At 49.4% G+C, this 61,505-nt stretch overlaps 4 protein-coding genes and 1 pseudogene across 6 annotated transcripts; 2 read left to right on the forward strand and 3 right to left on the reverse strand.

The window, feature by feature from the left end:
• The first annotated feature begins 9,188 nt into the window (after nt 1-9,188).
• EID2 (EP300 interacting inhibitor of differentiation 2) lies at nt 9,189-10,817 on the forward strand. Its single transcript, XM_010380896.1, has one exon. It carries the CDS (start codon nt 9,436-9,438, stop codon nt 10,144-10,146), a length of 711 nt encoding a protein of 236 aa, XP_010379198.1. The 5' UTR covers nt 9,189-9,435; the 3' UTR covers nt 10,147-10,817.
• Nucleotides 10,818-14,312: 3,495 nt separating this feature from the next.
• Nucleotides 14,313-22,257, reverse strand: LOC104676189 (annotated as a pseudogene).
• A 4-nt stretch (nt 22,258-22,261) lies between these two features.
• EID2B (EP300 interacting inhibitor of differentiation 2B) lies at nt 22,262-23,588 on the forward strand. Its single transcript, XM_010380898.2, has one exon. It carries the CDS (start codon nt 22,321-22,323, stop codon nt 22,804-22,806), a length of 486 nt encoding a protein of 161 aa, XP_010379200.1. The 5' UTR covers nt 22,262-22,320; the 3' UTR covers nt 22,807-23,588.
• Nucleotides 23,589-36,476: 12,888 nt separating this feature from the next.
• On the reverse strand, nt 36,477-41,543 carry SELENOV (selenoprotein V). Of its 2 annotated transcripts, none has more exons than XM_030913496.1 (5): nt 40,644-41,543; nt 38,111-38,135; nt 37,950-38,003; nt 37,573-37,672; nt 36,477-36,592 (listed from the first exon to the last, which is right to left on the reverse strand). In XM_030913496.1, the coding sequence occupies exons 1-4, from the start codon at nt 41,456-41,458 to the stop codon at nt 37,595-37,597; spliced, it is 972 nt and encodes a 323-aa protein (XP_030769356.1). In that variant the 5' UTR covers nt 41,459-41,543; the 3' UTR covers nt 36,477-36,592; nt 37,573-37,594. The 2 variants fall into 2 exon arrangements, with proteins under 2 accessions (XP_030769356.1, XP_010379201.2); XM_010380899.2 differs by lacking the exon at nt 36,477-36,592 and adding an exon at nt 37,766-37,840 and having other exon boundaries at nt 37,595-37,672.
• A 7,860-nt stretch (nt 41,544-49,403) lies between these two features.
• On the reverse strand, nt 49,404-59,182 carry DLL3 (delta like canonical Notch ligand 3). Of its 2 annotated transcripts, XM_010380901.2 has the most exons (9): nt 59,073-59,182; nt 58,644-58,925; nt 57,421-57,478; nt 54,816-55,058; nt 53,583-53,800; nt 52,421-52,643; nt 50,253-50,832; nt 49,959-50,043; nt 49,404-49,621 (listed from the first exon to the last, which is right to left on the reverse strand). In XM_010380901.2, exons 1-9 carry the CDS (start codon nt 59,139-59,141, stop codon nt 49,616-49,618), a joined length of 1,764 nt encoding a protein of 587 aa, XP_010379203.1. In that variant the 5' UTR covers nt 59,142-59,182; the 3' UTR covers nt 49,404-49,615. The 2 variants fall into 2 exon arrangements, with proteins under 2 accessions (XP_010379203.1, XP_010379202.1); XM_010380900.2 differs by having other exon boundaries at nt 49,404-50,043.
• Between the last annotated feature and the right edge of the window lie 2,323 nt (nt 59,183-61,505).

Below are 61,505 nucleotides of genomic sequence, written 5' to 3' on the forward strand. Positions count from 1 at the left end.
GATGGTTACTGTGTGATTTTTAGTATTTTGCTGTCACAAAGGGTGCTGTATTAAGCTTTTTAATCAACCCTTTTGTAATTATCAACCTACCAATACTTATCTTGCAGGATACTTACAAAGACATAAAATAACTGGTTGAAAATTGTGTGAAAATATCTGGTTAAAATTTCATAAATCAATACCTTTAAGATGACTTTCTTCATAGCTACAGCAATGCAGATTATCTTCAAACTTTCTCACCTTCTCTAATGGGTAGGCCAAAAGATGAACATTTTATTCAGCTCTAAGTGAGGCATCTTTTCACATGCCTACTATAGGCTGCTAAAATGATATACTATGTTTTGCAACATCTGCCCTGTTCTACCTCTCTAAGAACACTTGGTTTCATTCTCGGTCACCTCCAGCCCAGATCTGGGCTACTCCAAAGAGAAACTGGGCCATCAGCAGTGAATGGGAGTCATATAGTTGGTGGAACGTAAGAGTATGCATTCAATAAACATTGTCAAGCACTAACCTCGTGGCAGGCCCTGTGCAAGATGCAGGAATTCAAGGCCATGAGACACAGTCCCTGGCCATGGGGATCTTCCAGACTAGAGGAAAGATCCAGCAAACAGGGACCATGTGACCTAGAGGGGTAGAGCCTCACTGGAAGAATGAGAGGAAACACTGAAAATACAGTGAGCAGCTGTCTCAGACAGCCACAAAGTGTAGTCTGTAAACAGAAGTGTGTCTGCTGGGTTTTGATGCATGATTAGGAGTTTTCTAGGTGGATGTTGTAGGTACTAGGGCAGAGTGGAAAGGAGGCTGAAAGCTTGTTTGGTGAAATACTGTCTTTCTGATGCATTTTTCCTCTTGCAGGTAATGGTAAGTGGCCAACACTGCTACAGCTTTGCCCGTAGACTCCTGCCAGGGTCTGTGAAGATGGTGCAAGTGTGGAGAGGGGTCTCCCTGATTTCAATGTGTGTCTGAGATTGAGGTACTGACCATACTCCCCACTGTCGAGGAATCTCTCTTTCTACGTGACCATGCGGTTCCCAGAGCCTGCTAACAGCATGATCCCTCCTCACTCCTTCCCCTACACGTGCTCATTAAAACTTCACCAAACTTCACAGCATTTTGGTTTTTGCTTGAAGGGGAAAAAGCAGAAGTGGTCATCACCAAGAGGGCCTGAGGGGTTTCATGGGAGGCATCAAGAAATCAAAGAGGATAAACCTTCCTGTGGCGCAAGGAGTGAGTGACAAGGTCCCTGGAATGTCTGAGACGCCATTAGGAGTAAGGTCCATCTGTAGCATGTAGTTATGTCAGAGACTCTGACCCAAAGTCCTTACCCAGTCTCAGATGATTGACAGCACTGAAAGGTTAGGTAGTTGTTAACAGCCACACAGGTGGAACTGGAGGCTTTGGGAGAAACCTTTTAATTTGGGGAAATTTAGATGAAATTTCCTAATTCCTTCAGTTTTAAGAATGTTGTGTGTCAACACTTGCCTGGCTTTATGTGGGATACCCAGAAGGAATTGAAGGAAAAATAAGACAAAGTTAGCATCAGAGGTTTTCAATCCAAGTAATCATTAGAGAACCACAGAAATTCAACAATTGCCCTCAAAGAATTCCTTTTTTTTTTTTCCTTGTTTCAAAATAATTGCAATCTGAGCAACTTAGCAAGACCCTGTCTCTACAAAAAGTAGAACTTTTTTGTGGGCTTGGTGGCACCTACTTGTAGTTCCAGCTTCTCAGGAGGCTGAGCCCAGGGATTTGAAGTGGCAGTGATAATATTGTCCTTGATGTCCAAGACCCCTAAACCCGTTTTTTCTCTGTGGTGCTGTCCATAGTGTTGAGTATTGGTGCATCTGGGCCTCTATTTGTAAGAGAGGGACCAACAGGACAGAATAATAAAGGTTTGTTTTGTTTTTGATGAATTGGAGCTCAAAATCTCTATGATGGATGAAGCACAGACTTTGGATTTTCAGACTGAAGTTTATGAAATGTTTTATCTTTTTCTAGCATGAGTTCTTATGCAACAGAGTTTAAGTTTGGAGAAAAACTGAATTTTCATTAATAGTTGTATGTAGGTCACTCAATAAGTGTGAAAATGTTTTCCTTATATTTATTCTGAGCAACAAACTGCTATTAACATTGCTCCTTATTTTACAAAACTACGGTGGTAGTAAGTAAGCTGCTCTGACAGGGTCCCAAAAGAACATTCATAAGGGCCGGGCGCGGTGGCTCACACCTGTAATCTCAACACTTTGGGAGGCCAGAGGCGGGTGTATCACCTGAGGTCAGGAGTTCGAGACCAGCCTGACCAACATGGTGAAACCCGGCCTCTATTAAAAATACAAAAATTAGGCCAGGAGCGGTGGCTCAAGCCTGTAATTCCAGCACTTTGGGAGGCCGAGGTGGGCGGATCACGAGGTCAGGAGATAGAGACCATCCTGGCTAACAGGATGAAACCCCGTCTCTACTAAAAATACAAAAAATTAGCCGGGCGTGGTGGCGAGCGCCTGTAATCCCAGCCACTGGGAGGCTGAGGCAGGAGAATGGCATGAACCCAGGAGGCGGAGCTTGCAGTGAGCCCAGATCGCACCACTGCACTACTGCCTGGGCAACAGGGCGAGACTCCGTCTCAAAAAAAAAAAAAAAAAATACAAAAATTAGCTGGCATGGGGGCACACGCCTGTAATCCCAGCTACTCGGGAGGCTGAGCCAGGAGAATTGTTTGAACCTGGGAGGAGGAGGTTGCAGTGAGCCAAGATCGCGACATTGCACTCCATTGTGGGTGACAGAGCAAGACTCCATCTCAAAAAAAAAAAAAGAACACTCATAAGAGACAAATGAGGCCGGGCGGTGGCTCAAGCCTGTAATCCCAGCACTTTGGGAGGCCGAGACGGGCGGATCACGAGGTCAGGAGATCGAGACCATCCTGGCTAACATGGTGAAACCTCGTCTCTACTAAAAAATACAAAAAACTAGCCGGGCGCGTTGGCGGGCGCCTGTAGTCCCAGCTACTCGGGAGGCTGAGGCAGGAGAATGGCGTGAACCCGGGAGGCGGAGCTTGCAGTGAGCTGAGATCCGGCCACTGCACTCCAGCCTGGGTGACAGAGCGAGACTCCGTCTCAAAAAAAAAAAAAAAAAAAAAAAAAAAAGAGACAAATGGTGCGTGACAACTTTGATAGACAACTTCGATAGAATTTTTCACATTAACAGTCTCAGAAGGCCGGGCCTGGTGGCTCATGCCTGTAATCCCAACACTTTGGGAGACCAAGGCAGGCGGATTGCTTGAGCCCAGGAGTTCAAGACCAGCCTGGACAACATGGCAAAACCTTGTCTCTACAAAAATTACAAAAATTAGCCGGGCATGGTGGCACGCATTTGTAATCCTAGCTATTCTGGAGGCTGAGGCAGGGGGATAGCTTGAGCCCGGGAGGCGAAGGTTGCCACCATGAGCCAAGATCGCGCCACCGCGCTTCAGCCTGGGCAACAGAGCCATACCTATTTTCAAAAGAAAAAAAAAAAACGATCTCAGAAGAGATCAGCAAATCTGGGTAAACCTTTAGAACTTGTTTGACTTGGCTGCCCTCTAGTGGGCAGAAGCCTGAACGGAGGGTAAGGAGAGGAAAAGGTGGGCTCCTCTTTCCCCAGTGTTTCTGGCTGGAGTGTAGATTCTGCACAACCATTTCCAGGATGCTCTGAGTCCTGGCCTCTATTTTTTTTTTTTTTTTTTTTTAGGTGGAGTCTCACTCTGCCGCCTGGGCTGCAGTGCAGTGGCGCGATCTCGGTTCACTGCAACCTCCGCCTCCCGGGTTCAAATGATTCTCCTGCCTCAGGATTCTGAGCAGCTGAGATTAGAGGCACACACCACCACGCCCGGCTAATTTTCTTTTGTATTTTTAGTAGAGATGGGGTTTCACCACGTTGGCCAGGCTGGTCTCGAACTCCTGAGTTCAAGTGATCTGCCTCAGCCTCCCAAAGTGCTGGGATTACAGGCGTGAGCCACTGCACCTGGCTGAGTCCGGGCCTCTATTTTAGAGGTTTATGTGCAAATGTTTATTTCTGGGATCTGTTTGCAGCAGGGACTTAGGGTAAAGGATAGTTTAATCATAAAGAAACAATCAGACAATCCCAGAAGTATGGGATGTTATACAAAACAACTGGCCTGGGCTATTCAAAAACTCAGTGTCAAGATAGCCACAAAAAAAGGGGAAGAGGCTGAGCACAGTGGCTCACGCTTGTAATACTAGCACCTTGAGAGGCCAAAGCAGGCAGATTGCAGATGGAGAAAGGATCGCTTAAGGCCAAGAGTTCAAGAACAGCCTGGGAAATATATCAAGACTCTATTTCTACCAAAAAATAATAATAATAATAATTAGCCAGGCATGGGGGCACCCACTTGTAGTCCCAGCTACTTGGTAGGCTCAAGTGGGAGGATCGCTTAAGCCCAGGAGATCAAGGCTGCAGTGAGCCATGATCGTGTCTTTGCACTCCAGACCAGGAGACAGCAAGACATCATCTCAAAAACAAAACCAAAGAAAAAAAACGCAAGATGGGGATTGGTTAGATCAGATCTCCTACACTGTCATAATTTTCTCACTGTTATCATTTGTGCAAAGGTAGTTTCAAACCTAACCATAAAAATGAACCAGTTTTTGCCAGGCGTGTGACACACACCTGTAATCCCAGCACATCCAGCCTGTATGACAGAGCTAGACTCTGTCTCAAAATATATGTATCAATTGGGTTCAAATTCTCTCTCTCTCTCTCTCTCTCTCACACACACACACACACACACACACCTCTGCTGTAAAGATTTTAAGCAATATGGAGCCCCTGATCCCAGCTGCCTTAATGATTTAGTTTGCAACATGGTTGCAGTCATCCTCAAGTCATCCTGAAATACTGGGGTGAATTACAAAGATGCTGCAGCCACGACAGACACAGTCTTGGGAGCAACAGAAAACCTGGACTACTTCTCACATTTTTGTTTGTATCCCCTCACATTATCACCAAGTTTTTCTGCCTTCCTCTGTTTGTAGTTTCTTATTTTAGTTCACTTCATTTTCCTGGAACCATTTTTATATCACTTCTGTCTAATAAATCATCATTTTACTTAGAGCCATTTCTATTCTTGGAAAATCAGAGGGCCTTTCAGCTTCTGCTGTAAGGTGATTCTTAGTCTGGAGAACAAGATTATATCTGCTTCTGTAGGATTACAGCAAATTACTATGATTTCCACTTCTTCCTGTGATAATATATGTTATTACCTAAGTCTGCAACTTCTTTTGTTAAATATTTGTGACTCTCCAGGCAGCCTGCAGGTGAGGACAATAGATGTGTCTCCAGCCTAGCCTGGGGGCTGCCTTAAAGGAGCCGCACACTTAGTGATTGCAGAGATGCTAGTGGGAAGCAGCAAGTAGTCTAGCTGTTGCGTTTTATTAATTTGGTGTTTGGACCAGGAAAATGAAAATGCATTTTTTTTTTTTTTTTTGAAACGGAGTCTCGCTCTGTCTCCCGGGCTGGAGTGCAGTGGCCGGATCTCAGCTCACTGCAAGCTCCGCCTCCTGGGTTTACGCCATTCTCCTGCCTCAGCCTCCCGAGTAGCTGGGACTACAGGCTGCCGCCACCTCGCCCGGCTAGTTTTTTGTATTTTTAGTAGAGACGGGGTATCACCGTGTTAGCCAGGATGGTCTCGATCTCCTGACCTCGTGATCCGCCTGTCTCGGCCTCCCAAAGTGCTGGGATTACAGGCTTGAGCCACCGCGCCCGGCCTAAAATGCAGTCTTGTGTTCTGTGGATGAGAACTTACTGCCTCAGAATAGCTACTTCTGATAGAGCAGCGAACGACAAGTCACTTAAGTCATTTGTTGATGGTCATGAATCATGGCATCATGACAGGGACCACCACCAGCAAAATCAAAGCAAATTATTTTGTTTGTTCACATTAATCAGAACAAAGAGAAAGTCATTGGAGAGCCAGTATATAAAATGCATATTTCAATATTATGAGACCCATAAAAGAATGCTAATAAGCCGGGCACGGTGGTTCATGCCTGTAATCTCAGCACTCTGGGAGGCCAAAGGCAGGCGGATCACAAGGTCAGGAGTTCAAGACCAGCCTGAACAACGTAATAAAACCCTGTCTCTACTAAAAATACAAAAATTAGCTGGACCTGGTGGCGCACGCCTGTAATCCCAGCTACTCAGGAGGCTGAGGGAGGAGAATCACTGGAACCCGGGTGGCAGAGGTTGCAGTGAGCCGAGATCACGCCACTACACTTCAGCTTGGGCAACAGAGTGAGACTTATTCAAAAAACAAAACAAGGCCGGGCGCGGTGGCTCAAGCCTGTAATCCCAGCACTTTGGGAGGCCGAGACGGGCGGATCACGAGGTCAGGAGATCGAGACCATCCTGGCTAACACGGTGAAACCCCGTCTCTACTAAAAAATACAAAAAAAAACTAGCCGGGCGAGGTGGCGGGCGCCTGTAGTCCCAGCTACTCGGGAGGCTGAGGCAGGAGAATGGCGTAAACCCGGGAGGCGGAGCTTGCAGTGAGCTGAGATCCGGCCACTGCACTCCAGCCCCGGCGACAGAGCAAGACTCCGTCTCAAAAAAAAAAAAAAAAAAAAAAAAAAAAAAAAAAACAAAAAACAAAAAACAAAACAAAACAAAAGAATGATAATGAATATAGTAACTATCAAGAAAATAAAATATTCAAAAACCATAATGAAAATGTAGGCTGCAGGCCCAGCACAGTGGCTCATGACTATAATCCCAGCACTTTGGGAGGCTGAGGTGGGTGGGTCATTTGAGCCCAGGAGTTTGAGACCAGCCTGGGCAACATAAGGAGACCCTGTCTCTACAAAAAAATTAAAAATTAGCAGGGTGTGGTGGTGCACACCTGTAGTCCCAGGTACTCAGGAGGCTGAAGTGGGAGGATCACTTGAACTCAGAAGGTTGAGGCTGCAGTGAGCTGTGATTGTGCCACTGCACTCCAGTCTGGGTAACAGAATGAGATGAAAGAAAGAGAGAAAGAGCGAGAGAGAGAAGGAAAGAAGGAGAGAGAAAGAGAAAATGTGAATGGGTGAATCTCATAAAAATAATGTTATAGGCTCGGCGCGGTGGCTCAAGCCTGTAATCCCAGCACTTTGGGAGGCCGAGACGGGCGGATCACGAGGTCAGGAGATCGAGACCATCCTGGCTAACACGGTGAAACCCCGTCTCTACTAAAAAATACAAAAAACTAGCCGGGCGAGGTGGCGGGCGCCTGTAGTCCCAGCTACTCGGGAGGCTGAGGCAGGAGACTGGTGTAAACCCAGGAGGCGGAGCTTGCAGTGAGCTGAGATCCGGCCACTGCACTCCAGTCCGGGCGACAGAGCGAGACTCTGCCTCAAAAAAAAAAAATAAATAATAATAATAATAATAATAATAATAATGTTATGTGCAAAAAACCAGATACAAGAGTATATGTGAGAAAACATTTTAAATGGTTCATTTTTGAGGCATGATAAATCTAAGTACTGGCAGCTAGCCTGCAAATGTAACAAATTGCAGGGCTCATGCACCTAGAAGGTCACAATAAGGGAATAGAATGTAGAGGCGGGGTCAGTCCATAAGAGGGAAGAGAGTGGCCGGCGCCGCGGTGGCTCAAGCCTGTAATCCCAGCACTTTGGGAGGCCGAGGCAGGTGGATCATGAAGTCAAGAGATTGAGACCATCCTGGCCAACATGGTGAAACCTTGTCTCTACTAAAAATACAAAAATTAGCTGAGCTTGGTGGCCCACGCCTGTAGTCACAGCTACTAGGGAGACTGAGGCAGGAGAATCCCTCGAACCCAGGAGGCAAAAGTTGCAGTGAGCCGAGATCACGCCACTGCACTCCAGCCTGGCTATAGAGCGAGACTCCATCTTAAAAAAAAAAAAAAAAAAAAAAGGAAGGAATTTTTATTATTGGGAAATCGAAACTTAAACGTGTAAGGGGATGGGGTATAACCTTATAAAGGGGATAATGAAACCTAGGTGAAGTCCGGGAAGATTGTAACCCCATAGTACTTGACCAATTAGGAACCGGGGGAGGGACTTGCATACTAGGAGATAAATTACCTGTTGTGACTGCTCTGGGTGGGCCTGCCTACCAAACAGCTGATCTTGCAAGATCTTTATTAAAAGTCTCACTTCCACTGTTCTTCGTGCCTCTAAATCCATTCTTCGGGTTTGGACAGGTGAGTGTGTTTCTCACACACATAAAATTTATGATACAGGCCGGGCGCGGTGGCTCACTCGTGTAATCCCAGCACTTTGGGAGGCCGAGACGGGTGGATCACGAGGTCAGGAGATCGAGACCATCCTGGCTAACACGGTGAAACCCCGTCTCTACTAAAAAATACAAAAAAAAAAACTAGCTGGGCGAGGTGGCGGGCGCCTGTAGTCCCAGCTACTTGGGAGGCTGAGGCAGGAGAATGGCGTAAACCCGGGAGGCGGAGCTTGCAGTGAGCTGAGATCTGGCCACTGCACTCCAGCCTAGGCGACAGAGCGAGACTCCGTCTCAAAAAAAAAAAAAAAAAAAAAAAAAAAAAAAAAATTCATGATACAGACCAAACTAAACTACAGCATTAAGAATGCACCCTTAGGTGGTAAAATGAAAAGAAAAACAAGAAAGTTTTTACCGTAAGTATCAGGGTAGTAGTTACTTCTGGGTAGAAAGAAAAGGATAGTGATAAGAAGAAGAGGAAGGGTTCTGGGATACTGGAAATATTCCATTTCTTGGCCTGTATGGTAGTTAAATGGATGTTCACTTTGTGATAAATCATTCAACTGTATATTTATGTTTTGTTTACTTTTCTGCATGTTATATTGCACAAATAAGATTTGAAAAACAAATGTCCAAAGTAGTTAATGCAATGTTAAAGATAACAAGAAAAGACTATAATTATAAAGCTTTAGTAGCTTTATAATCGATCCGTATGGGTGAAGATAGGCAAAGGAATGAATGAAAAAAAAATTAAAAATCCAGAAAAGACCATGAATCTAAAATATCTTGATATATAATAGAGGTGGCATATAATCTACTGGAGAACAAAGAGAAACACCCTAGGACAGAACCTTGAGAACGCCTATAAGAAGCGATCTTGTAAGCATTTCTCATAAACATCAAACTGGTTGAAATGGCCAATATGGCCCCGCCCTTCGTCGTTGGGTTGTTTCAGATGCGTTGGCGCTTCCCGGCCTCGAGGGGGCATCTGCAGAACGGCGGGCGCCGGGAAAGTACGCATGCGCACTGCTCCCAAGGTTTGCGGTAGAATCTACGCTCTCGCGCCGGGTTACGCACACAGCATTTATAGCGCGCACAGCGCTCACGCACGCGCACTGGGGCGTCCACCGGGCATCGCGCTGTCCCGTTATTCCAATTTCTTTGGGAGCAGCCGAGTTGACCCCACGGTCTAAGATGTCCAAGCTGCCCGCAGACAGCAGTGTCCCGCAGACAGGCGCGGCGAATGGTGACAGAGACGTCCCGCAGGCGGAGGTAGGCCGCGGGAGGCGGGAGCCGGCCCCGGCACAGCCTGAGGAGGCCGGGGAAGGCGCGATGGCGGCGGCCAGGGGAGGCCCGATGCCGGCGGCCAGGGAAGGTCGGATGGCGGCAGCCAGGGGAGCCCCGGCGGTGGCAGCCAGGGGAGCCCCGGTGGCAGCAGCGGCGGTGGCCAGGGCAGCCGCGGCGGGCAGGGAAAGCCCGGCGGCGGCGGCGGCCAGGGAAGCCCGGATGGCGGAAGTCGCCCGCTTGCTGGGGGAGCCAGTGGACGAAGAGGGTCCCGAGGGCAGGCCCAGGTCCAGGCACGGGAACGGAGGCCTGGCTGCGTTGCCCTATCTCCGTCTCCGCCACCCACTTAGCGTTTTAGGAATCAATTACCAGCAGTTTCTCCGCCACTATCTGGAAAATTACCCGATTGCTCCCGGCAGAATACAAGAGCTTGAAGAACGCCGCAGGCGATTCGTGGAAGCCTGCAGAGCAAGGGAAGCAGCGTTTGATGCCGAATATCAGCGAAATCCTCACAGGGTGGACCTCGATATTTTAACCTTTACGATAGCTCTGACTGCATCTGAAGTTATCAACCCTCTGATAGAAGAACTTGGTTGTGATAAGTTTATCAATAGAGAATAGCTATGTGGTGACACTACTTCAAGAGAACTTCTGCATTCCAGTTATACCAATCCTGCAACTTGATTTTCAGAAGTCAAGAGTATATCGCGATAAAACAGTGCACAGGTGGAGGGGAAAAAGGGGGGGAGGGGGAAGCTTATCTTGAAAAAGCATCACAGAAGAAGTAGAAAAAAATGTCCAAAGCATTATAACTGTAACATTCTTTGAGTTTGTGATTGATCTACATTTTTTCCCCCTGCATTATGGAAAATGTCTCTCAACATTGCTTTATTACAAAGTAAAGGATGGTTTTATAAAATTGAGACTTGATGAAAAATCACCAATACTAGAGCCCATGAGGATGAAAGAAATTATCAGATAGTGCTGAACAGAATAAGACGTTAACGCTGAGTTATTGGGACTAGAAGGCTATGAAAAGAACTTGAAATTGTCGGAATATGTGCTCTCTTCATGTAATATTCAATAGAAGTTTCTAGTTTAAGATTGATTTTGTGTTTTCTTAGACATTTCAAGTGACAAGCAAAGTAAATGTACATATTATGTGATAAATCATGTTTTCAAGAACAACAAATTTCTGGACTTTTTTCTTTCAATTTTTAATCTTTAAAGTTTTTTGGTATTAAAAAAATCATTCACAAGCCAAAAAATGTATAAAATATACAGTGAAAAGCCTTCCATTCTTGTTTTCCTCCATCCAGTACCAACCATGACCTCTAATAGCCACAGTTTCCCTTCTGCCCTTCTAGTTTCCTTACGTGTACACAGGCATATATAAATCTGGGTTTACTTGTTTTATTTATTCACAGAAGTCAGCATATTATACTTACTGGTTTATACATTGATCTCTCATTAAGAACATATGTTGACCCTTCCAAACCACTGTATTTCCTCATTATTTTTTAAAGTGGCATTTTATTCCATTCTGAGGTTATGTTGAAATTTACTTAACCAGGAATATATTGACGAACACTTAGGTTGTTGCCCATCTATTTCTTTGGGCAGAATAAAAAATTGCTAGAGTAGTTCATCTTGTATATCATGTGACATGTGCACAAATATAGTATTGCTTCAATTCAAAATTCACTTCATATTTGAACATCTCTGAAATGTGGGTGCATCTTACATTTGATGCTGTAATAGATCGTTTTTTCCTTAGGTTTTCATGAAACTAATTTTTTTTTTTTTTTTTTTTTTTTTGAGATGGAGTCTTGCTCTGTCGCCAGGCTGTAGTGCAGTGGTGCGATCTCGGCTCACTGCAACCTCTGCTTCCCAGGTTCAAGTGATTCTCCTGCCTCAGCCTCCCAAGTAGCTGGGACTACAGGTGGCCACCACCACACCCAGCCAATTTTTGTATTTTTAGTAGAGACGGGCTTCCACCATGTTGGCCAGGATGGTCTTGATCTCTTGACCTCGTGATCCACCACCCGCCTCAGCCTCCCAAAGTGCAGGGATTCCAGGTGTGAGCCACCGCGCCCAACCCTAATGATGTGTCTTATAATCAATAGCTACCTAGATTCCTTTTTACATGTAATATCTGTAGGCTGATTCCCCAGAAATGAGAATTCTGGGCCAAAGGTACTCCTTTGAGATTTTATGGATATTGCTATACAACATTCTATATGTGTCCTGCTTTGCACTCCCACCAGCAGTTAATGATCATGGATGTTATAGCCTAGCCAACACACTAAACCATCAATACCTGGCTTTTGCAAAACTGATAGTTGAAAAACTGGTATATCAGTTTTAATTTGCTTTTATTATGAGCAAACTTAAATACCTTTTTTTTTTTTTTGATATGGGAGTTTCGCTCTTGTTGTCCAGGCTGGAGTGCAATGGTGTGATCTCGGCTCACTGCAACCTCCATCTCCCAGGCTCAAGGGATTCTCCTGCCTCAGCCTCCCAAGAACTGGAATTACAAGCATGCACCAACATGCCTGGCTAATTTTTGTAGTTTTAGTAGAGATGGGGTTTTACCATGCTGGCCGGGCTGGTTTTGAACTCCTGACCTGAGGTGATCCACCCACCTCGGCCTGCCAAAGTGCTGGGATTATAGGGGTGAGCCACCACACCCAGCCAGTTAATTTTAAAAGTCATATAAATTCCCTTTTCCATAAACTCTCTGCTCATAGTCTTTTTTTTTTTTTTTTTTTTTGAGGCAAAGCCTCGCTCTCTCGCCCAGGCTGGAGTGCAGTGGTACCACCTCGGCTCACTGCAACTTCTGCCTCCCAGGTTCAAGCGATTCTTGTGCCTTGGCTTCCCAAATAGCTGGGATTACAGGCACATGCCACCTCACCTGGCTCATTTTGTATTTTTAGTGGAGACGGGGTTTCACCATGTTGACCAGGATGGTCTCCAACTCCTGACCTCAGATGATCCTCCCTCCTCGGCCTCCCAAAGTTCTGGGATTATAGGTGTGAGCCACTGCGCCTTGTTCATATTCTTTATCCACTCCCCTCCCAGGTAATTTTGTACTTTCTTCGTTGAATCCAGTAACTATTTATGATACTCATGTTAGTGATATGAGGTATGATAATAGCTTGGGATATGAGTTACTAATATCTTTTCACAGTTTGAACATTAGGTTTTGGCTTTTTGGAAAGCCTTTGGCCATGGTAATTTTTGTTGCCTATTTTCCTTTAAATTTGCAGGAGGCAGGAGGCCGGGCACAGTGGCTCACACCGCTAATCCCAGCACTTTGGGAGGCTGAGGCAGGCAGACCACTTGAGCTTAGGAGTTCAAGACCAGCCTGGGCAACATAGTGAAACCCTGTCTCTATGAAAAATATGAAAAATTAGCCTGGCGTAGTGGCACACGCCTCTAATCCCATCTACTCTGGGGGCTGAGGTGGAAGTATCACTTGAGCCCAGCAGGCTCCAACATGGGTGACAAAGTGAGATCCTGTCTCAAAAATAAATAAATAAATAAACCTGCAGTATTTTGAATCCTAAGGTACTCTTGGGTGTGTGTGGGCGGGGGGGGGGGGGGTTCATTGTTCATATTTGAATCTTTGAATCATTTGAAATTTATTCTCAGGTACAATATAAGGATCAATTTTTTTTCAATATATTTTCCATTTTTACTGTGCATACACATACATACAAAGTATTTTTAAAATGAGCTCTACAATATGTGGTTTTATCACTTGGTTTACAACTAAATACATTGTGAACATTTTCTCTTCTACAACAGTTAAAATAATTATATAGCTTGGAGGAAACATAATTTATTAAGCAATCTTGTTGGGGACATTGAGGTAAAATTTTTTTTCTAAAAAGACTTCATTCTTTTTACAATGCCTTTGAGAAAAAAAAGGGGAGTCCTTGTCTTATGTATCTTTCTATAGATGATGGAAACTTGTCCTTCCATTTAGTCTTTTAACTTGCTTCTCTACACCCACCTAATCACCAATCAAATAACCTATTTTATGTTTTCCAACCTCTCTCTCCCATTTGCTTCCTCTTTCTTACCCAGTCTCCCTGCACACATGCAGACGGATTTCCATTCCTTCAGCTGAGATTGTGCCACTGCACTCCAGCCTGGGTGACAGAGCAGACTCCATCTCAAAAAAAGAAACAAAAAGAAACACTGGACTTGGGCACAATGGAGATATGGCTGACTTTTGTTGTTGTTGTTGTTGTTGTCATTATTGTTGAGACGGAGTTTCACTCCTGTTTCCCAGGCTGCAGTGCAGCGGCGCGATCTCAGCTCACCGCAACCGCTGCCTCCCGGGTTCAAGCGATTCTCCTGCCTCAGCCTCCCGAGTAGCTGGGATTACAGGCATGCGCCACCACACCTGGCTAATTTTGTATTTTTAGTAGAGACGGGTTCTCCATGTTGGTCAGGCTGGTCTCGAACTCGCGACCTCAGGTGATCCACCCGCCTTGGCCTCCCAAAGTGCTGGGATTACAGGCATGAGCCACCACACCCGGCCATATGGCTGACTTTCTTTTGAAAAAAGTAGTTTTTTGGGAGAGGGCAGGGCAAAGAGGTAAGAAGTAGTTGGTACTATAAGGAAATGTTAGAGACCATTTTGGAAATGTATTCATTATTTTAAGGCACCTAACAAATGATCATCCTTCAGTTAGGACATTGTAGCAGCAGCTTTTACTGGTCATGAAATTTGCATGATATCTAAAATTGTATTTCTGGAAATAGGTCAATGTCGATTAATAGTAACTTTGTATAGAAAGGCAGATGCCAGCAAGCATTAAAGTGGTACATGCAGAAGGTGGTAGTTCTGGAGTCCTGGAAGCCATGAGATGCTCATCCATCATGAGGCCACCACAGCCAGGTAAAATGCCTGAGGAAAGCAGCAGAGCTGGTCCTGCCAACATTTACACAGGGAACGCTTCTTGGGCAGCCAGATATCGTGGAGCACAGACCCACAGTTCTCTTTGCACACATCATGCTCACAGTTCCGTCCATAGAAGGACGGGGGGCAGGCACAAAAGGACCCCAGCATGCAGGTTCCCCTATTCAGGCAGCAGGTTCTGCTTAGCTCCTTACTGTCCCATATCCCCATGGGCGGCACACGCTGGGAAGACCAAGGCCGAATCGCAGGCTCCTCCTGGGGCCAAATGCTGTCATTTCTGAAGGCCAGGATGGACGTGCAAGTTCCTGATGGCCCAACCTGGCAATTAATGCCAGTTCAAAGGCTACAAAATGCCCATGATCCAAATCACACTGGAAGAGAAGCAAGCCATCTTCCTGCAGTCCACAGCTCTGTCATTGTACCCTTGAACATCCAGGCAGGACAGAAGATGGGAGACAGCAGCAAGGATCCAATTTTTTTTTAGATGACTTCCTGGTTGCCCTAATAACAGTTACTGAGTAGTCCACCTTTTCCCCTCTGATTGTTTTTTGTTTTTTTTTCAGATGTAATCTTGCTCTGTCAACCAGGCTGGAGTACAGTGGCAGGATCTCAGCTCACTGCAGCCTCCACCTCCTGGGTTCAAGTGATTCTCCTACCTCAGCCTCCCGAGTTGCTGGGATTACTGGCACACACCACCACACCCAGCTAATTTTTTGTATTTTTAGTAGAGAGGGTTTCACTATGTTGGCCAGGTTGGTCTCAAACTCCTGACCTCAGGCGATCCACCTGCCTCAGCCTCCCAAAGTGCTGGGCACCATGCCCAGCCCCACTAATTGTTTTAAGATGCCTTTTCGTACAAAAACTGTGTTTTAGATTTTCTAACTAGTTCTAAATCTGGTAATGCTAAAGCCTTTTATTACACTTCTTTTTCAGAGTGCTTCTGGGTGTTTTATTCATTATGTAACTACATCAACCTCAAAGTCAGCTCACCTCATTTCTTTTCTTTTTTTTTTTTTTTGAGACAGAGTCTTGCTCTGTCACCAGGCTGGAGTGCAGTGGTGTGATCTCGGCTCACTGCAACCTCCACCTCCCAGGTATCAAGTGATTCTCCTGCCTTGGCCTTCCAAGTAGTAGGGACTATAGGCGTGCACCACCATGCCCAGGTAATTTTTGTATTTTTAGTAGAAATGGGGTTTTGCCATGTTGGCTAGGCTGGTTTCAAACTCCTGACCTCAACTGATCTGCCACCCTTGGCTTCCCAAATTGCTGGGATTACAGGTGTGAGCCACCACACCCAGCCATTCTACATCCTTACAAGTGGTGACATCTTACAGAGGTTAAACATCCAAAGTTTTGGGATTTGTGAGGGGCAGCACATAAGAATCTAGAGTTCTTGGACCAACGCACATCCTTAGAATAGCTAAATACGCCGGGCGCGGTGGCTCAAGCCTGTAATCCCAGCACTTTGGGAGGCCGAGACAGGCGGATCATGAGGTCAGGAGATCGAGACCATCCTGGCTAACACGGTGAAACCCCGTCTCCACTAAAAAAATACAAAAAACCTAGCCGGGCAAGGTGGCGGGCGCCTGTAGTCCCAGCTACTCGGGAGGCTGAGGCAGGAGAATGGCGTAAACCCAGGAGGCGGAGCTTGCAGTGAGCTGAGATCCGGCCACTGCACCCCAGCCTGGGTGACAGAGCGAGACTCCGTCTCAAAAAAAAAAAGAATAGCTAAATACACATTCCAACTGAATTTGAATTAAATATACATTGAAACTTAATTGTTTCTTTATGCAAACCTAAACATATGACCTCATATCTGAGATCCAGACTCAACTGCTTCTGGAGAAATGGCCACCTGCAGATGCTGAATGTGGGAAGACCTTCCAATAAATGGGCATTGGACACCAGCTCTGAAGTGAATACAACTAGGATGGTGGGTAAGGTTCTGTTTTCTTCAGGGATTGGACAGAACACACAAAAAAGGAAAGAAGGAGGTGGTTCTCTGTCAGCTAACTACAATGACTAGATACTCCTACCTCCTCCTGTCACCAAGATCTACCCATACATATTGTTTTCTGCAAGGAAAGCAAAAAAATACCTCCATTTCTCATGCAATGGATGGGTCACTGGTTTGCTCCAAAAGGAGCAAACACCAGATGAAAATCATTGATCCTCAAAGTAAAAATAGCCTTTGTGCCATAATAAGAAAGATACAGTGTTTGGTCTTTCTCTCTGGTTCCTGGCACAGAACTCCTAAAACCCTTAGAATCAACTGAGTGATAGTGTGTTAGGAGCATCTTTTGCTCTAATGAGGTGACGCTTGGTGGCCCTTAGATAGCTTCACAGTGGAGGCTAGTCACTAGAAAGACCAAGGCTTCACTGGAAGCTTGGAACTCTCAGCCCCATCCCCAACCTCCTGGTAAGGGGAGAGGAGCGAGGGGCTAGAGATTGAGTCAATTACCATTGGTAAGTGATTTATCAATGATGCCTATGTAAGTAAACCTCCATAAAGTCCCTAAAGAGCAGGATTTTGAGAGTTTCCAGATTGAACACATCAAGGTGCTAGGAGAACCCTACCAAGAGAGGGCATGGAAGCTCTACGTGCCCCCCACACCCACCCTTTACCCTGTACATCTCTTCTACGTGGCTCTGAGTTGTATCCTTTATCATAAACTAGTACTGGCTGGGTGCAGTGGCTCACACCTGTAATCCCAGCAGTTTGGGAGGCCAAGAAGGGTGGATCACTTGAGGACAGGAGTTCAAGACCAGCCTAGCCAGCATAGCAAAACCCCATCTCTACTAAAAAATACACAAATTAGCCTGGCATGGTGGAAAACAGCTGTAATCCCAGCTACTCAGGTGACTGAGGCACAAGAATCACTTGAACGCAGGAGGTGGAGGTTGCATTGAGCCAAGATGGAACCACTGCACTCAAGCCTGGGTGGCCAGAGTGAGACTCTGTCTCGAAATAAATAAGCTGTACTAGTAAATACAGCACTTTGCTAAGTTGTGTGAGTTCTAGCAAATTATCAAACCTGAGGTGCGGGGTCATGGGAACTCCTGAATTTGTACTTGGCTGGGTAGAAGTGTGGGTAGCCTACATAACTCCATTTGTGACTGGCATCTGAAGTGGGCATAGTCTTATGGGACCTGTGGGGTCTGCACTAACTGCAGATAGTTGGTATCAGAATGGAACTGTGGGACACTCAGTTTGTTTTGGAGAATCGTTATGGAAAATCCCACACATATTTGGTGTCAGAAGTGTTGTCAGGAGAAAATCTCTCTCAGCCTTCAAATAAAGAATGCTATCTCTTTAAAATTTTTTTTTTGCTTGTTTGGTTGTTTGTTTGTTTGTTTGTTTGAGACAGTATGTCACCTCTGTCACCCAGGCTGGAATGCAGTGGTATAATCATGGCTCACTGCAGCCTCAACCTCCCAGGCTCAGGTGATTCTCCCACCTCAGCCTCCTGAGTAGCAGGGACTACAGGCACCTACAACCATGCCTGGCTAATTTTTGTATTTTTTGTAGAGATGGGTTTTCACCATGTCGCCCAGGCTGATCTTGAACTCTTGGCCTCAAGCAATCCACCCGTCTCAGCTTCCCAAAGTGCTAGGATTACAGACCGAGCCACCACGCCTGGCTTAAAATGGTAAATTTTTATAATTCCCTGCCCTGTGGAACTCAGGTTCCATTCAAATAGAGGAAATAGGCATAATAAATTATTTTGTATTATAAATATAGAATATATTTTATATGACATTGTATATAATACATGTTATTTATGTCATATATTATTACAAGTTATATGTATTCCAGGCAAACTAAACAGTCACTGTTTAAGGCAGGAGTTTTCTGAGGTATTTGAGAAGTAGTGAGGAAGTCACCTTGGCTTGGAGCAGAGCAAGCAAGGGGAAAGGAATGGGGATGAAGTCAGAGAAGTAGCAAGTTGGCCTGAGCTGGTATTGGAATGGTGCCTTATGGACTATTGTTGGGATTTTGGCTTTTATTCTGAGGGAAATGAAGTTATTCTGAAGGAGGTTTTGAGTCGAAGAGTGAGCTGTCTGACTTGCATTTTAAAATAATCATTGTGGGCTGGGTGCAGTGATTCACGCCTGTAATCCCAGCACTTTGAGAGGCTGAGGTGGGTGGATTACTTGAGGTCAGGAGTTCGAGACCAGCCTGGTCAACATGGCGAAATGCCGTCTCTACTAAAAGTACAAAAATTAGCCAGCATGGTGGCGGGCGCCTGTAATCCCAGCTACTCAGGAGGCTGAGGCAGGAGAATCACTTGAACCCGGGAGGCAGAGGTTGCAGTGAGCCGAGATCACACCACTGCACTCCAGCCTGGGCAATAGAGCGAGACTCCATCTCAGAAAAATAATAATAACCATTCTGGATATTTTATTAAAAATAGATTGTAGGGGGCAAAGTAGAAGCAGAGAGACCAGTAGGAGGCTATTGTAATAATCTGGGGAAGAGATGGTGGTGGTTCAGCAGGATGGGTGCAGAGGAAGTGTAAAGAGTGAACAACAGATTCCCATTATGTTGCGAAAGCTGACCCAACAAAATTTGCTGACAGATTGAACGTCGTATTTGAGAATGTTGCCAGGCGTGGTGGCTCACGCTTGTAATCCTAGCACTTTGGGAGGCCAAGGCAGGTGGATCATGAGGTCAGGAATTCGAGACCAGCCTGGCCAACACGGTGAAACCCCATCTCTACTAAAGATACAAAAAATTAGCCGGGCGTGGTGGTGTGTGCCTGTAGTCCAAGCCACTTGGGAGGCTGAGGCAGGGGAATCACTTGAACCCAGGAGGCAGAGGTTGCAGTGAGCTGAGATGGTGCCATTGCACTCCAGCCTGGGTGACAGGGTGAGACTCTGCACATGCACCAAAAAAAAAAAAAAAAGAGAGACAGAACAAATGACTCCAAGAGTTTTTCATTTGGAACAACTAGAAGGATTGAGTTGCCTTCAGTTGAGATGGAAAGGCTGTGGTTGGAATTTATTTGGGACTAATTATCAAAAATTGTGTTTTGGCGGCCAGGTGTGGTGGCTCACGCCTGTAATCCTAGCACTTTATTTTGGTTTTTGGTTTTTGGTTTTGTTTTGCTTTGTTTTGAGATGGAGTTTTGCTTTGTCGCCAGGCTGGACTGCAGTGGCACGATCTCAGCTCACTGCAAGCTCCGCCTCCTGGGTTCAAGCGATTTTTGTGCCTCAGCCTCCCAAGTAGCTGGAACTACAGGCGTGCACCACCACACCCAGCTAATTGTGTATTTTAGTAGAGATGGGGTTTCATCATGTTGGCCAGGATGGTCTCAATCTCCTGACCTCGTGATCCACCCTCCTCTGCCTCCCAAAGTGCTGAGATCACAGGCATGACCACCGCGCCCGGCCTCCAGCACTTTGGGAGGCTGAGGCAGGGCAGATCACTTGAGGCCAGGAGTTTTGAGACCAGCCTGGCCAACATGGCGAAATCCTGTCTCTACTAAAAATACAAAAATTAGCTGGGCGTGGTGGTGGGCACCTGTAATCCCAGCTACTCAGGAGGCTGAGGCAGGAGAATCGCTTGAGCCCAGGAAGTGTAAGCTGCAGTGACCTGGGAGGTGGAGGCTGCAGTGAGACCAGATCGTGCCACTGCACTCCAACCTGGGTGACATAGTGAGATTCTGTCTCAAAAAAAATAAAAATAAAAATAAAATAAGGTAGTTGGAGAATCAGCATTAAAACTTAGTTTAAGAATTTTTACTTGATTTTTCTGTTTTTCCAGAGAGTTTCTCTGGCCTCTTTTCTTTGACTTGCAGGTAATGAGCAGTGTATTATTATAACCATTCAAATTGGAAGCTATGCTGAATTCTGGAGACTTTACGGCTAGCTCATAATTACAAATTCCCTCCAGTGATCAAGCTATCTGCCTAATTTAAAGATACCTTCCAAAGAAGTCCTTTCTTTTTTTTTGAGACGGAGTCTCGCTCTGTCACCCAGGCTGGGGTGCAGTGGCCGGATCTCAGCTCACTGCAAGCTCCGCCTCCCGGGTTTACGCCATTCTCCTGCCTCAGCCTCCCGAGTAGCTGAGACTACAGGCGCCCGCCACCTCGCCCGGCTAGTTTTTTGTATTTTTTAGTAGAGACGGGGTTTCACCGTGTTAGCCAGGATGGTCTCGATCTCCTGACCTCGTGATCCGCCCGTCTCGGCCTCCCAAAGTGCTGGGATTACAGGCTTGAGCCACCGCGCCCAGCCAAGAAGTCCTTTCTTTTGTCTTCTGTGGAATATCACAAATGTGCCTTTTGAAGCATATATGTCACATGTAGGAGAACTCACTCCATCTCTCCAAGAGAACTGTAGAAACAAACCAAGGTACGCATAAGTCAGAATGATTTCCAACCCAGTCAGCTCCCAGACATGACCTGTGATAGGTCAGAATTTTTAGATGGATCCTCCTGAAGTTCAGTTGCCAGCAACTCTCATATTTGGATTCCAGTTAAATTCAAAGAATTTTTTTTCGAGTCAGGGTCTCACTCTGTCACACCGGGCTGGAGTGCAGTGATGCAATCATAGCTCACTGCACAGTCGACCTCCCAAGCTCAAGTCATCTTCCCACCTCAGCCTCCTAAATAGCTGTGACTACAGGTGCACATGCCACCATGCCTGCCTAATATTTTTTTGTAGGGACAGGGGTCTCACTATGTTGCCCAGGCTGGTCTCAAACTCATGGGCTCAAGCGATCCTCCCACCTTTGCCTCACAACGTGCTGGGATTACAGGCATGAGCCACTACACCCAGCCATAGCTGACTGACTTTAAATGGAACACAGACTTTCACATTTTGGGTTATCATCAGGATCAGAGCTAGCCACACAGAAAGACTAACGATATCATTAGAGAGTTGGGACTTGGAGCCATGTGATATCAGGTAGGAGGCTGGAGACTGACTTCAACAAAATGGGCAATGGTTTAATCAAGCATGCCTATGTAGTAAAACCCCAATAAAAATTCTCGATACCAAAGCCTGGGTAAGAGTCCTATGTTAGCACTGCCCCCGCACTTATTGCCACACATGGACGACAAAGGGTAACACATCCCTAGGAACACAGGAACCTCACATTTGGAACCCTCCCCATCCCAGACTGTACCTTATACATCTCTTCTAATCTGTGTCCTTTGCCTGTAATACACATGACTAAGTATAACATTTTAGTGAGCTCTGGGAATTATCAAGCCTAAAGGTGGTTTTGGGAAACCCCCAAACTTGCAGCGTCAAAATATTACTTACAGGCCAGGCTGCGTGGCTTAGGCCTGTAATCCCAGCACTTTGGGAGGCCAAGGCAGGATGATCACTTGAGACCAGAAGTTCGAGACCAGCCTGGGCAACACAGTGAGATCCAATTTCTACAAAAAAATAAAAAATTAGCTGGGTGTGGTGGTGCACACCTGTAGTCCCAGCTACTCCAGAGGCTGAGGCAGGAGGATGGCTTGAAGCTGGGAGGTCAAAGCAGCAATAACCGAGAGCGCATCACTGCACTCCAGCCTAGGTGACAGGGCGAGACCCAGTCTGGAAAAAAAAAAAATAAAGACAGGAGCTGGAAAATGACCTTATAAGGAACTTTACATTAATATTGAAGTGGTTGTAATTTAAAATACCGCACAGTCCGCAGGTCTTCAGGCGCTCAGAGGACTAGAGGCGGCTACAGACGTAATGGCTACTCAGGACCGCTAGGGAACGCTCGAGGAGTGTGCACCGTGCTTACGCATGCGCACACTATCTCACGCGCAGCGATTACGCGCACACCGAGACTTGCGCATGCGCACATCCTTCATACAGCAGCGCAGTACCGTTATTTCCGTCTCCGTAGAAACGCTCGGACTATGGCGGAGTCGACTGGACTGTTGGAGATGTCTGAGCTCCCCAGAGACAGCAGTGTCCCACAGGTGGGCACAGGGAGTGGCGTCAGCGACGTACTGCAGGGAGCAGTCGGCGGCGGAGTTCGGGTGCAGGAGTCCCGGGAAGGCCCAGTGGCCGAAGCTGCGCGGTCCATGGCGCGAGTGCCGAGCCCTGTGCCCGGGCCCATCCCCAGCAGCGTCCCGGGCCTGGCGTCCGCGCCAGACCCCCATCAGCAGCTCGCTTTCTTAGAAATTAACCAGCAGCTCTTGTTCCGCGAGTATCTGGATAGTAGCTCCTTGATTCCGGTCAGATTACTACGGGATTTCGAGGAACGCCGCAGGCTGTTCGTGGAAGGCTGCAAGGCGAGGGAAGCAGCCTTTGACGCGGATCCACCGCAGATGGACTTCGCTGCTGTCGCGTTTACTGTAGCGCTGACTGCCTCCGAGGCCCTCAGTCCTCTGGCCGACTGAGTCGGCTGTGATGATGGGACTGGTGGCAAGGAATAGCCAAGTGACCCTATTCGGATCAAAAGAACAGGCAGGTTGTGCCAGTTTAGTTAACTCTGTCGTTAGAGGGAATGCAAACTGGAAGGGAATACGGCAATGTGCAATTGAAGGAGGAAGCACACTGCGAAATGGAAACAGACAAGACTGTTGAATTTTGTTTTCTTTCTTCTTTGTTAGTATTATTTAAATAGAGAAGGGAGTCTCGCATCCCTAGGCTGGTCCCGAACGCTTGGACCCGAGCGATCCTCCCGCTTCGGCCTTCCAAAGTGCTGGGATTACTTTAGAGGCTTGAGCCACCGCGCCCGGCCGAATCTTGTGTTCAAACAGGTCCCAAGATACTTCTGACTTAGCACTTTGTTAGCAATGCATTTTCCTGCATTTGTGGAGAATCCTTCAAGACTTTCACCATAAAGGATGGTTTTGCAAAGATCTGAGAAAAAAAAAAAAAAATGCCAATCATAGAACCCATAGAAATGAACCAAAGTGATGAAAGGAAACAAAGAGTTGTCAGAATCCAGGTGTACCTGAGTTACTAGCACTGGAAGGCTGTTGAGAGGACTTTGAAATTTCACAATTTGTGGTCATGTCAACAAATCCTAGTGTAAGATTCATATTTGTGTTTTCTGAGGTACTTTAGATGAACGGTAAATATTCAGTAGAAAAACCCACGTATTTATTATATGATCCATGTTTTCAAGTCTATGTGAAATTGGGTAGGTGTGGAATAAACTTGTTTTTAATTTTAAGCTTTTTATTCTAGAATATGTATTCTATTCACAAGACTCAACAACAACAAAAAAAGTATGGCCGGGCGCAGTGGCTCACGCCTGTAATCCCAGCACTTTGGGAGGCCAAGGCTGGTGAATCACCTGAGGTCAGGAATTCAAGACCAGCCTGGCCAATATGGTGAAACTCATCTCTACTAAAAATAAAAAATTAGCCAGGCGTGGTGTCACGCACCTGTAGTCCCAGCTACTTGGGAGGCTGAGACGGGAGAATCGCTTGAACCTGGGAGGCAGAGGTTGCAGTGAACCGAGATCACGCCACTGCACTCCAGCCTAGTCAACAGAGTGGGACTCCGTCTCAAAAAAAAAGAAAAAAAGTATCAAAAGATGCTGTGAGAAATCTCTCTTGTTGCTGTCTGTCAAACTCAGAACTATTCCATGCAGGTGTCATTGCTTGTGGCTTGGGGTTTCGTTGTTGCTGTTGTTTTCTTGGTTTTGCTTGTTTTTCGCTTTTTCACTGTATGCCTTTCAAGTTTTCTAATGCATATGCAAATAAACATCAATCTAAATATTGTGCATTTTCCCTTTTAAAATCAAGGCAGTTCATTTGCATCACGTGGTATAAATTTTTAAAAATATAAAATCAAGGTAGCATATTATATACCTCTATCAGCATCTTGAGTTTTTTCAGTTATATATGGAGAGATTTACATATCAGGGTTTTTTTTTCTTCTTTTTTTTATATATAGAAATAGAGATGGGGCCTCATTATGTTGTCTAGGCTTGTCTCCAACTCCTAGCTTCAACTGTTCCTCCTGCCTCAGGTTCCCAAAGTGCTAAGTGCTGGGCATGAGCTACTCCACTGGGCTTTTTTTTTTTTTTTTACAGCTACAATGTAAGGCCGTGTCTTAGTATAATGAACTTTTGGACATCTGGGTTGTTTGCAGAATGTTTTAACATTTTCTATGCATTTCTATGCATTTCTATGCATTTATACATGTTTGCATGCATTTCTATGCATTTCTATAACATTTTCTATGCATTTCTATGCATTTATACATGTTTACTCATTTTCCATAGTACACTTTTTTTTTGTTTGTTTTTCCCAAGATGGAGTCTCTGTCATCCAGGCTGGAGTGCAGTGGTGCAATCTCGGCTTACTGCAATCTCTGCCTCCCGGGTCCAAGTGATTCTCCTGCCTCAGCCTCTGGAGTACCTGGGACTACAGGCACATGCCACCACACCCGGCTAACTTTTTGTATTTTTTTTTTTTTTTTTTTTTTTTTGAGGCGGAGTCTCGCTCTGTCACCCGGACTGGAGTGCAGTGGCCGGATCTCAGCTCACTGCAAGCTCCGCCTCCCGGGTTTACGCCATTCTCCTGCCTCAGCCTCCGGAGTAGCTGGGACTACAGGCGCCCGCCACCTCGCCCGGCTAGTTTTTTTGTATTTTTAGTAGAGACGGGGTTTCACCGTGTTAGCCAGGATGGTCTCGATCTCCTGACCTTGTGATCCGCCCGTCTCGACCTCCCAAAGTGCTGGGATTACAGGCTTGAGCCACCGCGCCCGGCAAACTTTTTGTATTTTTAATAAAGACAGGGTTTCACCGTGTTAGCCAGGATGGTCTTGATCTCCTGACCTCGTGATCTGCCCGCCTCAGCCTCCCAAAGTGTTGGGATTAAAGGCGTGACCCACCGCGCCCAGCCACCTTGTTTTTTTGTTTTTATTTTTTCTTTCTGAGAGTCTCACTCTGTCGCCCAAAATGGAGTGCAGTGGCACCATCTTGGCTCACTGCAACCTCTACTTCCTGGGTTCAAGTGATTCTCCTGCCTCAGCCTCCGAGTATCTGAGACTACAGGTGCACCCCTGCGCCCAGCTAATTTTTGTATTTTTTTAGAGACAGGGTTTCACCATGTTGACCAGGCTGGTCTCGAACTCCTGACCTCATGATCTGCCCGCCTCAGCCTCCCAAAATGCTAAGATTACAGGCATGAGCCAACGCACCCGGCCCCACTTTGGTATTTTTAATGTGTCACCAGAGTGCTTGACCAGTTTACCTTCCATTCAGCCAGGGCTAGTTGTGCCTCTTTCTCCACAGCCTGGCCAATCTGACAGTTTTGGAAGCATCTGACAGTAAAAGATGGTTTCTTACTGTAGTTTTAATTTGAATCTCTCTAATTATGAGTGAGGATGCATGTTTTCAAATGCTTAAGAGCCATTTGTTTTCACTTCTCAGTGAACTACCTGTCCATATTCTTATTTTTTAATAAGTTATGTGTCAGTCACTAAAGAAATTAGCCCTTTGTGATGACATGGGATATAGTTTACAGCAGTTCAGACTGCTGTGATCCTTTTGCCATGCAGAAAAATGTTTAATGTAGCTGTGTATATTCAGTTTATTTCTTTTGTGGTTTCCAGACTTAGAGAGTCATGGGGCGGGGTGTAGCTCACGCCTGTAATCCCAGCACCTTGGGAGCCCGAGGCGGGCGGATCACAAGGTCAAGAGATTGAGACCATCCTGGCCAATATGGTGAAACTCATCTCTACTAAATATACAAAAATTAGCCAGATGTGGTGGCGGGCGCCTGTAGTCCCAGCTACTCGGGAGGCTGAGGCAGGAGAATGGTATGAACCCGGGAGGCGGAGCTTGCAGTGAGCTGAGATCTCCCCACTGCACTCCAGCCTGGGCAACAGAGCAAGACTCCGTCTCAAAAAAAAAAAAAAAAAAATTCCAAGGTTTGTTTGGTTTTGTTCGTTGTTTATGGCTATTGTGACTGAGGTTTTGTGGTGTGTAAATTTGAATGCTGGTTTGTTTTTTTTGTTTTTTTTTTTGGTGCTCTATTAAACTTACTCTATTCTCTTATTATTTGCACTAGCTTTTCTTTGGTATACAATCATATCATCTACAAAGAACAATAGATTTACCTCATTCTTTTTTTTTTTTTTACGACAGTCTCGCTTTGTCACCCAGGCTGGAGTACAGTGGCACCATCTTGGCTCACTGCAACCTCTGCCTCCCAGGTTCAAGCGATTCCCCTGCCTCGGCCTCCCGAGTAGCTGGAATTACAGGTGCACACCACCACACTCGGCTAATTTCTGTATTTTTAGTAGAGATGGGGCTTTACCACATTGGCCAGGCTGTTCTGGAACTCCTGACCTCAGGCGATTCACCCGCCTCAGCTTTCCAAAGTGCTGGGATTACAGGCATAAGCCACTGCGCCCGGCTGATAGAGAATTTTGTTAAAGGTCAGATCCGCGTTTATGGATCTCTTTTCTCCCATGATATATTAATATGTTAAATTATGTTCATAGGTTTTGTAGTAATGGTCCTTGCATTTGAAATGCCCCTCACTTAGACATGATACATTCCTTAGTGTGATACTGAATTCCATTGTATTTTATGGAATAAAATAAAATTTTTATTTAAGATTTTTTTATTAGAATTCATAAGTGAAATTAGTTTCTAGTTTATCAACCTTTGCAGTATTTGGATCAACTGTATTTCATAGATATCATTTCATATGAAGAGTACGGAAGTATTTTATTTTTTCCCTGCTCTGAAAAAAGCTGACATTGGAATTACCTGGTTTTTAATGTTTCACAGATTTTTATTCTGAAAACCATTCAGGGCTAATGCTTTTTGGGAGACTAGTTCATTGATAATTTTCTTTTTCTTGTGAGATAAAATCCATAGAGTTTGTAGGGTACTGACCCGAGTATTAGCATTTCTCTACTGACTTAGAATACAGCATTTCTGGGCCAGATACCATGGCTTATGCCTGTAATCCCAGCACTTTGGGAGGCCGAGGCAGGTGAATCGCTTGAGGTCAGGAATCCAAGACCAGCCTGGCCAAGATGGTCTAGGCCCCATCTCTACTAAAAATACAAAAATTACCTGGATGTGGTGGGGCACTCCTGTAATCCCTGCTACTCAGGAGGCTGAGGCAGGAGAATTGCTTGAACCTGGGAGGTGGAGTTTGCAGTGAGCCAAGATCCCACCACTGCACTCCAGTCTGGGCAACAGAGCAAGACTGTCTCAAAAAAAAAAAAGGCCAGTTCCAGTGGCTCACGCCTGTAATCGCAACACTTTGGGAGGCCGAGGCAGGCAGATAACCTGAGGTCAGGAGTTCGAGACCATCCTGGCCAACATGGTGAAACCCCGCCTTTACTAAAAATACAAAAATTAGCCAGGCATGGTGGCATGCACCTGTAATCCTAGTTACTCGAGAGGCTGAGGCAGGAGAATCGCTGGAACCCAGGAGGCGGAAGTTGCAGTGAGCCAAGATTGTACCATTGCACTCCAGCCTGGATGATGTAGCACTTTCTGGCTTATTTTGCCTCTTTTCTGAATATGTGCCTGTCTCCCCACCTGTTGGTGGCAGAAGGAAGTTACTAAACAAAGAATATTGTACAATGTCTGGAATTTGTAGCCTATGTAAAATTTCCCCAGAGTTTTCTCTATAAAGTAGGCTTGATCCTCACTGCGCTTTTTCTACAATGCTGGTATGAAACAGCCAGAAGTCAGTGGGGCTGTCCTTCCACCGACAGTGGTGTCTGTGGCCTGAGTCTCCTTCCCTGAGGAGATCAGCCCCAAGGAAAATACACACTGGCTTCCCTAGCAGAAAGAAGAGGAACTCTTTTCCAAATAGTATTTGTTTATATATTGCTTTCTCTGTTTTAAAATTTCAACCTCAGGAGAGATTTCTCAGTTTTAAAGAAATTTTAACTGTTTAAACTTATTATTTTTGTTTTCTTAATTTGTGCCTTTGTCATTACCTGCCCTTTTTTTTTTTTCAGTTTATTTGGATCCCTTTTTATGTTTGTTTGTTTTTGTGTTTTGTTTTGAGACAAGGTCTCACTCTGTTGCTTAGGCTGCAGTGCCTTTAAAAAAAACATTTAATTTTGTATTGTTGAGAGAGATGAGGTCTTGCTACCTTGACCAGGCTGGTCTTGAACTCCTGGCCTCAAGTGATCCCCCCATCTCAGCCTCCCAAAGTGCTAGGATTACAAGCATGAACCACCAGGCCTGGCTGCCTTTTTTTTTTTTTTTTTTTTTTTTTTTTTTTTTTAGACAGAGTATCACTCTTTAGACAGAGTCTTGCTTTGTCACCCAGGCTGGAGTGCAGTGGCAACGTCCCAGCTCACTGCAACCTCCGCCTCCCAGGTTCAGGCAATTCTCCTACCTCAGCCTCCCGAGTAGCGGGCGCCCACCACCACATCCGGCTAATTTTTGTATTTTTAGTAGAGATGGGGTTTCATCATGTTGGTCAGGCGGGTCTCAAACTCCTGACCTCGGGTGATCCACCCACTTCGACCTCCCAAAGTGCTGGGATTATAGGCATGAGCCACCATGCCCGGCCCTGGCTGCCTTTTTAAATATTTAACTTAAGCTGGATTTTCAGTTAATCAAGTTTCACCCATCTTTTCTGTTACAACCATTTAAGGCAGGTAATAAAATTCCTCCTGAGTACCATTTTAGTTGAAACCTGTAAGTTTATGTACATATTTTTATTATTTAGCTAAAAATCAGTCCCAATTGTTATTATCTTTGTTTCAACCACTGAGTTATTAAGAAGTGTTTCTTTTTTTTTTTTTTTTTTTTTTTGAGACGGAGTCTCGCTCTGTCACCCAGGCTGGAGTGCAGTGGCCGGATCTCAGCTCACTGCAAGCTCCGCCTCCCAGGCTCATGCCATTCTCCTGCCTCAGCCTCCCGAGTAGCTGGGACTACAGGCGCCGCCACCTCGCCCGGCTAGTTTTTTGTACTTTTAGTAGAGACGGGGTTTCACCGTGTTAGCCAGGATGGTCTCGATCTCCTGACCTCGTGATCCGCCCATCTTGGCCTCCCAAAGTGCTGGGATTACAGGCTTGAGCCACCACGCCCGGCCAGAAGTGTGTTTCTTAATTCCTAAAGGTGTTCAGGTTTTTATGTTTCTTTTGTTACTGATTTCTGACTTAAGTACACAGTGGTCAGAGAATGTGGTTTGAATGATGCAGATAATTTAAAATTTATGGAGGCTTTATGGCACAACACCTTGTCACATTTTGTAAACATTTCATTTGTGCAGAAGGGTATTCTCCAATTGTTGGGTACAATTATATACATTTGTTCATTAGATCAGGCTTGTGGTTTATGTTCTACATACTCTTCTACCTCCTGAATTTTTGTGGGGAAAAGAAAGAGAGATCAGCCTGTTACTGTGTCTATATAGAAGGAAGTAGACCTAAGAGACTCCATTTAGTTCTGTATTTGAAATGCTGTTAATCTGTGACCCTAACCCCAACTTTGTCCTTGCAAGAAATATGGGCTGTGGTGACTCAAGGTTTAATGGATTTTGGGCTGTGCAGGATGTGTCTTTGTTAAACAAGTACCTGAAGGCAGCTTGCTGGTTAAAAATCCTGCCCGTCCCTGGGCAATGGAACATCTCCGGGTAAAACCCATTGTGTGCTTTGTTTACTGAGCAAGGAGAAAACCGCCTTTAGGAATAAGATGGGGCTTGCTGGAGCAATACTGCTAAAAGGCTTATGGAGATGTTCCCATATGCATATCAAGGCACAGCATTTTCCTTTAAACTTATTCATGTTACAAGGATTTTTGTTCATATGTCTTACTGCTGATTTCCTCCCTACAATGATCCTATTGTCCAGCCACTCCCTTATCTTTTTGATGGTAAAGATAATTATAAATAAATACTAAGGGAACTCAGAGGCCGGTGCCGGCGTGGGTCCTCTGTAAGCTGAGCGCTGGTCCCCTGGGCCCCGCTTTTCTTTCTCTATACTTTGTCTCTGTGTCTTATTCCTTTTCTCAAGTCTCTCGTTCCACGTAACAAGAAACACCCACAAGTGTGGAGGGGCAGGCCACCCCTTCATCTTTTTGTCAGTTTCACCTGTCTCCAATTAAGATATATTTGTCAATTTAGCATTATAACGTGAACTATAGTTCTCTCAGCTTTTGCTTAATGTATTTTGTTTTTGTTTTGTTTTGTTTTTGAGACGGAATCTCACTCTGTTGCCCAGGCTCAAGTGCAATGGCGGGATCTTGGCTCCTGCAACCTCCGCCTCCTGGGTTCAAGTGTTTCTCCTGTCTCAGCCTCCTGAGTAGCTGGGATTACAGGTGTGTGCCACCAGGCCTGGCTAATTTTCATATTTTTAGTAAGAGACAGGGTTTCACCATGTTGGTCAGGCATGTCTCGAACTCCTGACATCGTGATCCACTCACCTCGGCCTCCCAAAGTGCTGGTATTACAGGCGTGAGCCACCGCGCCCGGCTGCTTAATGTATTTTGAAGCTGTTAATAGGTACATACAGTTTTGAATCATATCGCCCTCCTGCCCAATTAAAACATTTATTATTCTGTAGTTACTACTTTATGTCTATGATGCAATTCTGACACTAACTACCCGGAGTTAACATCAGTCTCCGCAGGTTTAAGGACTCAGTCTTCCACAAGGCTGTCCTCACTCCAGACACCAGCCACAAGCTCTGAGATTCCCAGACCTCCTTACTCCTGACCAACTGTCTACAAATTGAGAGGGTTCCCACTCCTCCTCAGGGTCAATAATTCACTAGAGTGACTCACAGAACTGGGGAAAGTGCTATGATTTTATAGTTTTACTATAGCCAAAAAAAAAAAAAAGATAAAAATCAGGATTAGCCAAGAAAGACACACATGGCGAGAGGTCTGGGAGGGTCCCAATGCAGTGTCCATGTCCTCTCCGTGTGGAGGCAGAACACACCAGTTTTCTGGCTCATGGATTTGTGGTGATATGCAGAGTATTCCTAGCTGGAAAAACTACCCGGGCAACCGTGCACAAAGTATTTTATTGGGGTTTTATTTTTATTTATTCTGAGACGGAGTCTTGCCCTGTCGCCCAGGCTGGAGTGCAGTGGCACGATCTCCGCTCACTGCAAGCTCCGCCTCCCAGGTTCAAGCCATTCTCCTGCCTCAGCCTCCCAAGTAGCTGGGACTACAGGCGCCCACCACCACACCCAGCTAATTTTTTGTATTTTTAGTAGAGACGAGGTTTCACCGTGTTAGCCAGGATGGTCTCGATCTCCTGACCTCGTGATCCACCCGCCTCGGCCTCCCAACGTGCTGGGATTACAGGCATGAGCCACCGCACCCAGCCTATTAGGGTTTTATCATGCAGACGTGATTGACTGGATCATTGGTCATGGAACTGAACTCAATCTCCAGCTTCCTTCCCCTCCCAGACTGTCAAGCTGATACCACATGGCTCAAAGTGCAGTTTTCTCATAATCTCATGGTGGCCCTTCTGTCACTGACAGCCACCATTCTGATTCACCTAATTACTATAAACAAGAAGTGAACCGTTAGTCACCTTTTGAGTCTAAACTATCAAGTATGGGCCAGGCACGGTGGCTCACGCCTGTAATTTTAGCACTTTGGGAGGCCAAGGCAGGCGGATTGCCTGAGGTCAGGAGTTCGAGACCAGCCTGAGCAACACGGTGAAACTGTTTGTACCAAAATACAAAAAAAAAAAAAAAATTAGCTGGGCGTGCGGTGTGCACCTGTAGACCCAGCTACTCGGGAGGCTGAGGAAAGAGAATCGCTTGAACCCAGGAGGCGGAGGTTGCAGTGAGCCGAGATCACACCATTGCACCCCAGCCTGGGCAACAGAGTGAGACTCCACCTCAAAAAAAAAAAAACCTATCAAGTATGGTCCAAAGGGCCCACCATGTTAATGGTGGGTGACACTAAGTGACACCCCTATCACTTGGGAAATGCCAAGGATTTAAAGAGCCCCTCCCAGCAACTGGACACAAAGGCCAACCGAATTCTCTACTATACGACAATATCTAATATTGTTTTTTACTTTAATGACTTTTATGTTAACAACAATTTTTTTTTTTCCTTTTTTGAGACAGGGTCTCAATCTATCGCCCAGGCTGGAGTGCAGTGGCACAATCACGGCTCACTGCAGCCTCGACCTCCTGGGCTCAAGCAATCCTCCAGCCTCAGCTTCCTGAGTAGCCGGGACTACAGGCGCATGCCACCATGCTGGGCTAAGTTTTGTATTTTTTGTAGAGACAGGGTCTCCCTATGTTGCCCAGGCCAGTCTTGAACTCCTGGCCTCAAGCCATCCTCCTGCCTCTGCCTCTCTAAGTGCTGAGATTACAGGTGTGAGCCACCATGCCCCGCTCCTTTTCATGCCTAACTCGTGTTCCTCAAAACGTTATCTTTGGGAACTACTTGGGAAATGGTTCAGCATCTTCTTAGTTGACTTCTGTTTAATGTTAACATGTACTTGGGAACATTCCTAACTAGACATTAATTTAGATGAAATTTTGGACTTGTCAGATGGCGGGAATTTAGCTCCCAAATTTGTGTGAGCGCAGGCTTATTAACAGAAGGCTTTCTTTTTTTTTTTTTTTTTTTTTTTTTTGAGGCGGAGTCTCGCTCTGTCGCCCAGGCTGGAGTGCAGTGGGGCGATCTCGGCTCACTGCAAGCTCCGCCTCCCGGGTTCACGCCACTCTCCTGCCTCAGCCTCCTTAGTAGCTGGGACTACAGGCGCCCACCACCACGCCTGGCTAATTTTTTTGTATTTTTAGTAGAGATGGGGTTTCACCATGTTAGCCAGGATGGTCTTGATCTCCCGACCTCGTGATCCACCCACCTCGGCCTCCCAAAGTGCTGGGATTACAGGCTTGAGCCACCGCGCCCAGCCCAGAAGGCTTTCTTTCAATCATTTGCTCACTAACAAGGTGGAGATTGCTAATCAACCCAACCGCCTACCTCTGTGAGGGGCATTTTTTCCCATCCTACCCACTGGAGGGTACTGCCTCCTGGGGTTCCCAGCATCCACGTGGTCTCCACTCTGGCATCTCATCCTGCTTGGGCCTTGGGTTCTGTCTTTTCCCTTCACATTTTGAGTCATGCAGGTTCTCGTCATCAAAATTAGCAGATCTCCTCATAGCAAGTACCAACTCCAACACCAAACACTTCTAGATTTATATTTCTATAAGATTTCTGGAGTCCAGGAGTTCCCTTACCTTCCCACCAGCTCAATTTTGCATTAAAAATACTTTTAAAATATTTTAGGCCAGGCACGGTGGCTCATGCCTGTAATCCCAGCACTTTGGGAGGCCAAGGTGGGTGGATCACGAGGTCAGGAGTTGGAGACCAGCCTGGCCAACATGGTGAAACCCTGTCTCTACTAAAGATACAAAAAATTAGCCCAGTGTGGTGGCACACACCTATAATCCCAGCTACTCAGGAGGCTGAGGCAGGAGAATCACTTGAACCCGGGAGGCGGAGGTTGCAGTAAGCTGAGATCATGCCATTGCACTCCAGCCTGGGTGACAGGGAGAGACTCTGTCTCAAAAAAATAAAAAATAAAACTATTTTATCAGGTATGTTAGGCGTTCTGAACCAGGATGGTATCACCAAGTTCATAAAAGTGTGATTAGAGCAAATCCCTGGCCAGGCGTGGTGCCTCACGTCTGTAATCCCAGCACTTTGGAAGGCCAAGGCAGGTGAATTGCTTGAGCCCAGGAGTTCAAGACCAGCCTGGGCAACAGGAGGAGACCCCTGTCTCTACTAAAAATACAAAAATCATTAGCCTGCTGGGCACAGTGGCTCACGCCTGAAACTCCAGCACTTTGGAAGGCCGAGGCAGGCGGATCACGAGGTCAGGAGTTCGAGACCAGCCTGACCAACATGGTGAAACCCCTTCTCTATTAAGAATACAAAAATAGCTGGGCATGGTGGTGCGTGCCTGTAGTCCCAGCTACTCAGGAGGAGGCTGAGGCAGGAGAATGGCTTGAACTCGGGAGGCAGAGGTTGCAGTGATCTGAGATCACGCCACTGCACTCCAGCCTGGGGGACAGAGTGAGACTCTGTCTCAAAAAACAAAATCATTAGCCTGGCATGGTTGCACGTGCCCGTAACCCCAGCTACTTGGGAGGCTGACGTGGGAGCATCACTTGAGCCCAGGAGTGCAAGGCTGCAGTGAACCGAGATTGTGCCACTACACTCCAGCCTGGGCGACAGAGAGAGACTCTGTCTCAAAACAAAACAAAAGAAAGCAATTCCCTAACTGTAGGGGGTGGAAAGTATCTTTCACATAGGAAATATCCTCTCATGTTTTATACTACTTGACACATACAGATTTCACTGAGACAAACCCCATATATGTTCTGGGACTTTCCCCTAACCTCCAGCAGTCTGTCTTGACAGACATGATAAATTATTTCCTGCTCACACCAGCATATCATTGTACAGGGCCAGCATATTATCCTGTGAGGTGTTGAAAAAATCAGGTGGGGCGAGGTGGCTCATGCCTGTAATCCCAGCACTTTGGGAGGCTGAGGTGGGTGGATCACTTGAGGTCAGGCGTTTGAGACCAGCCTGTCCAACATGGCAAAACCCCATCTCTACTAAAAATACAAAAATTAGGCCGGGCGCAGTGGCTCAAGCCTGTAATCCCAGCACTTTGGGAGGCCGAGACGGGCGGATCACGAGGTCAGGAGATCGAAACCATCCTGGCTAACACGGTGAAACCCCGTCTCTACTAAAAATACAAAAAAATTAGCTGGGCGAGGTGGCGGGCGCCTGTAGTCCCAGCTACTGGGAGGCTGAGGCAGGAGAATGGCGTGAACCCAGGAGGCGGAGCTTGCAGTGAGCTGAGATCCGGCCACTGCACTCCAGCCTGGGGGCAGAGCGATACTCTGTCTCAAAAAAAAAAATTAGCTGGGTGTGGTGGTTTATGCTGTAATCCCAGCTATTCGGGAAGCTGAGGCAGGAGAATCGCTTGAACCCAGGAGGCAGAGGTTGCAGTAAGCCAAGATTACGCTATTGCACTCTAGCCTGGGTGACAGAGCCAGACTCCATCTCAAAAAACAAAGAAACAAAACAGAATTTGTGTTTTCTACTGTATGAGACATTGGCAGTCAAGTCTGCTGTTACTTGCAGGCAAAAGCACTCCTAACCGAAATCAACTACTAACTGAAACCTACTAATTCTGTGATAAGCCTTCTGCTAATCCCTTCCCAAGCATAATTTAGTATGTAATTATCAAAAAATTCCACGAGTTAAATAGTGCTATGACATCCATTTTATGGAGGAGGAAACTGAGGCTCAGAGAGGTGGAATCCCTTGTTGGTGGTCACACAGCAACTATGTGGTAAAGTCTGAGTCCCTCCTGTCTGTGCCCTTGACCTCCTGGCATGTGACCACTGACCCCACCATGCCAGGTGCAGAGTAGAGAGCCCATAATGTCCAGTGAATGTGAAAATGCCTCCCCCCAGCCCCCGCTCACAGAGACACTCCCTACAACACTGTCATTCTAAAACCTATGGGTTTTTTCCTTTTTTTTTTTTTGAAACAGGGTCTCATTCTGTTTCCCAGGCTGCAATACAGTGGCATCATCATGGCTCACTGCAGCCTCCTGGGCTCAAGCCATCCTCCTGCCTCAGCCTCCCAAATAGCTGGGACCACCACAGGGACACACCACCACACCTGGCTAATTTTTTATTTTTTTACAGAGTTGGGGTCTCACTATGTTGCCCAGGCTGGAACATAGATCTTACAGGTTTAGAAAGTGGACCGTGGAGCATAATCGAGTTTGGAGTGTCAAGGGTTTGAGACTGACTGCCATCCCTGTTTCCCTCACAACCCCAGTAAATGCCAATAAGATGGAAGGTTTTCAAAATATATCTGGAACCAGGGCATGAGAAATGACGAAGCCACCAAAGAAACAAACTGGCCTCAGCAGCAAGAGGAGTGGAGGCTAGAGGACTGGAGCCACAGGACTAGCCTTCCAAACTCCTCCTCCCTCCCACCCCTGGGGCTAGAATATCGGAGATGCTGGGAGCAGTGCAGCAGGTGACTTCCACAGACCTCAGAGGTGAGTGTGGCGACAGCAGACACAGTCAGACCAGACACAGGGGGGCAGACTCTGCATGTATTCTCCTCTTCCCCCTCCCTGAGCTCACCCCAGCCCCAACCACCATCAGAAAAGGACCTGACTTGGCAACATTTCAGCCCTTCTCATCATCCGGCTGAGACTCCTGAGATGGGAGAGAAGAGAGAAAAAAAATTAAAATAACAATAACAATGACAGCTCCATAAAAATAAGTGTTTATATAGGGTTTACCATGCCTCAGGCACTGTCCTACTGTTTTCCATGAACTACAATGCTCATTCTAGTTTCCTCACTATGTTTTCTTTTCCTTCTTTTTATTTTTTTGTTTTTTTTTTTTGAGACGGAGTCTCGCTCTGACCCCAGGCTGGAGTGCAGTGGTGCGATCTTGGATCCCTGCAAGCTCCGCCTCCCAGGTTCACTCCATTCTCTGGCCTCAGCCTCCTTAGTAGCTGGGACTACAGGCGCCCACCACCACGCCTGGCTAATTTTTTGTATTTTTAGTAGAGACAGGGTTTCACTGTGTTAACCAGGATGGTTTCGATCTCCTGACCTCGTGATCCGCCCACCTCAGCCTCCCAAAGTGCTGGGATCACAGGCTTGAGCCACCGTGCCCGTCCCCCTTTTTTTTTTCTTGTAGAGACAGGGTCTTGCTCTGTCATCCAAGCTAGAGTGTGGCCCAGTCAGAGCTCATTGCAGCCTCTAACTCCTGGGCTCAAGCAATCCACCCACCTCAGGCTTTCAATGTGCTGGAATTATAGGCGTGAGCCACTGTGCCTAGCTAATTTACTTATTGATTGATTGATTGATTGATTGTAGAGACAGAGTCTCGTTATGTTGCCCTGGCTGGTCTCGAACTCCTGGGCTCAAGTGATCTGCCATTTCAGCCACCCAAAGTGCTAGGACTGCGCCCTGCCTCCTTGCTATTTTTCAAACTCACTGAACACAGTCCTACCCCAGGGTCTTACAGATGAGGAAACTGAGGCTCAGAAAAGGGTGTAGGTGACTTGTCATGATTCTAACAGTGAAGACTGGCTGAGCTAGGATCAGGAGTGAGGCACAGCCCCGCCCCATCCTCCTACCCAGCCCCCATCCCTCCCACCACAGCCTTGGGAGCTCCCTGCTCACCTCCAGCTCCACCCCTTGCCGGCTACCTTTTCTTGATCTCCTCATAGATAACGCTCACAATTTTCTGCAGCCCGGACTCGTTCACAAAGCCATCACCCCTCTGGGCACAGAGGGGAGAAAGCACACAGGTCTCCCACCCCCAGGACCTCAGCACCACCCCGCCTCCCTGTCCCAGTCCCTTACTCAGAATCACCTTCTTGGAATGGACCAGTCTCCCGTTCACAAACACCTCAAACTCCCCTGTAGCCTGGGCAGCTCTGTCCTCCTCCTGGGAGGAGATGGCGGGGGTAGGGGAGGCTAAGATCTCCCCTCCAAGTCCTTTGGGGATCTCAGATCCCTGACCACTCCCGTCTCCCCCAGGACCCCCACACACTTACAAAGAGTAGGTGATTTGGAAATTGCTGCTCCAGGCTGTTTTTCAGTAGAATGTACTGAGGGCAGGAGATGGGGTCATGCAGTCGCAGGGGAGGGGAAACAGGGACTCCTCCCAGTCTTCCTGCCTCAGGCTCCCCCTACCTCCAAAGCCAAAACGACTCACCCGAAGGCTATAGCTTCAGAGGCCACTGGAGGTCAAGAGCAGGAGGAGAAAGTTAGAGAGAGACCAGGGAAGACACCGCATCAGTATCTTCCCCAGCTCAGGGGATCCTATGAACACCTGAGTTAGATCATTTTCCTCCCCTGTTCAGAACCCTGAAGCAGCACCATCTCACGCAGGAGAAAAACCAGTCCGTCCCATGGCCTGCAAGCCACCACAGGATCTGCCTTCTCACCCCTCTGTCCCCATCTTCTCCCCAGCTCATTCACCCTGTGCCAGCCACAGAAGCCCCTAGCTCATCTTTCTTTCTCTCTCTTTTTTTTTTTTTTTTTTTTTTTGAGACGGAGTCTCACTCTGTTGTCAGGCTGAAGTGCAGTGGCATGATCTCGGCTCACTGCAACCTCTGCCTCCTGGATTCACGCCATTCTTCTGCCTCTGCCTCCCAAGTAGCTGGGACTACGGGTGACCCCTACCACGCCTGGCTAATTTTTTTGTATTTTAATAGAGACAGGGTTTTACCATGTTGGCCAGGATGGTTTCGATCTCCTGACCTCATGATCCACCTGCCTGGGCCTCCCAAAGTGCTGGGATTACAGGCGTGAGCCACCGTGCCCAGTATTTTTTTTTTTTTTTGAGACAGAGTCTTGCTGTGTCGCCCAGGCTAGAGAGCAGTGGTGTGATCTCGACTCACTGCAACCTTCCACCTCGTGGGTTCCAGCGATTCTCCCACCTCAGCTTCCCAAGTAGCTGGGATTACAGACATGCACCATCACACCCAGCTAATTTTTGAATTTTTTGTAGAGATGGGGTTTCACCATGTTGCCCAGGCTGGTCTCGAACTCCTGGCCTCAAGTGATCTACCAGCTTCGGTCTCCTAAAGTGCCGGGATTACAGGCCTGGCCCCTAGCTCATCTTTCAACACCCCAGGTATGCCCTGCTTCAGGGCCTTTGCACTGGAAGTTCCCTCAGCCGAATGCTCTCCCCACGGCATCCACACAACTCCTTTTCTCTTTCCTTCAGGGCTTCTCTCATATATCCCCTTCTCAGTGAGGCCTTCCTGACCACCCCAGCTAAAACTGCAACCCCCCAAAATGCCTTTTGTTCACAGTATGTATCACCTCCTCACATATGAGATCATTTTCCAGGGGTCATATTATTGTTTATTGCTTGCCCCTCCACACCAGCCTGTGGGAGCCACAAGGACAGGGATCTCTGTCTTGTTCACTGCTGTGTCCCTGATGCCAATAGGGCCTGGAACATGGTGGGTGCTGAAGAAGTAGTTGTCAAATGAATGAATGAATACATAAATCCATGAATCCATTGAGTCAGAGAAAGAGACAGAAAAGAGAAGATGGAGAGAAAGGAAGAGGCCAGAGATGAGGGAACCGAGATAGGGAGAAGGAGAAACACACAACACTCTGGGAAAGGAAAGACACAGGCTGGGCACGGCGGCTCACACCTGTAATCCCAGCTCTTTGGGAGCCTGAGGCAGGAGGACTGCTTGAATCTAGGAGTTCAAGAACAGCCTGGGCAACATAGTGATACTGCCCCCGCATCCCATCCCCGACCCCGTCTCTACAAAAAATTAAAAAATTAGGGGCCAGGCGCAGTGGCTCACGCCTGTAATCCCAGCACTTTGGGAGACCAAGGCAGGTGGATCACAAGGTCAGGAGATAGAGACTAGCCTGTCCAACATGGTGAAACCCCGTCTCTACTAAAAAAAAATACAAAATTAGCCGGGCGTGGTGGCACATGCCTGTGGTCCCAGTTATTCCGGAGGGTGAGGCAGGAGAATTGTTTGAGCTCGGGAGGCAGAGGTTGCAGTGAGCGGAGATCGCGCCATTGCACTCCAGCCTGGGCAACAAGAGTGAAACTCTGCTAAAAAAAAAAAAAAAAAAAAAGGCAGGCATGGTGGTGCACACCTGTAGTCCCAGCTACTCAGGAGGGTGAGGTGGGAGGATCGCTTGAGCCCTAGAGGTCGAGGCTGCAGTGAGCTGTGAGTGCAAAATTGCACTCCAGCCTGGGCAATAAAGCAAGACCCTGTCTGAAACAAAAACAAAAACAAAACAGAGAGAGAGTGAGGTGGGGAGACAGAGAGTGGGAGAGACTGCCTGGGCAGAAGTGGAGAAAGTGAGAGAAAGAGACAAGGGGCCAGAGAGGCTTCCAGGGCAGGAGAGAGGCTGGGAAGGGAAGCCAGAGCCCCCATCATGTGCGATGTCTTTGTGTCGGTTTTGCTGGGGAGCAAAGCAGGTCTCTCTGCTCAGCACCCCATCCCCAGCACAGGCCTGGCAGTTGGCCCGCAGGGATGAATGAATGAAGCTCAGATCCAAAGCAGGGATTTGAACCTGAAGTTCTCCCGCCCCAAAGAGAGTGAGAGACAAGAGCGAGTTTCCAATCTGGGAACTGGGACTCTGGGGCTCTACCTGAATCCCTCCCCTCGCCTTACCCCAACCCTGACCTCCACGTCCCCGGAGACCCAGCCCCCACCGCCGGCCCTGTCCCCGGGGGTTGGGAGAGGCGTGTGTGAGGTCCTCACCAGTAGGTCACTCGAATCAGGACCCTCTTGTCCAGCGCGAAGTTCTCGCTGGTGGAGACGAAGTTTTCCGTCGAATTCTGTAAGGAGAGGGCCGACGGGATGGTCCCCAGGATGGGCGCGGGAACAGAGCTGGGAATGTGGGGATCTGCCAGCCCGGTGGCCAACGGGTCTGCCCTGAAGGTGAAGTCCAGGGTGGGCCCGGATGAGTTCGCGGCCAGAGGAGTGTGAGCGGGAAGGGGCCCCAGGGCGGGCCCGGCCTCGCTGGAGACCGACGGGATGAGCTTCAGGCTCGGCGCCGGCTCAGGGTCCTCCTCGGGCGACAAAGGCGGCTCCGGAGCAGGTTCCGGGGGCGGGTCCAAAGGTAGGGCCGGGGCCGGGTAGGAGTCCAAGGCGGGGAGCGCGGTCCGAATCCCCGCCAGGACCTGGGCTGGCGCTGGGGCTGGGGCTGGGACCCGGACTGGAGGAGTCAGGGTCCCAGCCGGAGTCGGGACCGGAGTTGGGTTCCGGACGGGAGCAGGAGCAGGAACCGGAGTAGGGATCCAGGCCCGAGCAGGAGGCGGAACCAGACGGGGTATCCGGACCAGAGCGGGAGTCGGGACCTGAGTGGGGATGTGGGCTGGAGCGGGAGTCTGGACCAGAGCGGGAGGCCGGGCCGGAGACGGAGTCAGGACTGGAGTCTGGGTCCGGATGGGGGTCCGAGTCCGGACTGGAGTCGGAGTCCGGAGTGGAGTCGGTGTCGGGGTGAGGGTGGAAGCCCGGACTGAGGTTGAGGTCCGCGCCGAGGAGGGGGCTGGGGTCCGCGCCTGGTTATTCATGGAGCCCAGGGGGACCCGGGCAAGCCCAGGGGGACCCGGGCAAGTTGGGGAGTCCCGCCCGCCTTCCCTCTTCGGGCGGGGAGAGCGTCTCCCGCACCGGATTCTGAGACGGGGCGCGACCACAGGGGCTCTGTTACACCGAGTTCCACCTGGCCCCCGAGTTCCACCGCTCTCCAAGGGCGTGCGACCTCCGGAACTCGCTGAGTAATTCCCGCCCCCTTAACCCCCGACCCCAGGCTGAGAAACAGATTGCCCCAATGCCTCCGCAGCTGTCCGTGGCACTCAGGTGTTCAGCATATAGGTACTGAGTGCCTGCTGCATGCACACTTCTCTGTGGGGTGAATTTGGGGACAGAGCAGGGATCAGGAAAGCTCTGGTCCCTGCCCTCACCAGGTTCCCTGTCCAGTGGGGGACACATACCCATTACCAAAGAGCCAAAGCCCAGTGTTCAGGGCCGGGATGAGGGAGCCCAGGAGCTGTGAGATTCCAGAATGTGGGGAAAAGAAAGAGAGATCAGACTGTTACTGTGTCTATGTAGAAAGAAGTAGACATAAGAGACTCCATTTTGTTCTGTACTAAGAGAAATTCTTGGCCGGGCGCGGTGGCTCAAGCCTGTAATCCCAGCACTTTGGGAGGCCCAGACGGGTGGATCACGAGGTCAGGAGATCGAGACCATCCTGGTCTACACGGTGAAACCCCGTCTCTACTAAAAAATACAAAAAACTAGCCGGGCGAGATGGTGGGCGCCTGTAGTCCCAGCTACTCGGGAGGCTGAGGCAGGAGAATGGCCTAAACCCAGGAGGCGGAGCTTGCAGTGAGCCGAGATCCCGCCACTGCACTCCAGCCTGGGCGACAGGGCGAGACTCTGTCTCAAAAAAAAAAAAAAAAAAGAGAAATTCTTCTGCCTTGAGATGCTGTTAATCTGTAACCCTCGCCCCAACCCTGTGCTTGCACAGACATGTGCTGTGTTGACTCAAGGTTTAATGGATTTAGGGCTGTGCTGGATGTGCTTTGTTAAAAAAGTGCTTGAAGGCAGTATGCTTGGTAAAAGTCATCACCATTCTCTAATCTCTAATCTCAGGGACCTCTGCCTAGGAAAGCCAGGTATTGTCCAAGGTTTCTCCCCAAGTGATAGCCTGAGATATGGCCTCATGGGAAGGGAAAGACCTGACCGTCCCCCCAGCCCCCCCAGCCCGCCCGACACCACCAGTAAAGGGTCTGTGCTGAGGAGGATTAGTAAACAAGGAAGTCCTCTTTGCAGTTGAGATAAGAGGAAGGCATCTGTCTCCTGCTAGTCCCTGGGAATAGAATGTCTTGGTGTAAAACCCAATCGTATGTTCTATTTACTGAAATAGGAGAAAAATGCCTTAGGCCTGGAGGTGAGACATGCTAGCGGCAAAACTGCTCTTTAATGCACCCAGATGTTTGTATAGTGCACATCAAAGCACGGCACCTTTCCTTAAACTTATTTATGATTGGCCGGGGGCGGTGGCTCAAGCCTGTAATCCCAGCACTTTGGGAGGCCAAGACAGGTAGATCACGAGGTCAGGAGATTGAGACCATCCTGGCTAACCTGGTGAAACCCCGTCTCTACTAAAAAATACAAAAAACTAGCCGGGTGAGGTGGAGGGCGCCTGTAGTCCCAGCTACTCGGGAGGCTGAGGCAGGAGGATGGCGTAAACCTGAGAGGCGGAGCTTGCAGTGAGCTGAGATCTGGCCACTGCACTCCAGCCTGGGCGACAAAGTGAGACTCCGTCTCAAAAAAGAAAAAAAAAAAAACTTACTTATGATACAGAGACCTTTGTTCACATGTTTTCCTGCTGACCCTCTCCCCACTGTTACCCTGTTGTCCTGCTACATCCCCATCTCCAAGATGATAGAGATAATGATCAAAAAATACTGAGGGAACTCAGAGACCAGTGCCTGCTCGGGTCCTCGTATGCTGAGTGCGCCAATCCCCTGGGCCCACTTTTCTTTCTCTATACTTTGTCTCTGTGTCTTACTTATTTTCTCAGTCTCTCGTCCCACCTGATGAGAAATATCCACAGGTGTGAACGGGCTGGCCCCCTTCACGGAATAAGTTCAGTCAGCCTGCGGCAATCAGAGACAGCTTTCTAGAAAAGGGGACAACTGACATCTGCAGAATGATGGCGAGCACCTCGGAGACAGTCTCACTCTGTGGCCCAGGCTGGAGTGCAGTGGCGTGATCTCAGCTCACTGCAACCTCAGTCTTCTGGATTCAAGAGATTCTCCTGCCTCACCCTGCCCGCCACCACACCCAGCTAATGTTAGTATTTCCAGTAGAGATGGGGTTTCACTATGTTGGCCAGGCTGGTCTCCAACTCCTGGCCTCAAGTGATCCACTGGCCTCAAGTGACCCACACACCTCACCCTCCCAAACTACTGGGATTATATGGGTGAGCCACTGCGCCAGGCTGAGAGTTTACATTTATTACAGTGCTAGGCACTAAACATTCGCCCACAGCTAGTTAAGTGGCAGAGCTGGGATTCAAACTCAACCTGTCAGGCTCCAGCATCCTGGGGCTTAACCACTTTGAGATGGAATGTCAAGCTGTGAGCTCCTCAAGCATGGGGCCTCGTCCATCTTGTTTACTGCTGTATTCCCAGCTCCCAGAACAAGATCTGGCATGCAGTAGGTGCTCAATAAATGTTTGTGGCATTAATAAAGAGACAAAGGAGTTAGCCAGGTAAAGGAGGAGTTAGCTGGAGGCAGCAGGACTAGACCCCAGACAGTGAGCACAGCAAATACAGCCTTGGAGTGAGGGGCAGGGCCATTAACCAAGGACCTTCTTTTATTTTTTACGAGTACATCAGACAAGTACTTTTTCAAAAAATCTTTTTATTTTTTGGGAGGACAGGCTCTCACTCTGTAACCCAGGCTGGAGCACAGTGGTGCAATCACAGCTTGCTGCAGCAAGACCTCCTGGGCTCAAGCAATCCTCCCACCTTGGCCTCCCAAAGTTCTGGGACTACAGCATGAGCTGGCCAGTCTTTGGTTGGTTGGTTGAGTGTGGGAGTGGAGAGACTTGTTTTCAGTAATTTGAAGGAAGCCAAGAGAGGGGTGTCTGTGTCTAACAGCCTGGATGGTTTTACTTCCAAAGCAGAAAAGTGTTCGTGTTAGATACTGATTTAAAAAAAAAAAAAGGCCCCTGATGGGGAACGGTGCCTCACGCCAGTAATTCCAACACTTTGGGAGAGTGAGGCGGTGGATCACCTGAGGTCAGGAGTTCGACATCAGCCTGGCCAACATGATGAAACCCCACCTTTAATCGCAGCACTTCTGGAGACCAAAGCAAGAGGATTGCTTAAGCCCAGGGGTTCAAGACCAGACTGGACAACATAATGGGAACCCCTCTCTACAAAAAACTTAGAATTTAGCCAGCTATGGTGGTATGCACCTGCAGTTCCAGTTACTCGGGAGGCTGAGGCAGGAGGAGCGCTTGAGCCCAGGAGATTGAGGCTGCCATGAGCTATGATCACACCACTGCACTCTAGACTGGGTGACAGAACAAGAGCAAGACTACGTCTCTCTTTTCTTTGTTTGTTTTGTTCTGGGTTTTTTTTTTTTTTTTTTTTTTTTTTTTTTTTTTTTTGAGAAGGAGTCTCGCTCTGTCACCCAGGCTGGAGTGCAGTGGCCAGATCTCAGCTCACTGCAAACTCCGCCTCCCGGGTTTACGCCATTCTCCTGCCTCAGCCTCCCGAGTAGCTGAGACTACAGGCGCCCGCCACCTCGCCCGGCTAGTTTTTTGTATTTTTTTAGTAGAGACGGGGTTTCACCGTGTTAGCCAGGATGGTCTCGATCTCCTGACCTCGTGATCCGCCCGCCTCGGCCTCCCAAAGTGCTGGGATTACAGGCTTGAGCCACCGCGCCCGGCCTGTTCTGGGTTTTTTTTTTTTTTTTTTTTTTTTTGAGACGGAGTGGAGTCTCGCTCTGTCACCCAGGCTAGAGTGCAGTGGCACGATCTTGGCTTACTGCAAGTTCCACCTCCCAGGTTCACGCCATTCTCCTGCCTCAGCCTCCCGAGTAGCTGGGACTACAGGCACCCACCACCACGCCCGGATAATTTTTTTGTATTTTTTTTAGTAGAGACGGGGTTTCACCATGGTAGCCAGGATAGTTTCAATCTCCTGACCTCGTGATCCGCCTGCCTCGGCCTCCCAAAGTGCTGAGATTACAGGCGTGAGCCACTGCGCCCGGCCAGGACTACATCTCTTAAACAAAATGAAAAGCAAAGCCTAGTGGCCTGGATGTGTGCCATGAACAAAAAAGAAACCTGTGATCGTGTAAGTCAGTAAGATTTGAGGGACATTTGTTATTGCTGCAAAACCCAACTATCTTAGTTGGCTCAGGCTGCTATTTAAAAAAAATACCGGCCGGGCGCGGTGGCTCAAGCCTGTAATCCCAGCACTTTGGGAGGCCGAGACGGGCGGATCACGAGGTCAGGAGATCAAGACCATCCTGGCTAACACTGTGAAACCCCGTCTCTACTAAAAAAATACAAAAAACTAGCCGGGCGAGGTGGCGGGCGCCTGTAGTCCCAGCTACTCGGGAGGCTGAGGCAGGAGAATGGCGTAAACCCAGGAGGCGGAGCTTGCAGTGAGCTGAGATCCGGCCACTGCACTCCAACCCGGGCGACAGAGCGAGACTCCGTCTCAAAAAAAAAAAAAAAAAAAAAAAAAAAAAAAATACCATAATCTGGTTAAACATTCATTTCTCATAGGTCTGGAGATTGGAAGTCAGTGATCATGGTGCCAGCAGGTTGGGTTCTAGGTAGGGACCTCTTGCAAGCTGCAGACCACCAACTTCTTGCATCCTCATATGGCAGGAAGAGAGCCAGCTAGCTCTCTGGCTTTCGTTTGTTTGTTTTGAGATGGAGTCTTGCTCTGTCGCCTGGGCTGGAGTGCAATGGCACAATCTCAGCTCACTGCAACCTCTGCTTCCCAGGTTCAAGCAATTCTCCCACCTCAGCCTCCTGAGTAGCTGGGATTACAGGCACTCCCACCACGCCTGGCTAATTTTTGTATTTTTGTAGAGACCGGGTTTCACCACATTGGCCAGGCTGGCCTTGAACTCCTGACCTGAGGTGATCCACCAGCCTCGGCCTCCCAAAGTGCTGGGATTACAGGTGTGAGCCACTGTAAGCCACCGCGCCCGGCCTTCTTCTTTTTTTATTTTTTATTTTTGAGACAGAGTCTTGCTCTGTCACCCATGCTGGAGTGCACTGGCACAATCTCAGCTAACTTCAACCTCTGCCTCCTGGGGTCAAGCGATTTTTGTGTCTCCACCACCCAAGTAGCTGGGATTACAGGTGGGCGCCACCATGTCTGGCTAATTTTTGTACATATTTATAGAGACGAGTTGCTTTCACCATGTTGGTCAGGCTGGTCTCAAACTCCTGGCCTCAAGTGATCCACCTGCCTCAGCCTCCCAAAGTGTTGAGATTACAGGCATGAGCCACTGTGCCCAGCCTCTGGCTTCTTATGGGTATTGATTTGGTGTGGATATTTTTCCCCCCCAAATCTCATGTTGAAATGACCGCCAGTGTTGGAGGTAGGCCTGGTGGGAGGTGTCTGGAAGCGAAACCCTCATGAAGGTCTTGGTGCCCTCCCCACAGTAATGAGTGAGTTCTCGCTCTGTGAGTTCCCTCGTTCCCTCCAGAGCTGGTTGTTTTTTTGTGTGTTTTTTTTTTTTGAGGCGGAGTCTCGCTCTGTCGCCTGGACTGGAGTGCAGTGGCCAGATCTCAGCTCACTGCAAGCTCCGCCTCCCGGGTTTACGCCATTCTCCTGCCTCAGCCTCCCGAGTAGTTGGGACTACAGGCGCCCGCCACCTCGCCCAGCTAGTTTTTGTATTTTTAGTAGAGACGGGGTTTCACCGTGTTAGCCAGGATGGTCTCGATCTCCTGACCTCGTGATCCGCCCGTCTCGGCCTCCCAAAGTGCTGGGATTACAGGCTTGAGCCACCGCGCCCGGCCTTTTTTTTTTTTTTTTGAGATGGAGTTTCGCTCTGTCGCCCGGGCTGGAGTGCAGTGGCCGGATCTCGGCTCACTGCAAGCTCCACCTCCCGGGTTCACGCCATTCTCCTGCCTCAGCCTCCCGAGTAGCTGGGACTACAGGTGCCCGCCACCTCGCCCGGCTAGTTTTTTGTATTTTTTAGTAGAGACGGGGTTTCACCGTGTTAGCCAGGATGGTCTCGATCTCCTGACCTCGTGATCCGCCCGTCTCGGCCTCCCAAAGTGCTGGGATTACAGGCTTGAGCCACCGCGCCCGGCCTAATTTTTGTATTTTTTTTTTTTTTTTTTTTTTGAGACAAAGTCTCGTTCTGTCACCCAGGCTGGAGTGCTGTGGCCGGATCTCAGCTCACTGCAAGCTCCGCCTCCCGGGTTCATGCCATTCTCCTGCCTCAGCCTCCCGAGTAGCTGGGACTACAGGCGGCTGCCACCTCGCCCGGCTAGTTTTTTGTAGCTTTTAGTAGAGATGGGGTTTCACCGTGTTAGCCAGGATGGTCTCGATCTCCTGACCTCGTGATCCGCCCGTCTCGGCCTCCCAAAGTGCTGGGATTACAGGCTTGAGCCACCGCGCCCGGCCCTAATTTTTGTATTTTTAATAGAGACATGGTTTCACCATGTGGCCAGGCTGGTCTCGAACTCCTGACTTCAGGTGATCCACCCGCCTCAGCTTCCCAAAGTGCTGGAATTACAGGTGTGAGCCACCACGCCCAGCCTACTCTTTGGTTTTTGCTGTAGATTTGAATTACTGTCTGAGGTTACCTGCTTTCAGACTAAGGAGTTTCTGTATTTCTTGTAAGATGGTCTGTCAGTTTGCCTGCCTGACACACTACTCATTTCTGCGAACAAACTGATCTGAGGGGAGCAGGGACACCCCCTCACCTATATAATCCATGTGATCTAGGCAGGCTGACGTCACTTCCTACCACACAACAGGCAAATGAGCAAGCCTGGCCAAATCAGAGGAAGCTATACTGCCTGGTGACTGGTTTAGGAAGGCTTACCAACAAGCCAGGGCCAATGAGAGACTGCCCACAGTGAAATCAATCAAGGGGGTAAGTAGAGGCAACCAGAGAAAGACCAGGAGTCCCAGTCCATTGCTGCTGGAAGCCACATCTACTCCTAGGATTTTTCCATTTTATGAGCTAATCCATGTTTGTTTGTTTGTTTTAGACAGAATCTTGTTCTGTTTCCAAGGCTAGAGTGCAATGGCACAATCTCGGCTCACTGCAACCTCCGCTTCCCGAGTTCAAGCGATTCTCCGGCCTCAGCCTCCCGAGTAGCTGAGATTACAGGTGCCTGCCACCGCACCCAGCTAATTTTTGTATTTTTTAGTAGAGACGGGGTTTTGCCGTGCTGGCTAGGCTGGTCTCGAACTCCCGACCTCAGGTGATCCACCCACCTCGGCTTCCCTTTGTAATCCTGTGCTGGGATTACAGGCGTGAGCCTCCACTCCTGGCCACTAATACATTTTTTTTTAAAGAGACAGGATCTTGCTGTAGTGCCCAGGATTTAGTGCAGTGGTGTTATCATAGCTCACTGCAGCCTCAAAGTCCTGAGCTGAGGCCATCCTCCCAGCCTCAGCTTCACAAGTAGGTAGAACTACAGGTGCGCCACCAGGCCTGGCTAATTTTGTTTTAATTTTTCGTATAGGGGTCTTGCTGTGTTGCCCAGCTGCTCTCCAACTCCCAGCCTCAAGCAATCGTTCCGCTTCAGCCACTGATCTCACTCTGTGGTTCAGTGGGATTACAGGCGTGAGCCACTGCACTCAGCCATAAATTCTTTTATATTTAAAGCAGTTTGAGTCGTTTGCGACCCCTACAACATAGAGTCCTGTCTACTATTCTCCTCAGGAGACAAAATCTCTTCCCTTCAGCCCTAACACTACATACAAAGTATTCAGCCTCGTTAGTCAAAACTGATCACAATAATAGCCTTTATAGGTGTTCCTGGAGAGATGGGTGAGAAAAAAATAGGATATAAATAACCACTATTTACAACTTGCAGCAGTAAAGTTCTCCAAGACACCCCTTCGAGACTGAACTCCAAAGCCTCTGGGGCAGAGACTGGGCACCACCAAGCAAATACAAAAATCCACGCTCTGACTCCAGGTGCGGACGGAGGAGACGCGTCAGGCCTAGAAACAAAATGAGTAGGAAGCATTAGAGAGGCTGCCCCTCTGCCTCCCCTGCCTCCCCGCAGAGTAGAATCAGTGGAAAAGCTCTGGCGGAGTCCCCACAGTGACCTCTTCAAGCCCACAGCTTTTTCGAAGAGAAGATGGCAGGTAGCTCCAAACGACAAGAGGGATGCAAAATAGGAAGAAACTAAGTTAGAACTGAAAATGGGCTTAAAACCTTCCAGAGACTCTACCCAATTCATTTCACAGACAGAATCGAGGAAGGGTAGGGAAAAAGCAGATTCCGCCTCTGCCCAGCGCGCCCAGTGTATAGCGGGGGGAAAAGGGGCATCGCTACCTCCCGAGCGTAGATGGAAGGAGCAGATATGACATAAATCCCTCGAGAGTCTACATCTTCAGGGCGATTCCAATCTACCGACGAGCTGTGGGAGGAAAGAAAGAAGAAAAATTCAGACCCTTTAAATTCTCCGATCTTGTTTTCCCCTACTTATCACAAACGGGAACCCAAAGCCAGCTACGGGGTAACAGAGACCGACCAGGGAAATGCATCAGGGAATCGGGCCAACTGCACCACGAGATGGATACAAGCAGCCAGCAGCGCGAGGCGTTCGTCTGCAGCGCAGCTCCTCACCTCGGGACATCCCCGGGACCCTCCTGCGTCCTTAGGTTGTTGAGTGCATCCGGGAGTGCATGGACTGACGGCTCCGGGGTCCCAGCCAGCAAGCGAGACCCAGCATCCTGGGCGTGGCCACGGCGGCGCACGTGGACCAGCAAGAGCGCAGCGCCGGCCACGCCCGCGGCCACCAGCAGTCCCAGAGCCGGCGGCAAAAGGTAGCGCTGCGGGTCCCCGGGCCTCAGGCCGGGCGGGGCCGCGGGCAACGCGCTTGCGCCGTCGGGGTGCACTGGGAACTCACACCGTGCACCCATGTAGCCGGGCGCGCAGGCGCAGACGAGGCCGGAGAAGTGGGCGTAGCAACGGCCGCCGTGAGCACAGGGGTGCGCGGCGCACGGGTCCGCGCGCTCGCGGCAGTCGCGGCCCCCGAAGCCCAGCGCGCAGGAGCAGCGGTGCGCGCCGCCGCCCTCCACACACGTGCCGCCGTTAGCGCAGGCGCGGCCCGAGCAGTCGTCGAGGTCCTGCTCGCAGCGCGGACCCGCGAAGCCGGCACGGCAGCGGCAGCGCAGGGCGTGGCCCAGGTCCAGGCAGAGTCCGCCTGTGGGGAAGGGAGCATCAGAGGGCACAGCCTGGGAGCTGGGGGCCCACCTGCCCGCGCTGTTTCCCAGCTCTATCATCGCTGCACGGGGTCCCCTTTTTCTCTGTCTCTTAACTCAAGGGCCAGCGTCTTGGAGTGTGCCAGGAAAGCCAGCTCGCTTCTTTTCTACCTGATGAAGTTTTGGAATAATTAATTCAGTGCCACCTCTTTGGCTCTCGGTGCCCTTGTCTTTTTCCCTCGACTTCGACCATATTTCAATAGTAGACAGCTCCCAGAACTATGTGTTTGAACCCTCTGACCTTCTTCTGCCTAGAATACCTCCTGTCTTCCCTTCCTCCTTTTCTCCCGTTTTCCCCCCTTTTCTCTTCCCTAGCCCACTCCTCAGGTCTCTACTCCTATGCTCCTTCCTCCATCCCAGCCCTGATCACTGCCCTGTGCTCCCAGATCACAGCCCTGGCCACCCACCCTGGGCTGTGTCTGAGGGTGTCTGTCTTCCCCTCTGGGCTGGTACCTCCAGGAGGGCGCGGCCCAAACATGTCCTGGTCCCTGCTGTGTCCCTAGTACCACGCACCCCAGAGTGAACACTCAGTGTTTGGGACAGAATTATCGTATTCACTCGCAAGAAGATAACAGCGAGCCCTTTACATTCATGATTTTTTTTTTTTTTTTTTGAAACAGAGTCTCGCTCTGACCTCCAGGCTGGAGTGCAGTGGCGCGATCTCGACTCACTGCAATCTGCCTCCCGAGTTCAGGCAATTCTCTGCTTCAGCCTACATTCATGATCTTATTTAATCTTTTTCTTTCTTTCTTCCTTCTTTTTTTTTTGAGACAAGAGTCTCACTCTGTCACCCAGGCGGGAGCACAGTGGCACAATCTTGGCTGACTGCAACCTCCACCTCCCAAGTTCAAGTGGTTCTTCTTTCTGCCTTAGCCTTCCCAGTAGCTGGAATTACAAGCACCTGCCATCACGCCCGGCCAATTTTTTGTATTTTTAGTAGAGACAGGGTTTCACCATGTGGCCCAGGCTGGTCTCCAGCTCCTGAACTCTGGTGATCCGCCCACCTGGGCCTCCCAAAGTGCTGGAATTACAGGCGTGAGTCACTGTGCCCAGCCTCATTTAATCTTTTAGCACCGATATCAGGTCTATTCTCTGTTCAGAACCTTCCTGTGGCTCCATCTCAGGGGAAAAGTGAAAGTTTTCCTTCTTGTGACCCAGGGGGGTCCCACAAGATGTGCCTCAGTCACCTCCCTGGTCTCATCTCATCAGTGTAACCACACTGGCTTCCCTGCTTATCCTCAGCACACCAGGCACTATCAGGAGGGGGCAGGGAATTTGTTTCATTCCCTGCTGTATCCTCAGTGCCTAGAATAGAGCCTGGCACACAGTAAATTGTCAGTAAATATTAATAGTTATGAGATAGGGAATGTCTCCTTGCCCATTTTACAGAACAAACAGGCTTGCTGGTGGAAGGTCAGGTCCCCTGGCCCTAGGGTTAGAAGAGTCAAAACCAGGATCCCAACCCAGGACTGTCTGAGCCATGCAGGGCCCCCACCCCCATCCCTTGCCATTAGAGCCTCCAGGCCTCACCATTGCGGCATGGCTGCAGGCTGCACCGGTCCACCCTCTTCTCACAGTTGGAGCCTTGGAAACCGGGTGGGCAGTGGCAGATGTAGGCAGAGTCAGGGTCTGCACCCCCGACACACAAGCCGCCATTGAAACAGGGTCCATCTGCGCATGTCACCCCGCTCACCTCACACCGCAGCCCGTAGAACCCACGCGGGCAGGCGCATTCAAAGGACCCGGGTGTCTCCTGGGCAGGGACAAGAGGACTTGAGAATGGAGTTTCCTTGGAGAAAAATCCCATCCCCTCCTCATTCCTAACACTGGGGACTGCTCCTTGTCCAGTCCCAAGTCCCACTGTGCAGGGGCCACCCTGGGAGGTCCTCCCGACATCCCCTCGGTCCACTCCACATTTTTGGGTCTGCCCATGTGACCCCACAGGGAGGAAGCTCTGGGGACCCAGAGTGACCCCATTCCCACCACTACACCTTTGCCTACCAAATGCTGCCTGCCTGGTCTGCCCCCCTCGCTCCTGTCTACATTGATGAGTCCTACTGGGAGGTCCTAGATCTCAGCCCACCTCCTCCAGGAAGCGTTCTCTGGATCTTTCCTTCCCAGAGCCTCCCCCTAAGTATTTGAACCCTGAGTGTGGTAGTATCCAGGTGGCCCACACTGGACCCTACTCTACCCCAGCATTCCATGCCAGGCTCACTCACTGCCACCTCTGCACCCTTGCTCCCTGCAGGCCACTCACCTGGCCACCCTCTCTAATCATGTCCCAGAAGCCCCAGCCCTGAGCCATCTCCAGGAAGCCTTCTCTGATGTCTCCACCCCCCTGTGCCCGATGATCCCAAATCTCCAACCGATTTGGCCCCCCCACCCACTACCTTGGACCCTGAACCATTCTCACTCCCACAGTGGGAGCAGCTGTGGCCCCACATGGCTTCTCATCATTTCCACTCCCATATCTTTCAGGGCCACCCACTGAGTATGCTCTCCCCAGTCCCATCCCCATCACCTAATCCTACTTCAAGGCCCCAGATGCAGGCTGGATGCCTCCAGGAAGACCTCCCTGATAGTTATTCCCAGACCTCCTCCCCAAGCTGGCGTCTCATGGAGCCCCATGGAGGGGGCCGTGGCTCCCAGGGTAAAGTACTAAGCAGGACAAGGTGGGAAGGGTGACACTGACACTACAGCTGCCCCCATTGGCACACGGGTTCCCGTCACAGGGCCCAGGTCCAGGGACAAGGCATCCGGTGGTAGCAGAGGACGGGCCCCTGGGGCCGAGGCAGCTGCTGGTGGAGACAGGGACTGTGCAGAGGGGTCCAGTCCAGCCCTCCAGGCATCGGCATTCACCGGGCTGCTCACAGAAACCATGCTCGAGGCTGCAGCCTGCTCGGCACACCGCTACAGGGGACAGAGAGGCAGAGAGAAAGGGAACACCAAGGTCGGGGAGGGCCAGGGACAAGATGGAACTCAGGGAGGTTTCTCAGCACGTTCCCTGCGCCACCTTGCTTCATCCTTGTGACAGATAATCATCGGGACTAGATGGTACTGTGAGCCCTCCTCCCCAGTTTACAGATAGGGAAACTGAGGCTCACAGAGACAAAGTGACCAGCCCACCTAGGAAATGGAGGAGTGAGGATGTGAACCCACGCCATCGGGCTGGAGTCTGTGCTCTTGGAAGGAGAATGGGACCGGGGCACCCATGTCAGATCGTGAGGATAGGAGACAGGGAGGGGATTTGGGATTGGTGGGAGGACCCCTGGCCTTTCAGGGAAGATGGGAGTGTCTTGAATTAGGGTGGCTCTGGGAAGATCTGGATTAGCCTGGGAGTCCTAGGGGCCTTGGTGGGGCTCTGAAATTTGAGGAGGGGTCTGAAGAATTCCAACCTTTAAGAAGCCATGGGTTCTGGCCTGCAACCCTAGGGAGGGAGGATGGAGAGGCCCTTGGCCAGAGTGGACGGGGAAGAGATTCCAAAGATTCCGGGTGGGAGTCGGGAGGGCCGCAGAATTAGAAGAGCTTTGGAGTCCTAGCATCGGGACAGGGTGTGAATGTGGGTTAGGGAAGGAACTGGAGGGTGCCAGCATAGGAAATGGACGTGGACTTCCTATTTGTGGCAACAAGAGGGCTGGGAGAGGGAAGAGGGCTCGAGTAGTAAGGCAGGGCTGGAGAGAGGTCCAGGGTCCTCGGTTTCCCTGAAGGTGGCAGCTGGATGGTGGACGGGGTTTGGGGTACATCCACAGCAGTCAGCGCATTCCCCAGCTCCCTGAAGAGGGGTGCCGGGGGTACATGGTGGGGGACTCTAAAGTACCCTGAAGAGGGTGAGTGGGTTGTGAGAGGGGACTGGGGGCCGCGAGTGACGCTCAGGAGGGGCCGGGGTCCCTGGCTGGGACGGGGTGGGGTTGAACGCAGGACTCACGCGGCGCCTCACACTCGTCCTCGAGCGGTGCGCAGGGGCGCAGTCCCGGACCGCACCGCGAGGGGGCGCCGCGCGGACGGCAGAGGCGCGTGCACGCGGTCCCGACGGCAGGCGGCTCGCAGCGCGCGCGGTAGGAGAAGCGCAGCTCCCAAGCGCCTGCGCGCTGAATGTCCTGGGCCCACGGGCCCCCGGCTGCCAAACGCCGCCGTCTGGTCACGCGCGCCAGCAGGCTCCAGGCGGGCCCTGCGGGGACAGGCAAAGGAGGGGTGCTGGGGTGGGCCCGGCCGAACATGGATGCATACGGAGCGCCCCGGCCGCATTCTCCCCAGAGAGGCCAAAACACCCTCATGGAGCCCTGGGGTCCCTGGACCTCACGACTAGAATGGCAGTCACTCTCCTTACTTTAGCAAGGCTGCGAACTCCCCAATGCACCCTGGGACCTGCAATGTCGTGGTCTCTTCTAGTACCCTAGAAAACAGTTCTCTCGGCCAGGCGTGTGGTGGCTCAAGCCTGAAATCCCAGCACTTCGGGAGGCCAAGACAGGTGGACCACCTGAGGTCAAGAGTTCAAGACCAGCCTGACCAACATGGTGAAACTGTCTCTACTTAAAAAAAAAAAAAAAAAAAAAAAAAAAAAAAAAAAAAAAAAAAAATTAGCCAGGCGTGGTGGCGCACGCCTGTAATCCCAGCTACTCTGGAGGCTAAGGCAAGAGAATCACTTGCACCCAGGAGTGGAGGTTGTGGTGAACCGAGAGAGAGCCGTCGCACTCCAACCTGAGTGACAGAGCAAGACTCCCTCTCAAAAAAAATAAAATAAAAAATAAACAGTTATCTCATAGAAACCGTAATACTACCGTATTTTGACCCAGATCTTTGTAAATTGAAGTAATAATGAGACCTCTAACACCCTGTGACATTTGGTACCTCGATATGGCCAAAGAACAATAACATGTCTGAAGTGAGGTCATAACACCCCTAAATTGTGCCTCCGGATCTTCCTATATCAAAAGAGTGGCAGAGACCCCAATTACTAGACCGTAAATTACCACATTACCTGAGACCTTGGGATACTGGGAGAGTGACACTTTCTTGAAGGCAAAGGTGTCACCTCCCCAAGATTGTGATACAGCTTTCTACATCAGAACGGTGAAGAAGTGGCTCACTCCTATAATCCCAACGTTTGGGGAGGCCAAAGTCAATGGATCACTTGAGCCTAGGAGTTTGAGACAAGCCTGGGCAACATAGCGAGATCCCATCTCCATTAAAAAATAAAATAAGAACAAGAAAAAAAATGGTGACAAACCCCCCAGCTGTGGGCCTCACATAGCAACAGAGTCTCCCAAGTTGAGGATAAGAATGCCCTGTAACGGCCGGGCGCGGTAGCTCAAGCCTGTAATCCCAGCACTTTGGGAGGCCAAGACGGGCGGATCACGAGGTCAGAAGATCAAGACCATCCTGGCCAATACGGTGAAACCCCGTCTCTACTAAAAAATACAAAAAACTAGCCGGGCGAGGTGGCGGGCGCCTGTAGTCCCAGCTACTTGGGAGGCTGAGGCAGGAGAATGGCGTGAACCCAGGAGGCGGAGCTTGCAGTGAGCTGAGATCTGGCCACTGCACTCCAGCCTGGGCGACAGAGCGAGACTCTGTCTCAAAAAAAAAAAAAAAAAAAAATACAAAAAACTAGCCGGGCGAGGTGGCGGGCGCCTGTAGTCCCAGCTACTCGGGAGGCTGAGGCAGGAGAATGGCATAAACCTGGGAGGTGCAGCTTGCAGTGAGCTGAGATCCAGCCACTGCACTGCAGCCTGGGCAACAGAGCGAGACTCCGTCTCAAAAAAAAGAGAATGCCCTGTATCCCTCCCAGGAACCTCTGCTCAATATTCTCCTTGGTGAAGCTCTGACATCCCACAGGGCTCCCTGGGACCTCCACATGGAGAAAGTGACAGAGCTTCACATAGGGGCTGAGCGCGGTGGCTCACGCCTATAATCTCAACACTTAGGGAGGCCGAGGTGGGCGAATCACGAGGTCAGGAGTTCGAGACCAGCCTGGCCAACATGGTGAAATCCTGTTTCTACTAAAAATACAAAAAAAGTAGCTGGGCGTGGTTGTGGGTGCCTGTAATCCCAGCTACTTGGGAGGGTGAGGCAGGAGAATTGCTTGAACCCGGAAGGCAGAGGTTACAGTGAGTGAGATCATGCCATTGCACTCCAGCCTGGGCAACAGAGCGAGACTCTGTCTTGAAAAAAAAAACAAAAACAAAAAAACAAAAAAACTTCTCATAGAAGAACCAGAAGTAACTCATATTGCACCCTGAGCTCTCAACATCAGATGGTGATAAAGTAGGGCTGGGAAATGCTATGCCCTGCTCTGGAAGTGTTGATAGTAAGAGAGCTTCCCCTACTTCATCTGCTACCAGGACCACAGACTGCAACATCCAGTACCAGGGACATTTCTGTGCCTGAGATGCCAAGAGCCCTGGAGCTGTCAACACCCGGCACCACATCCCAGGAGCTGTGATGACATCATAAGACCTATAGACAATACCACCAACCCCATGTGTCACGTGGGCCCCAGCTTCCCCACCAGTCCCAAGACTGAAGACACTCACCTCCAATCTGGTCTCCTAACTCCTCTCTCCAGGTTTCAATGATGAGAGAGAAGGTGCCCTGGTTCGGTGAAGGAAGGGGGAGATGAAAGATGAAAGACAGTGGTTAGGATAAGTACTCAGTGAAGGCCAGAGTTCAGGAATAGAGGGTGATGGCCATTGCTGGGGACTGAGCAAGCAAGGGACAATTCCCAGAGGGACCAGCCCAGCCCAGGGAAGGAATGACATCTGTGGCTTTTTGAGGGGGGCGAGGGGGAGACAGGGTCCCACTCTGTCAACCAGGCTGGAGTGCAGTGGCACGATCTTGGCTCACTGCAACAAACTCCAAGGCTCAAGCAATCCTGCCACCTCAGCCTCCCCAGTAGCTGGGACTACACGCCCATGTCACCATGCCCCGCTATTTGTTTTGTTTTGTTTTGTTTTACAGACAAGGTCTCACTATGTTACTGAGACTGGTCTCAAACTGCTGGGCTCAAGCGATTCTCCCGCCTAAGCCTCCCAAAGTGCTGGAATTACAGGGTGAGCCTACTGGACATGGCTTGCTTTATTGAGCACTTACTAAGTGGTAAGCACTTTATTCAAGAGATGTGGTTGAATCGCTCAAAAGGGACCCTTGTGAGGTACCAGGATGATCCCATTTTTAAGCTTAGGAAACTGAATCTGGAAACCAGGCAGTCACTTATCCAAAAGGACAAGGGTCTAGAATTGCAATACAGGTCTGTTCATCTTTGTGCCTTTGGGTTGTGGGGATGGGAGATAGGATTTTGGAGGTGAAAGAGTAATTAATACAGGACCCAATTGAAATTGAAATAACTGAGGACAGAACAAAAAAAAAAAAAAAAAAAAAAGAGAAGATATTAGTGGTTCCCAAGACAAGGTGTGAGAGGTTTGCGGAGAAAGGTGAGGACCCCAGTTTTTAGGGATCCACAAGGAGTAGAGGTAGGGTTCCTTGAGTTTAGGATTTCAGAGGTTGGGTTTGAGATTCTGGGAATTTGGGGGTTCCAGCATCCAGGGTTGGGGAATCAGAACATTTAGAATCCCCAGTGCGTAGAGTTTAGAGGTATGGGAATGTGGGGTTCCAGATGGTGGAGTTACTGGTCTGGGAATTTGGTCCACCCCCTGGGAGGCGGGATTAGGGTCTTGGAAGTTGGAGGGGAGAGGAGGTGGAGGTTTTGGTGGCAGGGTTAGGCCTCCAGCACCGGGAGTCCCCCGGGGGCAGCACTTACAGGCCAGGCGTCCCGAAAGGGCACCTGCAAGAGGCCGTTGGGCAGTGGGAGATTAGGCGCGGTCGCTTCGGGCTGCTGGGTGTAGACGGGTCCGCGCGCACTCAGCGCCGCGCCCAGGGCGCACGGGAACTCGGCGGCCTCCTCCGAGAGCCCAGGCTTCAGGCAGACTCTGAAGAAGAGCCGGCAGGGGCCCCGGGCGCTGCAGAGGGACCGCGGGGCCCCCGGGCCTGGACCCGGCCCTAAAGAGTGGATCTGCAGTTCGAAGACGCCAGCGGGCCGTGCCTGGGCGAAGACGGGCGCAGGGTGAGGTGGCCGGGGGGACTCAGGCGTCCCGTCCGCCCCGCGCTCCCTCCCCAAGACCTTCAGGTCTCACTCACCCCTCTCCCCCGCATTCATCCCTTTCCACGCCACCTCCCACCTGGCTCTGACCTGAGGGAGGAAAATGAGCGCTAAGATCACAGTCTGGGAGAGGAGCCGAGACATCCGTGGGGAGACCATGGCCTTCTTGGGGGGGTTCTTGGGAGTCGCAGCTGCTAGCTTCCGAGTCTTATATCTGAGGGAATGGCCCCGCCCCTTCAGGCAGCTACCCGGCCCCAAGGGACCAAGGGCGGGGGGAGTCACAGGGGAAGGGGAGCGTGCAGAAGCATCAGCGAGATTCTGTCTGTGGTCGTAGGCACGGGCGAGGTCATCAGTGGGTGATCCCGCGACTTGGTGTGTGGCTGGGGTGGGGTGGGGTTGGGGGAGCTAAGCCTGTGTGTGAGGTTGTACATGATTTTAAGATTCTGGAAGTGTGGTATGAACCAGAGCTACTGGAGGGTGTGCATGACTTTGTGATTGCGTGTCCACGTGGGACTGTGCGGCTCAGCATACGCCTGGAGTTGTGTGTGACTGACACATTTATGAGGCTGTAAACAATTCTGACTCTGCACGCACACCCGAGTGGGAAACTAGACGTGTACACGACTTCGTGATTGTGTGACTCTTTGAGATGGTGTGGCTGTGTAGATACATCTCTGTGTGTGTGTGTTTATGGAAGATCCTGTATAGCCGTATAAACCTGTGACTTTGTGCTCTGTGCGGGTGTGGTAGAGGCTGTGCAAGGTGGGAATGGCTGAGGGCGCCTGTGTGTGAATGAGACTGGGTTTGAGAAGTCCATGGATGCAGCCACGTGTGAATACGATGAAGATCCGGAGTTCTTTGTGGACCCCTGTGTGCGGGCGTGTGTGCGTTCCCCCTCCCCAAGACAAAGCCACCCTCCCAAACCCCGCATCGCGGACGCACCAGACGCCAGGGTGAGGAGCTCGGCCTCAGAAGGGGCTCCCAGCTGTATGTAAATGCCGCCATCTGCCGGGCGGCTGAGCCCCTCCCCCTTCGGGCCGCAGCTGGGCTGCCCGTTTGGCCTCCGGAAGGTGTGAGGAGCAAATGGGCAGGAAATTCCGTCTTCACATACAGGGACCCGCTCCCCCACCCCAGAAGAATGAGGCGGGGGACACCCCGGGCCCTTCAGAAACCCTTTAGTATTCCAGGACCTCAGCAGGAAAAGCCAATTAGGAGCAGATGTCCCAGCCCCTCTGGTCATAATTGCTCCCTGCCAGGCATGGGCAAAACCCTTGAGCTGGGGTAACTTCTTTGTCTTTCCCCCCAAAGTAAAAAATTTTAGTGCTTAGAGGTTAATGATTATAGGGAAAAATACAGGTTCAATTTATATGTTTTTTTTCCAGAGAAGACATAGTAACCAACGAAGCATAGACCAGCAGAGCCAGGCATACAGTAGGCACTCAGTTAATTTTTTTTTTTTTTTTTTGAGAAGTTTCGCACGTTGCCCAGGCTGGCGTGCAGTGGTGTGATCTTGGCTCACTGCAACCTCCACCTCCCGGGTTCAAGCGATTCTGCTGCCTCAGCCTCCGGAGTAGCTGTGATTACAGGCACCCTCCACCACGCTCGGCTAATTTTTTATTTTTTATTTTATTTTATTTATTTTTTATTTTTTGAGACAGAGTCTCGCTCTGTCGCCCGGGCTGGAGTGCAGTGGCCAGATCTCAGCTCACCGCAAGCTCCGCCTCCCGGGTTTACACCATTCTCCTGCCTCAGCCTCCTAAGTGACTGGGACTACAGGTGCCCACCACCACGCCCAGCTGACTTTTTGTATTTTTTAGTAGAGACCGGGTTTCACCCTGTTAGCCAGGATGGTCTCGATCTCCTGACCTCGTGATCTGCCTGTCTTGGCCTCCCAAAGTGCTGGGATTACAGGCTTGAGCCACCGCGCCCGGCCTAATTTTTTATATTTTTAGTACAGACGGTGTTTCACCATGTTGGCCAGGCTGGTCTCGAACTCCTGACCTTCAGGTGATCCACCCACCTCAGCCTCCCAACGTGCTGGGATTACAGGCATGAGCCACTAATCCCTGCCCAGTTCATTTTTTAATGAATGAAAGAAGACCAGGCTGGGCACAGCGGCTCAGGCCTATAATCCCCACACTTTCGGAGGCTGAGGCAGGGGACTGCTTAAGGCCAGGAATTTGAGACCAGCCAGGCAACACAGCAAGACAAACTTTTCTGCAAAAAGAAGAAGAAGAGAAGGAGGAGGAGGAGGAGGAGGAGGAGGAGGAGGAGGAGGAGGAGGAGGAGGAGGAGGAGGAGGAGGAGGAGGAGGAGGGAGGAGGGAGGAGGGAGGAAGGAGGAAGGAAAGAAGAAAGAAGAAAGAAAGAAGAAGAAGAAAGAGAAGAAGGAAAAACCAGCCTAAAAATTCTTCTCTGAATTCTGACAACACTGGCATTTGAGCAAGGCAGGGCCATGGGTCAGATTGGGCAGAACATCCCAGGTTCCTTTCCCTTACGGAGTCTTTTCCACTCCCTTTTTAAA

Source organism: Rhinopithecus roxellana, chromosome 12 (genome assembly GCF_007565055.1).
Source record: "Rhinopithecus roxellana isolate Shanxi Qingling chromosome 12, ASM756505v1, whole genome shotgun sequence".
NCBI classification, from domain to species: Eukaryota; Metazoa; Chordata; class Mammalia; order Primates; family Cercopithecidae; genus Rhinopithecus; species Rhinopithecus roxellana.

Excerpts from the sequence above, each read along its gene's own strand:
- EID2 (XM_010380896.1), top strand. The coding sequence starts at position 9,436 with ATGTCCAAGCTGCCCGCAGACAGCAGTGTCCCGCAGACAGGCGCGGCG.
- DLL3 (XM_010380900.2), bottom strand. The coding sequence starts at position 59,141 with ATGGTCTCCCCACGGATGTCTCGGCTCCTCTCCCAGACTGTGATCTTA. Across the intron at positions 58,926-59,072 it reads CGCTCATTTTCCTCCCTCAG|GCACGGCCCGCTGGCGTCTT; the intron begins GTCAGAGCCAGG and ends GTCTTCGCCCAG. Across the intron at positions 55,059-57,420 it reads GTTAGGAGACCAGATTGGAG|GGCCCGCCTGGAGCCTGCTG; the intron begins GTGAGTGTCTTC and ends CTGTCCCCGCAG.
- EID2B (XM_010380898.2), top strand. The coding sequence starts at position 22,321 with ATGGCGGAGTCGACTGGACTGTTGGAGATGTCTGAGCTCCCCAGAGAC.